The 72,089-nt window shown below is 33.5% G+C and overlaps 1 protein-coding gene across 1 annotated transcript; it reads right to left on the bottom strand.

The window, feature by feature from the left end:
• Nucleotides 1-23,814: 23,814 nt before the first annotated feature.
• Nucleotides 23,815-30,189, bottom strand: LOC149541471 (sulfate transporter 3.1-like). Its single transcript, XM_089796071.1, has 13 exons — nt 29,359-30,189; nt 29,160-29,208; nt 27,516-27,723; nt 27,199-27,370; nt 27,004-27,069; nt 26,769-26,882; nt 26,390-26,506; nt 26,185-26,311; nt 25,771-26,057; nt 25,412-25,602; nt 25,116-25,195; nt 24,643-24,719; nt 23,815-24,450 (listed from the first exon to the last, which is right to left on the bottom strand). The coding sequence occupies exons 1-13, from the start codon at nt 29,686-29,688 to the stop codon at nt 24,307-24,309; spliced, it is 1,962 nt and encodes a 653-aa protein (XP_089652197.1). The 5' UTR covers nt 29,689-30,189; the 3' UTR covers nt 23,815-24,306.
• Nucleotides 30,190-72,089: the final 41,900 nt, after the last annotated feature.

The raw sequence follows: 72,089 nt of genomic DNA on the forward strand, positions 1-72,089 counted from the left end.
TGATTTCATATCCAAATGGCCTTAGCCATCTTACCCTTGGAATTACTACTTGAATGTAAGTAAAATCTATGTCAACTAAGAAACATATGTCATTTGTATGCTTTTCTACTAATGAAGCTGGTATCCTTGACCTTTGCTTCATGGATTTCTTGAAATCCTCAAAATAACCTATCATTTCGGCATAAAAATTTTCACCCATTTGTTCAATGTATCCATTAATTTGTTCAACAATTGTTTTATCTAGATTCCATTTTACTTTCCCTATAGAAGGAAATTCTTTTATCAAATAAAAGAACATACACATCAAAATTGATCCAAATTTGCATTGAGCTCCCTTGCTTTTCCTTATGGCTCCTAGATTTTCATTAATTTGTTGAAACATGAGCTCTGCCAGATCATAAGTGTGATCTCTTTTGATTATCTTGTATGCAACATCAACTATTATACAAGGTACATTGTTTAACCTGCTTGATTGATAGAATTTGTGTGAAATAATTCTCACAGCAAAATCTAGTAGGGTATCTGTGATTGTGTCGATAGTCATTCCTCTATTATTCTATTTGGCACCTGTATTTTTCTCTATTATTTCCCTTTTGTCACTTCACAGGGTCTTTGGCCGATCTAGGGTTGGAATACCAGTAACCCTATAAACAGTTTTCTTGGTAAATTTTACTTGCCCTAACTCTAACCAAAAAACTCTATCATGTATTCGGCTCAAAATTATCCGTACCCATTCTATTTTTAAAAAAGTCAAAAATGCTAGGGTTTTGGTCAATCATTTTCTTTCTACTATTGAAAACTCATTTTTCAGTAATTTTTTTCACACAGTTTATCATATGCATTCTGAATTTCTAAGTCTCCTATGGCACCAATTTTGCAATTATAACATTTCCTCACATCTTGAACCATTACAACTTTTGGGGGAATGTGGGAGAGAGCTCCAGCTAGGTCATTTTTGTAGGCAACTTCAGGAATAGGGTGAAAATCAAGTTGCTTCACTTCATTTGAAAATAAATGGACTTCAAATGACTCTTTTTCTTGGGTTTTCTTTGAACTTGACGCCATTATTGCGAACTAGGGTTTATACAACAAATGGGTATAAAATTGCGTAGCTCGACACAAATGAAAATACCTTTAGATCGATGAAAAATGTGTTGAATGAGTTTGCAATCTTCTTGAAATACTGGATTCTTGCTATGAAGTCGCTCAGCTCTCTTTCTTCTCCTTTGCTTCTTAATCATGATACGAAAAACTAATTGAATTTGCGATAATATACCCTAATTTTATCGCATTGAATGCTCAATTGGAAACTCGGCTTCTAAAGAAATTTTGACCTAACTCGGCTTCCATTATTTCCATTTTACTCAGCTTCTATTGGAGTTATCCAACTCGGTATCAATTTTTAGCTTGGTCGCTGTTGGGAGCTCAGCATCCAAAAGCAGTTCAGCATCAACATTTAGTTTTATCTTAACATCTTGTTTCATGTAGATTTATACTTTGCTTAACTTCCTTTTCTTGGGACTAATGTATGATATAACTTTGTATATCAGTCCTGTGTACTTCTTATGCTTAGTTTGATGAAGTATGATCACTTAACCCATTGGGTAAGGTGATCCCTCCACTTGATGTGTTGCACCCTTCCTTCTTTTTCCAAGTCTTATTCATTTGCCCTCTTATCTTTTCAACATCAATTATTTGTTTCCCTTTGCAATCTTCAGTCTTGGGTGCCTTTGATTTTGTTGGGCAATTCTTGCTGACATGACCAGTTTTTAAGCAACTGAAACATGTGGTTTGATTCAACCATCTTTTGTAGTTTCCTTTGAAATGTGTTCTTATACAGTTTTGTGGTATATGTCCATATTCTTAACAATAGTGACAACTGTACCTAGTGTTGTAATCCCAATGATAATGACTTTCATTTCCTTCTATTTTTGCTGGTTGATTTAATTTCCACATAGGTTTTGATCTGCATTCAAATGCCCTATGTCCATACTTTTTGCAATTATAACAATGTCCATCAAATCTTTGAGTCCTTGTGACATTGGATCTGCAATTTTGTGTCATATGTCCTTGCATGTTGCACTTGTGACAGAAACTTTTGGGTATGTTTGATTGATTAAATCTTCTACTCCTACACACATTAGTTGTATGTCCCTTCTTATTACAGAAATGACAAGTGGGTTTTGAATTCTTACCTTTATGATGATGCTCCAACTTCAGTGCTGTTGTATCCTAGTCCTGATGTATCATGGGCAGATTTTGGTGATTTCAACAACTGTTCAAAATACTTGATTGCTTCACTTGATTTGTTGAGATTCTCAGCTACCTCTTTTTCTCTATTCAATTCATTCTGCATTTTTTCATTTTGCATCTTCAAGGTAGAGATCTCAATATCCTTTACATTGAGTTAATTATGAAGATTCATCATTTGGGCAAGTGTATCCATCTGCATGTTTGAGATCCTTGTCAGTTCAGTACATTTTTCTTCAAGTCTGTTTGCAAGATTCCTTTTGTCATTTTCCATCATGACCTTATCATCAACTGCTCTTTTCTTTTGTTTAGTAATTTCACATATCATTATAGCCTATGATTCATGTTCCATCTTGAAGATCTTATCTCATCTGCTTGGACTTTGTTTTTCTCCATCAGTTCTGCTATTGCTGCATCAAACTCTTTAGTGTCTCCACTGGAAAATATGTTGGTGGTATCAATCTCCTTGTAGTGTATATCATTTTCAGCTATGGCTAGATCCTTCCTTTTTTTTAATGAGTTTCTCAACTTGTTTTTGAATTCCTCCAAGCTATGCAAAGCAAGTTGCACATCTATCACCTGATTTTCAATGATCTTTCCAAGTTTGAAGGCTTCCATCTTTAGATCTTTTCTTCTAAGCTGTTAGGATTTTCCTTAAGAGAACTTGGATTAAGCTCTGATACCAATTTTTGGAATATTCAAATATGGAAAGAGTACTTATGAGAGGGGGGGGTGAATCATAAGTATCATACTTTTGTCAATAAAACTTTTAACTGGAAGTAAATTGCATGCATGTAAGTATATCAAATAATCATGAAACTAGACACATGCATCAATAACACTTAACACTGGAATTTGGTAACCCAGAAACCCTCCAGGAATAAGAAGGAAAAACTGGGGTGGGGATGATACCCACAAAAATTACTGCAGCAATATTGTTCAACCACTTCTGATGGTTTGCCCTGTTAAAGGCTTGCCCTGTTAAAGGCTTTACACTATGTCAATAGTGACCTGGTTAGAGGCTTTTAAACACTTAACATGAAGTGTTACCCTGTTAAAGGATTTTATCACCTAGTTAAAGGATTTATTGAAATAGCTGTTAAGCTAACCTATCATCATAGGATTTTTATTCTAATACAATTGCTAGAAAGTATTAGGTACAATAAACCTGACTGATTACAATCCTTGATTACTGATTGTAGGCACTTGTTTTGCTTTCTTCGATCTAGATCCTTTTGTGATCTGATAATCCTCACTTCTGAAAATAGACTTCCTTGTGAACCCTTGTATATCTTCTCATACCTCTTATCTCTCTTTCATTTTTACAATGAAGTTTTGTCTTCCTATATAGAAGTCTGATTTGCCTTTACCGCTCAATTCTCCCTCTTCAATTTTAGGGTTTCAAAATTGATTAGGTAGGATACAATGTATCTACCCCATATCTTGTTTTTTTCTTGAAACTTTTCCAGTTGTATCTTAAAAATGTTCTACATGGTGTTCTGTGCCACCAACTCATCATTCTTATCTTCCTTTTAATTCACAAATTTCTAGATAACAACCTTGTCGGCTTAGATCTGGCGAATCTTCGATTTCCTAAATAATGCAGCAACTCGGCTTTATTGAGTTACTGGTGCTCGGCCCCTGAACTTACTCGACACTTGAACTTACTTGGCACTTGAACTTACTCGGCATCTGAACTTACTCAGCATATGAACTTACTCGGCACTTGAAGTTACTCGGCATTTGAAGTTACTCGGCATCTGAACTTACTCGGCATCTGAACTTACTCGGCATCTGAACTTCACTCGGCATGCATGATGTACTCGGCATCCAATCTGGAATATGATTAAGTGTGTTGCCACTCAAGTGTCAAAAACATTATGATGTTAACATAATACTTGTATAAAAGGGCTTAGGGTTGGGTATTTTTCATTATGTTGTGATGCGAAATTGGTTCTTGCAGCGATATTGAGTTGTAAGGGATTATGGATTGTAATCAGGTTGTAATCACTGGATTGTAATAAGATCGGACTTGTTTTTTGGTGGACGTAGCCTAGGGATTGGGTGAACCACGTTAAATCTTGGTGCCTTGTGTTCATTTCTATGTGATCTATTATTTTTTGTTATTGGTTATATTTGCATGTAGTTTTTATTTCTGTCTGTGGTTTATCCTAACAAGTGGTATCAGAGCAAGGTTGTCTTTCAGTTATCCTCTACAAGAAAGTCTCACGGTTAAGTGGGAGTCTCACAGTTGAGTGGGAAGGATGGAAGATGAGGGTAAGCTGAGGGTTGATAGGTTTAATGGGCAGAACTTCCAATTATGGAAGATGCAAATGGAAGACTATCTATATCAAAAGGATTTATGGAAGCCATTGGAAGGCAAAGCCAAGAATCAGGGAACTATGTCAGAGGTTGAATGGGATCTTTTGGACAAAAAGGCACTCGGAAGGATTTAGTTATGCTTGGCACCATCGGTGGCATTTAATATTACAAAAGCAAAGACGACAAAAGATTTGATGAAAACCCTATCGACACTGTATGAAAAGCCCTTCACTTCAAACAAGGTATTTCTCATGAAGCGTTTATTTAATATGAAAATGGCAGAAGGTGGATCTATTGCAAATCATTTAAATGAGTTTAATACTATTACTAGTCAATTATCTTCTGTGGGTATCAATTTTGATGAATAAATTAGGGCTCTCTTGATTTTGTGTTCTTTACCTGAAAGTTGGAATGGCTTGGTAATGGCAGTGAGTAATTCTGTTCCTAGATCTAGTACCCTAAAATATGATGATGTGATCGGTGTTATTTTAAGTGAGGAAACTCGTAGAAAATCCTTAGGTGGAACTACATTAGGAAGTGCTTTGAATGCATAAAGCAGGGGCAGAATGACTGAAAGAGGAAGTAACTCTGGAAATCGTGGAAAATCAAGAGGAAAGTCAAAGGGGAGGAGGTTTCAATTGAGAGGACCAAATGATTGCTGGTACTGTGGGAAACTAGGGCACAAAAAGAAAGATTGCTGGAATTGAAAGAAAAATGAAGGAGATAAATTAGATGGAGACAAGGAGGCAAATGTGGTAAGTAACAAATTTGATGAGGATGCTTTGCTTCTGTCTTTAGAAAGTGTTGATGATTCATGGGTTTTAGATTCTAGTGCTTCATTTCATGCTAAACCTCATAGAGGTTATTTCATTGATTATGTCCAAGGGGATTTTGGGCTTGTTTATTTGGGGGATAATGAACCCTGTCAAATTGTTGGAAAGGAAAAAATTAAGATTAAGTTGCAGAATGGGAATCATTGGCTATTACATGAGGTAAGACATGTTCCTAAGGCTGAGTAAGAATTTAATTTCAGTGGGGCAACACGGTGATGAGGGTTGTGTAGTTACTTTTAATGATAAAAATTGGAAGGTTTCAAAGGGTTCCCTTGTAGTAGCAAAAGGTGTGAAAGTAGGCACCTTATATCTTTGTACAGGTCATATTGTTCCTTCTACTTTGATTGTTTAAGAGAAAAATGAATGTTCAGAAACAATTGCTGCAGTTAAGCAGGAAGAACAAATAGTTGTTATAGATTCTGATATAGCGCTATGGCACAACAGACTTGGGCACATGAGTGAGAAAGGTATGAAAGTACTTCATTCAAAGAAATTTTTACCAAGTCTGAAATGTGTTAATATGGATTTCTGTGAAAGTTGTGTGTATGGAAAACAAAAGATAGTGAGTTTTGTAAAGACTGGGAAGGAAAACAAAAAGGAAAAATTAGAGCTTGTGCATACAGATGTATGGGGACCAGCTCAGGTATCTTCCCTTGGTGGCTCTCATTATTATGTTACTTTTATTGATGATGCAACTAGAAAAGTATGGATTTATTTCCTTAGACAGAAATCTAATGTATTTCAAACTTTTAAGAAATGGAAATGCTTGGTTGAAAATGAGACTGGTAAGAAACTAAAATATCTCTGATCTGATAATGGTGGTGAGTATTGCAGTCATGAATTTGAAGATTATTGCTCCACTAATGGTATTCATAGACAAAAAACTGTTCTAAGGACTCCACAAGAAAATGGAGTGGCTGAACGCATCAATAGGACTATAATGGAGCGCGCAAGGAGCATGAGGTTGCATGCTGGGTTGCCCTTACACATGTGGGTAGAGGCTGTTAATACTGCAGTATATTTGATTAATAGAGGTCCCTCTACTCCTTTGGGCTGTGGTATTCCAGAGGAAGCATGGACTGGTAAGAAGGTGAGTTATCCTTTTCTTAAGACCTTCGATTGTGAAGCTTTTGCTCATATAGACTCTGAAAATAGAACCAAGCTAGAAGTTAAATCAAAGAAATGTGTCTTTGTTGGATATGGCATTAATGAATTTGGTTATAGGCTTTGGGATTTTGAAAATCTTAAAATTGTTAGAAGTTAGGATGTCATATTCAATGAGAAAGTGTTGTACAAAGATCTTTTGTAGCAACATGAGAAGAAAGAAGATGATTATGTAGTGCTGGATGATATTCCAAAAGCTGATGTTCCAGCCATTCCTCATGATGTGCAACAACTACAACAAAAAATACCACACATAACAGTGAATGTTAGATGGTCAACAAGGAAAATTAGACCTCCACAAAGGTTTTCTCCCTCTTTGTATTCTATTTTACCTACTAATTCTGGTGAACCTAAAATTTATGATGAAGTTGTGCAAGTGGATACTAAGATTCAGTGGAAGTCTGCAATGAAAGATGGAATGGACTCTTTGCTGAAAAATAAGACATGGGATTTGTGCAAGTTACCTGCAAGTAAAAAGGCTTTACAGAATAAGTGGGTTTATAGGTTGAAAGAAGAGGAAGGAGGTAAGAAAAGATTTAAGGCCAGGTTATTTGTAAAAGGATTTGCATAGAAAAAGGGAATTGATTTTGATGAGATATTTTCTCCTATTGTTAAAATGACTTCTATCCGTACTGTTTTAAGTCTTGTGGCTACTGAAGATTTGCATTTAGAGCAATTGGATGTTAAAATAGCCTTTCTTCATGGTGATTTGGATGAAGAAATATATATGGCCCAGCCATGGGGATTTGAGGTCAAAGGTAAGGAGAACTTAGTGTGCAAATTGAAGAAAAGTTTATATGGCTTGAAGCAAGCACCTCGGCAATGGTATCTAAAATTTGATAGGTTTATGCATGAGCATGGCTATAACATGTGTCATTCAAATTATTGTGTTTATTTTAAGAGGTTGGATGATGATAGCTACATTATTTTATGTCTATATATTGATGATATGCTTGTAGCTGGGTCTAACATGGATCATATTAAGGGGCTGAAATGCCAGTTAGCACATGCATTTGCTATGAAGGATTTGGGGGCAGCAAAACAAATCCTTGGTATGAAGATTTTCAGAGATAGAAAGAACAAAACATTGACGCTATCTCAAGCTGATTATGTTGGAAAGGTGTTGCAATGTTTCTCTATAGAGAATGCTAAAGCTATTAGCACACCTTTACCTAGTCATTTGAAATTGACTAAGGAGATGTGTCCCAAGACATAGGAAGAGGAGGATAAGATGTCCAAGGTACCCTATGCTTCATTTGTAGGAAGCTTGATGTATGCTATGGTATGCACTAGGCCAGATATTGCACATGTTGTGGGAGTCGTTAGCAGGTATATGAGTCATCCAAGATTTGAGCATTGGAATGTTGTCAAGTGGATTCTCAGATATTTGAGAGGAACATCCAATAAGTGTTTACACTTTGGGGGCTCTACTACTGATTTATAGGGCTATGTTGACTCAAATTTGGCTGGAGATATTGATACCAGGTGGAGTACTATAGGTTATCTCTTTACTATTGGTGGGGCAACTGTGAGTTGGGTTTTTAGGTTACAGAAGATTAATGCTCTATCCACTACAGAGGTAGAGTATGTTGCTACTACAGAGGCAGCCAAGGAGATGATATGGCTTCAGTTCTTCTTGGAAGAATTGGGACATCCTCAGAAGGATAATTATTTGTTTACAGATAGTCAGAGTGTCATTCATCTTGCAAAGAATTCAGCTCTACATTCTAAGACCAAACACATACAGTTGCAGTACCATTTCATTCAGTCAGTTTTGGAGGATAGACAGTTAAAGCTGGAGAAGATACATACAAATGATAATCCAGTAGATATATTGACAAAGGTTGTAACAAGGGAGAACCTGAACTCCTCTTCAGCTTTGGTTGGTCTTTTAGACTGAACATGAATAAAAGAACAGTAGAGTCCAGGGTGGTTTGATCCAGTGGGAGCCCCATGAAGTAGTGGTATTGGTATAGGATTAGTCTCCAAGTGGGAGATTGTTGTTTAGTGTGGAGCCTAATCAGTCCCCAAGTGGGAGATTGTTAGATTATGGTGATTGATCAGGAAAGTACTGTACATACTTCATAAATAGTGGAGTTTGGGGCATCGCCTCAAAAAAAAATTTGGGCCATGGCCGACATGGTAGCTGACATATTATGGCCGACATGTTATAACCCTAAAGTGGTTTAATACTTCTATAAAAGGGCTTAGGGTTGGGTATTTTTCATTATGTTGTGATGCAAAATTGGTTCTTGCGGCGGTATTGAGCTGTAAGGGATTACGGATTGTAATCAGGTTGTAATCACTAGATTGTAATAAGATCGGACTTACTATTTGGTGGATGTAGCCCAGGGATTGGGTGAACCATGTTAAATCTTGGTGCCTTGTGTTCATTTCTGTGTGATCTATTATTTTCTGTTATTGGTTATATTTGCATGTAGTTTTTATTTCTGTCCATGGTTTATCCTAACAATATTGTCATCTAAATGGGGAGTAGTAGTTGTCGAAAGGCTAAATGCAAAAGGAAGGTATCAAATGAAGACATTACAACATATAGAGAAAAGGACAAGGTAAATCACCGAAGGAAAAGACAAGGTATGTTAGATGTGAGTCAAGTTGATGATGTATTGGTCGAAGGTGAAATCATAGAGTCAGATAATGAATATGTGCAGTTTGGGAATAAAAATGTACCAATTGAGAACAATAATTTTGGGATTGAAAATTTAGAGAACAAAAATTTGGAGAATGAAATGCTACCAGGTCATCATGTAAATTGCATGATTGACCATGCGGAACATGACAATGCATAGGAACCTTACATATCTCCTAATTATAATTGACATGAAGGTTCTAGAACACCAAAATGGATAATTGAAATTGATGAAATGATTATTGCCAATTTGGAAGGGAAAAAATTAGAAAGAACCATTCGGTTATGGGCTTCAAGACCATATAAGATGTTTTTCAGCAACAAGAAATGGTGGAGCAATGTTAGCTTTTTATGCACTTATTAAAGATGAAAAAGATGAGACCTATGCTTTCCAAATTGAAAATTCGTGTCAATAAAAAATTGGAAAGAAATGCCATTATTGGGAAGAATTTTTCTAGTGCTCTCAATAGCATTGGGAAAAATAGCAGGGAGAAGGATAAGAGAGCTGCTTGAAGGGTTAGTACAACCTCTTTGGCAAATCATCATTTGAGAAAGGGTAGATATATGAGACAAACTTGTATTGACTTGAACCTAAATCTTACTACTTTGAGAAGAGCACTTAGTAGATGAGAGAGAATTAATGATCCTCTTCAAAATGAAACATGGGCTTTTGGTGGGAGACTTCCATGTTTTGATAAGAAGCTATCCGATGATGTGAAGGAAGAAATTACACAACTTTGGCACTCTAGCTCAAGAGTATCACCCAATGCTAAAGACATGTTAAAGTTGAGAATTGGCATTAGAGACCACACACCACATCCTAAACATTATTTGGAGGTAAGTCTAACTATGTTATTCAAAGAATTTAGAGAGAGTCATCCAAGTCTTTCTATATCACAAAGGGCTTTTGAATCTTTGAAGCCATTTTATTGTGTGACACTTAAAATTTGAAATAAATGTTGTTGCAAATATTATGTTGAGTTTTCTATGCACCATGAACTATTACATTCCATCCATTCTACTTTGCATAGTAAAGAAATGTTGGAGAATTGTGGTGCTAGTGATCTTCCAAAATCATCAAGAGACTTGCTAGATCAATTTTTATGTCGTAGAGTTGATGGTTGTTTCTTTTATTGAAATGCTTGCTTAAATAGGAAGTGTTCAGAATGTGGTGGCTTATCCAATTCTGACACATGTTTCCATGAGGGGTGTGAACAAGATTTTTGGAAGACAATAGTACAAAGAAGGTATATGAAATAGTGAAATACACATTGAAGAGTGGGGGTGAGAGCCCTAGATGTGAATTGGTTACAAAAGAAATCATGCGGCTAGTTTTATTTCAGATTTCAAGACAAATCTTTTCTACAAGTATGCAAGACATAGTCACAGGTCTCAATGGTTGGATCAACAATTTAGAATGTGTAAGGAGACTTTTCTCATTGGCACTATTATATCAGTTGTTGACTTTTTTGAGAACTACACATTGCAGCCTCAAAATGAGACACAATCTCAATATTACAACTCCATTCAGATCACTATTTTTGTCCACATAACATATAGACATGCCCTAACAGTACAGAAGATAATTGAAAGAATATTAGAGAGTATCATTTTCATATGAGTGATGATAGATCTCACTCTCACAAATTTGTGCAACATTGTTTCAAGAATTATTTTGATTTCTTATAGAAGCAAGCAATTGTTATGGATAGACATATCATTTGGTTAGATAACTATACAGGTCAATTCAAGAACACTCACATGTTTTATTGGTTGTGTAGGATGCACGTAGAGAGGGGGGTGCCTCATAGTTAGAGTTTGTTTGAGTCCTTCAATGGGAAATGGGAACATGATGGAGCAGGGACATGTGTGAAGAGAGCTCTAGTTAAGGAGCAATTGAAGATTTTAGGAGTAGAGCTTCTTGATACTCATAGCATTGTTGATTGGTGTAGTTTAGCATTATCACAGGGGGGGACTCTTAATTCAGTAGTATGTAGGTTCTTTTGGTTGGTTGAGGAAGGGTCAATAGGTGATAGATCAGATTGTGCTACAATAAGAGACTCATAAAAAATGCATTCATTCTAGAGCTCTAATTCTAGTACATGGACCATTTGGACACGGCAACTAGCTTGCTTTTGTCCTAGTTGTTTTCAGTGTGATTGGTATCACTGTGAGTTGAGTGAGTGGGTGAACACATGGGGTCCACATTATCTTACTCCATTGTCTATCATACCCTCTATCAAAAATGATGACATGGAAAGTTCACTTGAGCATAACAATCTATCAGATCTTCTTCAGCCAAGACATGTCTTTGCATTGGTTGCACCATAGGGGAATGATGAGAAATTAGATTATTGGTTAGCACATTGTGTAAAAGGTAAACAAAAGCTTGCACAACCAATCATAGATGATGATGGATTCACATATCCTACTAGTTCAGTGGTTGTCACTAGAACATGGTTGCAAACATAAATGTTTAGAAGGAATGGAATTCCTACATTCGAAGACTATTAGAAGCACAAAAAAATTCTCATATATTCACATCTTATTATAGTAACAATGTAAAGTTGTTGAAGCATCAAGGAAGATCAAAAGCAAAAGAAATTTTTACTATTACTAATGCTAATCATGAAGCCCTATTGGAGACCCTAAAATAGAGAAAGCGCCCTACTAGAATACTCGACTAGGTATATTTACTTCTTATGTTATTTTGCTCACAATGATTCAGTGAACTGATGATTATCTTGTTTAGTAAAATAAGTTACTAATATTTTTTATGATATTGGAATGTAGGTACATCATGAAGAGTAGCCATGCATGAAGATTAAACCCTAAATAAGGAGCATAATGAAGAAATATTTATTGTATTTTTGACACTATGACTTTTGACGATACTTTTATTGACACTATATTTTTGACACTACAATTTTTGGTAGTTGTGTATTGATGTAATAATGATGAAACACTTGATATATTGTAAATGTAGACTTTTTGATTTAATGTAAGAAACAAAGATGATTTTACTTAATTCAATTTATGCTGAGGGACCTAAAAAATGATGATTTTAATACATACTAACACCAAACTTGCACTATGCCCAATGCCACAAACTTGCACTAGGTAAAAAATAATGTTTTTTCTTTTAATACTAACCCTAATGACACCCTTGTTCCAGCCACAAAGAGTCTCCATCATCTGTGGGCACCCTATACCTAGGAGTCTCCATGGTGCTCTAAGTGTGTGTTGAGGTCGATCTTTTGAGGGTCGTAACTCAAAGCTAATGGGGGCTATCGATGAAACCTTGAATGCTACAGGATAGTCATGTTGAGGCCTAACATAACCTATCTTATTTTTGAGAGATCACGTTCCATTTGGATTTGGCACAACAATCACGTTTGATGCCAAAACATGCAGTGTGCCTCGATTCATAGGTACACCACAACATAACTTTGAAACCACTAATCTTGGCATCAAATTTTTAGTGTCATTAGCTCCAGATGGGCGGGTGAACCCTAGTGACACCCTTGTTCTGACCGTAGAGAGCATCCATTGTCCGCAGCCACCCCATACCGAGGAGTCTCCAAGGTTCTCTAAGTGCGTGTCAAGGTCAATCTTTCGAGGGTCGTAACTCAGAGCTTGTGGGGACTATCAATGAAGCATTGAATGCTACAGGATGATCATACCGAAGCCTAAAATAATTTAACTCATTTTTAAGAGATCACATTCTGTTTGGATTTGGCACAATGATCTCGCTCAATTTCAAAACTTGCAGTATGCCTCAGTTCATAGGTGCACCACAATGTAACTTTGAAACTGCTAATCTTGCCATTGAATCATCAACACCATTAGCTCCAAATGGATAGGTGAACCCTAGTAATGCCCTTGTTCTAGCTACAAAGAGCCTCCATTATCTGTAGCCACCCTATACCAAAGAGTCTCCAAGGTGCTCTAAGTGCGCATCGAGTTAGATCTTCTGAGGGTTGTAACTTGGAGCTTGTGAGGGCTATTGATGAAATGTTGAATGCTACACGATGGCTATGCCAAGGCCTAAAATAACTATCTCATTTTTGACAAATCACATTCTATTTGGATTCGGCACAGTGATCTTGCTCGATGCCAAAACTTGTAATGTGTCTCAGTTCATTGGTGCACCACAGTGTAACTCTGAAACTGCTAATATTTGCATTGAATCATTAGTGCCATTAGCTTTGGATGGGTGGGTGAACACTACTGACACCCTTTTTCTGGCTACAAAGAGCATCCATTGTCTGCGGCCACCCTGTACCGAAGAGTCTCCAAGGTGCTCTAAGTGTGTCTCAAGGTCGATCTTCTGAGGGTTGTAATTCAAAGCTCATGAGGGCTATTGATGAAATGTCAAATGCTACATGAAAATCATGCTGAGGCCTAAAATAATCTATCTCATTTTTAAGAGATCACATTCAGTTTGGGTTTGGCACAACAATCTCACTCGATTCCAAAACTTTGAAACTGCTAATCTTGGCATCAAATTTTCAGTGCCATTAGCTTTGGATGGGCGGGTGAACCCTAGTGAAACCCTTGTTCTAGTCGTGGAGAGCATCCATTATTTGCAACCACCACGTACTGAAGAGTCTCCAAGGTGCTCTAAGTGTGTATCGAGGTTGATCTTTCGAGGCTCGTAACTTAAAGCTCATGAGGGCTATTGATAAAATGTTGAATGCTACAAGACAATCATGTTGAGGCCTAAAATAACCTATCACATTTTTGAGAGATCAAATTTCGTTTGTATTCAACATAGCGATCTCGCTCGATGCCAAAACTTGTAGTGTGTCTTAGTTCATAGGTGCACCACATCATAATAACTTTGAAACCATTGATCTTGGCATCAAATCGTTAGCACCATTAGCTCTAGATGGGCAAGTGAACCCTAGTGACACCCTTTTTTTGGCTGTGGAGAGCCTCCATCGTCCACAACCACCCTGTACCAAAGAGTCTCCAACATGCTCTAAGTGCATATTGAGGTCAATCTTCCAAGGGTCGTAACTCAGAGCTCATGAAGCCTATCAATGAAATGTCAAATGCTATAGGATGGTCATGTCGAGGACTAAAATAATCTATCTCATTTTTGAGAGAACACATTTCATTTGGATTCAGCACAGCAATCTCGCTCAATGCCAAAACTTGTAGTGTGCCTCAGTTCATAGGTGCACCATAATGTAACTTTGAAACCACTGATCTTGGCATCAAATCGTCAGCATCATTAGCTTTGAATGGGTAGGTGAACCCTAGTGACACCTTTGTTTCAGCTACGAAGAGCCTCCATTGTTCATGGCCACCCCATACCAAGGAGTCTCCAAGGTGCTCTAAGTGCATGTCGAGGTCGATCTTCTGAGGGTCATAACTCAAAGTTCGTGAGGGCTATCAATAAAACATCAAATTCTACAAGATGTTCATTTTGAGGCCTAAAATAATCTATCTCATTTTTTAGAGATCACATTCTGTTTGAATTCGGCACTGCGATCTCGCTCAATGCCAAAACTTGCAATGTGCCTCAGTTCATAGGTGCACCATAGCGTAACTTTGAAACTATTGATCTTGGCTTCAAATTTTCAACACCATTAGCTCTAGATGAACATGTAAACCTTAGTGACACCCATTTTTTAGTCATGGAGAGCCTCCATCATCTGTTGCCACCCCATACTAAAGAGTCTCCAAGGTGCTCTAAGAGCGTATCGAGGTCAATCTTTCGAGGGTTGTAATTTGGAGCTCGTGAGGGCTATCGATGAAACATCAAATGTTACAAGATGGTCATTCCAAGCCCTAAAATAGCGTATCTCATTTTTGAGAGAGTACGTTCTATTTGGATTTGGCACATCGATCTCTCTCGATGCCAAAATTTGTAGTGTGCCTCAGTTCATAGGTACACCACAATGTAACTTTGAAACCAACAATCTTGACATCGAATCATCCATGCCATTAGCTCTGAATGGGCGGGTTAACACTAGTGACACCCTTTTTCTAGCTGTAGAGAGCATCCATCATCCACGGCCACCCCGTACTGAAGAGTCTCCAACGTGCTCTAAGTGCTTATTGAGGTAGATCTTTCGAGGGTCGTAACTCGGAGCTCCTAAGGGCTATCGATGAAAATTCAAATGCTACAAGATGGTCATGTTGAGGCCTAAAATAACCTATCTCATTTTTAAGAGATCACATTCCATTTGGATTCAGCACAGCAATCTCGCTTGATGCCAAAACTTGCAGTGAGCTTCAATTCATAGGTGCACCATAGCATAACATTGAAATAGCTGATCTTGACATTGAATAATTAGTGCCACTAGCTCTAGATGGGCAAGTAAACCCTAGTGACACCCTTGTTTTGATCACAGAGAGCATCCATCATCTGCAACCACCCCGAACCATAGAGTATCCATGGTGCTCTAAGTGTGTATCGAGGATGATCTTTCGAGGGTTGTAACTCAGAGCTCATGAGGGTTATCATTGAAATTTCAAATGCTACAAGATGGTCATTCCAAGGCCTAAAAGAATCTATCTCATTTTTGAGAGATCACATTTTGTTTGGATTTGGCACAGCAATCTCACTCGATGCCAAAACGTGCAGTGTGCCTTAGTTCATAGGTGCACCACTACGTAACTTTGAAGTTGTTGATCTTAGCATTGAATTATCAGTGCCATTAGCTCTGAATGGAAAGGTGAACCCTAGTGATACCCTTGTTCTAGATGCGAAGAGCCTCCATTTTTTGTGATGACCCCGTATCGAAGAGTCTCCAAGGTGCTCTAAGTGCATATCAAAGTTGATCTTTCAAGGCTCGTAACTCAAAGCTCATGAGGGCTATTGATGAAATGTCAAATTCTATAGGATGGTCATGTCAAGGCCTAAAATAATCTATCTCATTTTTGAGAGATCACATTCCATTTGGATTCGGCACAATAATCTTGCTCGAAAACTTGTAGTATGCCTTAGTTCATAGGTGCACCATAGCGTAACTTTGATACCGTTGATCTTGGCATTGAATTGTCAACACCATTAGCTCTAGATGGGCAGGTGAACCCTAGTGGAAACCTTGTTCCAATTGCATAGAGCCTCCATCATCCATGGCCATCATACCAAAGAGTCTCGAAGGTGCTCTAAGTACATATCGAGGTCAATCTTTTGAGGGTTGTAACTCGAAACTCGTGAGGGCTATCTATGAAACATTGAATGCTATAGGATGTCTGTGCCTAGGCCTAAAATAACCTATCTCATTTTTGAGAGATCACATTCCATTTGGATTTGGCACAGCTATCTCGCCCAATGCCAAAACTTGCAGTGTGCCTTAGTTCATAGGTGCACCACAGCGTAAACTTTGAAACCGTTGATCTTGGCATCGAATCGTCAATGCCATTAGCTCTAGATGGGTAGGTGAACCCTAGTGACACTCTTTTTCTATCCATGGAGAACATCCATCGTCTATGGCCACCCTGTACTGAAGAGTCTCCAAGGTGCTCTAAGTGCGTATCGAGGTTGATCTTTCAAGGGTTGTAACTTGGAGCTCATGAGAGCTATAGATGAAATGTCAAATTGTACAAAATAGTCATGCCAAGGCCTAAAATAACCTATATCATTTTCAAGAGATCACATTCTGTTTGGATTTGGCACAATGATCTTGCTCGATGCCAAAACTTGCAGTGTGCCTCAGTTCATAGGTGCACCACAATGTAACTTTGAAACCACTGATCTTGGCATCAAATCATCAATGTCATTAGCTCCAGATGGGTGGGTGAACCCTAGTGACACCCTTGTTCTGGCCATAGAGAGCCTCCATCATCTGCGACCACCCCATACCAAGGAGTCTCCAAGGTGCTCTAAGTGCATGTTGATGTTGATCTTTTGAGGGTCGTAACTTGGACCTCGTGAGGGCTATCGATGAAATTTTGAATGTTACAGGATGATCGTGTTGAGGCCTAAAATAACCTATCTCATTTTGAAAGATCACCTTCCATTTGGATTCGGCACAATGATCTTGCTTGATGCCAAAAATCACAGTGTGCCTCAATTCATAAGTGCACCACAATGTAACTTTGAAACCACTGATCTTGGCATCAAATAATTAGCACCATTAGCTCTAGTTGGGTAGGTAAACCCTAGTGACACCCTTGTTCCAGCTACAAAGAGCTTCCATCATGCACAACCACCCTATACCGAAGAGTGTCCAAGGTGCTCTAAGTGCATATCGAGGTCAATCTTCTAAGGGTCTTAACTCAAAGCTCATGAGGGATATCGATAACCCCTTACCAATTTTGGTGAACTCGTCTAATTAAGAATTTAAAGTTATAGCAAAAATTGCTGAAAATTGCAAAAGTTGCAAAATTGCAATTTTGTAACTTTTTCTTGCAAAGTGAAAATGAGTGCAAAGAGTTAGTTAGGGGTTTGAACATGGCCATAGAAGGTTGGAAACACCTATATAAGATGTGAGATGATAGAATGCATTAATGAATCCAATTTAAATAAAAGTTGCATTATATGCTAAATATGGCCCAGAAGGCTAATCATGGGAATGTAAGGGATTATAGGGTTTGTAGTACTATATAGGGTGGAAAATGTCTTATTAGGGCCTTTAGATGTTGATTAGATCAATAATGGGAAAACAATGTAATGACAATTTAAATTACAATTAAAACTTGACAATAAGTTGTCAACAATTGATTCAAAGGGAGTAGAAGTCAGTTAGTGGAAAAAGTTGGTTAGTTTATAAGTCTTAGAGAGTATCTTTAAGGTATATTGTTCAAATAAAAACAAGATAAATGTATGATTAGTAAGAAGTAATAAAACAAAGTTTCTTTCTGCAATTTGTATCATTTTCTATTTTTACACTTTGTTGGTAACATGTTTTTAATGAGATTGTAAAAGGAAGATTGTTTTGTCATAGAATTTTTAGTACTTTTGTGGGGGGCATATCTCAATTTTCCACCATTGGATTGGCCTGATTTTTGGATATGTTATGGAGGGTCAAGTGATCTAATTACTCAATGGTTGGATTGAGGAAATGAAGTATGGTTCAAAATTTATGAATGATTGTGTTTGGGTGTATACAAAGGACAACAAGAAGGTATGTTTTGGATGATTTGGTTCCTAAGTTTTGTTAAGTGTGTTGAGATTAGATTTGAAGCCAAGAGTTAGTTTCAAGATTGAAGGTGGAGTTTAAAATCAGATTTGGGGTTATGTGAACCTTGTGTAGGAGGTTAAAAAGTTTGTTGATGTTATTGTCTAAAATTTCATGGATCTTTGTTGAAGCCTTTGAGTTCATCCCAATTCCTTGATAGATTACCATCCTTTTGTGAATCCCCTTACTTAAATTACTATTTATTAAAGGTGTACCGAAGGGCTCTGTATCATTTGGCCAAGATAAGGAATAGATCCAATTTAAACTAAAACCACAAGGAAAATAATGGTTTTTTGTATGTCACTCGTTTCTATGGCTTCTCTCTATAAATAAGGTTTCCCTATTTTTCTTACTCTGAATCACATGATAGAAAGTGAATTCTCATACATTAACTATAGAATTTTTGATAGAAAAAAGATATAACTCATGATGGAATTTCAAATTAAACATTGCATCCAAATTTGATAATAAAGGTTGTTAAAATGTTATTCATAAATTATTTCATTTGAATCAAATTTAACAAACATGATCAAAATTAATGATATTCCATAAACATGAACAATACACATGATCCATGATAAATTGAACAATACTAGCTACTGAATTAATATGTATATCATTGTGCACATAAATGAAAAAAATATATATCAAAATTCATGTATCCATAGACAAATTACACAAATATATATCAAAATACATAGATCCATATACAAAATGTGGCTGATCATGCCATCAAAATGTGTATAATATCAATGTTTTTATAAATAATTTGGCATATGCCATCTCAAAATGTCTCATGACGCATCCTATGAAAACTATACTATCCTAGGCTAGTGGTGGATGATCAAAATGCAGCCTCTTTGCTGCACTAGGTGGATTGAATGCCTCCTACATAAACAAAAAAGGAAAACCCAAAGTTAGACTACTAAATTTATATGATTCTTTGTATCTAAATTGAATCACTCAAATGCATAATGATCTTTTTTTCAATGAAGATTTATACTATTAAACTTTCATCATAAATACCTCTCTCGTCGACCTCCTACACCGGTCAGGAGTCCTCTTGTATGCCCTCAGTAATGTGTGTACATAGATGGTTGTGGCTTATGTATGTTCAAATATGTTTGTCAGATGAATCTACAACTTAAACTATAACATTATAATTCATAGCATACTAAATTTATAACATATAATCAAGAATTCAAAATACAACTTACTAGTGTAGGCTCCTCCTCATTATATAGTGGCTACATCATCAAAGATACAAGACTCTCTCGTCCAACCTCATGTACACTAGGAGTTTCCTATGAGATACAAAATACTAGTTGTTAATATCACGGAAATCAGTTTTAAATTTATTTATGAAAATAACCTAGAAAATAAAATATTAATGATACTTATACATACAATGGGGCTCTCTCAGTGCGAATGGAAATGCCTAAGCATCTACGATGCAAAATCTGCATGGGCTCATCACTAGTAGCCATGCCCTATACAATAAAGAATGTAATTAAATTTTCTTACCACTAAAATTTTACAAGAATGCATCAATATTTAATCAAATAGAAAGCACCTAATTACCTTTCCTTTGTCAGTGGGTTATGGCTCATCCGTCGCATTTTGTCCCCCAGGGACAGGTGGTACCTACAAGATAAAAGAAAGATTAGAAACCATATATGCTACAATATCAAATAGAAAAATAATGAGAACACAACATAATGTACCCTAGATGTCTCAAGGCCAAATGAAATAGCTGAGAGCATGGCATCATCAACCTGTCTCAGCTCCTCCTCAGTCATCAACTAAACATGAATGAAGATTACATACATGTATAAGTCAGTATGGCTTAAAAATTAAAATTACTCTATTATAAAGATTAACTTTAAATCACATATGTCATAATAAAAAAATGTATACATGTACCAACAAAAAAGGAGTCCATGCCTCTGCATGCCCCTCCTCTCTCGCATTAGGGTCAGTAGCCTCTGCACGTGTGTCTAGTGTATCCTTGTCAAATACAAACTAATACTCTGAATGATCACCTGTGGGACCCAGACAAATATTCTTGCATGTTATGCAAGTATGGGGCACACAAACATGTGATGATCTCATCAATGATGAACTCGCACCAACATCATCAACACGGGGAGGCAGAACTAACCTAGCTGGGATATCAATAGGCTACTCAATCTATGGATGGCTCTAATAGTCTGAGAGCTAGCCTCTGTAATGATATCAAGATGCTACACTCGAGCAAGGGGGGATACATCAATAGGGGGGACAAAAGTGCTAGCTTTCTTTTTCTAGGAAGAGGGTCTATCCTGAGGAGCTCCTCCTCCTACACCCATGTTGGGCTTCATGCTCCAATAGTTCACCTTGAGGCCCAACACAAATTATGCATACAATTTTCTAAGGAAATAAAATGACACCTCTAAATTGCTATGTGGAGGGATGTCAAAAACCTTCCACCAACAATCCCAAAAGTTCGCACGTATGGCATCATTTGTGCACCATTTAATCGATAGTTTGGGCTTTTTGCATTTGACTGGTAAACCTATTTTTGGATTCATAAAAAAGGCAACCAAATCATCTTTACTTATATTGAGGGTTGCAACCTCATCATAGTCCAACCCATCATCAAACATCTCATGCATTTAGTCATGCCAACAAAGAGCGGCATTTTCTTCCTCAGTAAGTGTTTCAATGTTATCCACTATGGTGTTTAACGTGGATAACATAGGAGCCAAAGTGGGTACAATATTATATGTTGTTTGCAAAGCCCTCAATTTGGTGAGATTTTCAAATATCAAATCATCGATTCAAGGAGGGTTTTGAGCGGGTAGGGGATCATTTGGTGGACGATTTTGAGGGAGCACTGGAGTGTTTGGTGGGGGTTATGAGGAACAATATTTCTTGCCTCAGCATCATCATTTTGGTCAGCCATATCTATTAATTTGTAAAACATAATTTCTATTAAAAGAAACCTAAGTTTCAACAATTTCTATCAAAAAAAACCTAAAATTTAACAAATTCAATTAAAACTAACAAATTTATAATAAAGTTTAACAAATTTATAATAAAATTGATTGAAAACATTTTTTAAAAAAAACATAAAATCACCAACCTATATCGTGTATCCGTTCGCAAATTAGATAGTCGAGCTCAAATCCAAAAATGCAATGTGAACAAACAGCCCTTGGGTTTGCTATTTTTTTAAAATCATAGTACAGGTATCAGGTATCCAATTTCATATCGGGTATCTAATAATATATTAGATATCCGATACGAAATTAGATACTCGATAAGGCTTGGGCCTACTTTTTAGCTTTGGTATCAGGATGGGTGGAAAAAAGTCAAAGCAGATTTTGAAATGCTTTTAGACATTTTCAAACTTTATTTTTTTCACATCACCACTTTTTGGCACACCATGGTCCTGTGCTTACCTATTATTCTCTTATTTAAGAAAGAAACTTGACTGCATATATTGTATTAAATGAGGGAAGCCATATAAGTTGAAATAAATAATGGTGAATATAGGGAGGTCAAGTTTGTGTTTATTTTTAAAGCTTTTCCTATTGATATAAGTCCATGTTTAATTTTAAAGCTGGTAGAAGGTGGTTGATGCTTGTTGTAGGACCACACCAAGGACAGATGTATATTGTAGATATCATTGTCTTGGCTCACTTTTCTCGGCATCTTTCCTTACATTAGCAACATGATTAATCAAAACTTGTCAGTGTCTTTTTCTTTGTGGATACTAGACCACATACCTTAGTTTGAGAGTCTTGAATGTCACTATTCACAAGTTTCCATATGTTCATAAAGATTGTTGTCATTGATAACTCCAACTCGATTGTCCAAACAACTTATTTCACTGCCAACTCTCCAATTTGACATAGTTTGAATAAGCATGAATATTTGCATACAATCCATTGTTTTAGAGTCACGTGAACTTAAATCTGCAGAGAGCCCTTGTTAAAAGAAGTTAAATATTCTCCAAAAATTTTAAAATTATCCACTTTTTGGTTTCACCATGCCATAAATTTTTAGCCAATGGGATATTTATGGGAGCTTTTCTCCCAAAATTTTACTTTTTTCTCAAAATTTCTAGAATAATATATTTTATTCTCTACAAATCTAGTCAAGGATGGAACTCCCTTTCTATTCTAAAGAAATATGGAGTAGCTCGCTACCTTATAATAGTAGGGCTATGGGCAATTGGGTCATATGACTAGACAACCTACTGGGGGTGAGAAGGAAGGCCCTATAGGTCCAGGGTGTTCAGTTAAAGTATTTCCATTACTCACTAATGGGTCTGTAATGATGAGTGCCCTACAATTCTATGGGCCCCCTAAATAGATTTTTGCCTAGGATGGCTAGGAGGACTAACTTGCCCTACCCTAGTATGAGAGTTTCATTCTCTATAGTAGATGGTAAGTCATTGAAAGGATGGTCCAGAGGGCAAGGGTTGGCCATCGTCGTATATAAAAAGTAGTGCCTTGAAACTTAACCTTTGTATGCCCACCTTCCCTTGAGTCAGGTAACCTAAGTTTTCTACTACCTTCCAGATAGAGATTTGTTCACTTCTGTATAGCTTCCTCTAGATAGTTTTGTATACCTTCCTGAGTTGGTAGTAGGGTCGCAGAATGAAAACAAATATTGCCCAAAAATGTTCTCTGACTAATGTTTGGTTAGTTTTCTATTCTAAAACTACCCTGATTCATTTCTAATTTGTGGCATTGTGGTCTCAAAAGGGCCTTTAATTTCCTAAATATTTTATTGGTAAATTTCTATCCTTTTTTGATGATGAATTTGGGGATCAAATAGGTAGAATTTTTTTTTGGTAGCCTTTGCATTGCCTAGGGTACATTGCTAATTGATAAGTGATTAGAGATCTATACATTTGATTTCCAAATTACTATCAAAATGCACTCTATTTCTAAAATATATCAGTATATTTTTTAATTAGATGTGGTGATTGTATGGTTTTATTTTTCAAAATAGTCTTAAGTAAATCTTTTTAAAAATAATTATTTTATTCCTATATTTAAGTTGTTTTGACATTGTCAACCTTTGACCCCTTTGTTAATTATTTTCTGTCCTAGATTATTTCAATATTTCTATTTATTTAACTTAATTAACTATTATCTTTACTATTAACTCATATTTTAAAAAAAATATTTTTAAAAAAAAATATCAAATTATATTTTTCTAAATAAAAATTTTTCTAGTATATTAAAAATATTTCTAATTTAATTTATGCACATTACATTATAGTTTAAAAAATAACTCATCATCAAATGCTAGTCATGCATTGATGTCATTCCCCAATTATGTTGATTCTTCTTTCTAATCGTTAGTGGCATGTGGATAAAATTGTATTTATAGTTTTACTAGTCATTTAGTATGAAACGGGTTTATAAAAAAAAGTTCTTCAGAAGTCCAACCGTGTGTTATCAAATTGAAATAATAGTATTTATTACTTATTAATTGCCGAAGATACACAGTCAACCTCTCGAATACACGGGGGCATAAAACAACCAGAATTACGAACTTTCATTGCCTAAACTGGCATCAATTTGGAAGAAATAAGACCCAGTTTGCTGCATGAAGTTAGAAGGAAAATATGAGTCCTTCCATTTGATTCTCAATAGTTTACGTTAGGAAACCAAAGAAGACTTCGCCCTCTTTGAAGTTATGAACATTCCTTCTTTAACACTTAGACCAGTAAGGTAGTTCTATATGACAGTGGCAATACAATTCATCTAATCTTCTGGTAAGGTCCATTCTAGGTCTGAATGTAATGCTTTGGAGTGCCTTGTTATCTCAACTGTTTTCTTTCCTTGTCTCAAAAATTATCTTCCTTTGAGTTTAGATCAAGTTTCACCCCTCAAGCTGCTGCTGCTGTATTAAGAACATTTAGTTCATCTTTGCCACCATGAATTTCTTATTTAGGAGCATTTAGGAGCGAATTGCAGATTGCCACACCATCAGAAACAGTGAGAAACAACCATTTTTGGCCCAGAAACTCTGTAAACTTTGCCTTATTGAATTTTTCCATCAAATTCACACCAGGATTGGCCAATGCTAGCTGAAACCCATATAAGCTCAACTAAGTAGACTATTGTCTTACATAAAGACATACTTCTCCAATGAAAACATTGTATCTTTAAAAAAAGGTTATTTACCAACTTTGAAATCAATTATATGTTTCTTATGTAATTCCATGAACCATGTAACATTGATATATAAATTTAAGTTTAAAATAAACATGATCTGTCACCTGAAGATGCTTATTATCGAGAACCTTCTTAAGCTCTTGCAACATTCTAATTCCACCGGTGTCAATGTTGGCCACAGCTTCATGAATGAAAACAGAGGAGTGCATCATTTAAATGTAGTTTAAACTCAATGTGCCAGAATTCAGAAGTACGTAGGGTTTATTGGATCATCTGAAATCCCCATCAAAAGATAGATCGTACTGAAAAAGTTAACATATTTTCATATGAACTATATTTAAACATGTTTGGATTTGTGCAAGTAGATCATTTAGAATCACATAAAACGGTAAATGAAGCTTAAAAAGTTAATATAATTTCATATGAACTACTTAAACAAGTCAATTAAATCTGACCCACATGACACTAAATATCAAATTGGGTAATTGATTCATCTGAAGGCAGCCTCTTTCATGGGGTTATAACAAATAATGAGATTTATGCAAGTAGAAGAAATAGGTGGCATTTCACAACTTACAGGACATATCCAGAATAACATACTGTAAAATATCTTCTTTAACCCGAAGATCCTTTTCATCCTCTATCCATCTCATCAGCCTGTGTTCAATGGCAGACATGGCATGTAAATGTGTGATATGGCCATTTTTTCTATAAATATACTTTATGAAGATGAAATCTGTAGGATCATGTACCATGTTTTATTGGAAACTTGTGGGTGTAAATCATTACTACGAATGATTCGAAAATGACTTAAAAGGAACAGATTCTTGAAGATGTTATTTACAATGTTTGATTGATAAATAGATAACTAACCTTTCTCTTAAGTAGTTTGAGTTGGCAAAACATATTGGAGAATCTATGCGTAGAATGATAATTCCTGGAACTCTTATGGCATCCATATACTGCTCAGTATCCCTGTATATTGTGGTGTTTGGGATATTTCCAAGAGCTACAGTACGAGGCCTTGAAACGGTCATTATCAATCTCAATATAGAAATGACCACCTGCAATGAAAGGATGTAAACTTTGTTGAGTAAAGCAAGCACTTCATTAATTATTTTACAAGTTTATTTTGACAGGTACTAAATTCAAAACTAATACTGTCAAGACAAATGTAATGTACACTTCTTTTTTCATGGGTGGCTCTGAAATAATAAGAATTATCAACATACCGCTGTGATAAGACCTATCTCAATATCTCCAAAGACCACTCCAAAAAAAGCTCCCATGCAGACTAAGAAATCAATTTTGTCCACCTGCCAGAGATGATAAGCTCCAGGGATATCAATTAAGCCAAGCATGGCTGAAATTACAATGGAAGAGAGGACTACAAGGGGAGTGTAGTGAAAAAGTGGAGTCAAGAAGAGGAGAGTTAACATCACTCCAATGGCCATCACAATGTTTGATACTACTGTCTTGCAGCCAGCATTGAAGTTTACAGCTGACCTTGAAAAGACACCTGAACAAACCAAATGTATGGTAAAGCAAGCCTATTCAGTACTAAAAACACAAAAACTGTAGTGCCATACTAAGTTCAAAACCTAAAGCTTTAGGAATCCAAACAAATAAGAAGCCCAAAGACTTACCCGTTGTGAGGTAGCAAGAGAAACATGGACCTACAATGTTCATCATGCCAATGGCAATCATCTCCTTATTGCCATCAATATGGTAGTTCTTAATGAGCCCAAAACTTCTACCAATTGCTATTCCTTCCTGTTTTTATGTCACCCAGATCAGCCTAAATGAATAATCAATTGTACGTAAATATAATGAGAGAGGAGTAATGGTTACACTGAGTGCGACAAGCCCACTTATCAGTCCTGTTATTACCACAGTCTTTAGATATTTTCCATCAAAGACAAAATCATTGATAGTCACTGGATTTAACCCACTTTTCAAATGACCAACCTGCTCAAGCCAGACAAGAACATTAGATGTGATAGATTTCATGAAGCATCATAATGCAAGATTGGCCCAGCACATCAAAACTATGCTGTCAGTATTTAACTAGAAATGGCATATTAGTAATGTCACAAATTAGGGGGGTTGTTGCATCAAAAGATCAATGCCCGATAATAGATTCCTTAGACATGAGTTGGTCCTTTTAAATAACCTTGAATTTTGTACAATGCGAGGAATACAACAAAAATAATTGACCATCAGCACTTACAATGTCGACACCCCTTTTCTCAGCATGTGTAGAAAATGCCACCAAGGTGCCAACAATCACACATGTTAAAGGAGCAAGTGCTGAAATCCAAAAGAGTTTGTGCCTCTTCTTACTCTGTCCGACCCAAGGTGCAACACCAACACATTAAAATAGAAGAAAACAACTAATAGGCTTCAGTCAATAATGAAGACAGAAAAAGAAAAGGAATCAGGAAAAGCTATATTATGATACTGACAATGTAGCGAGCCACAAGTAGAAAGAAGAGAAATATTATTCCAAGCACTATGGTCTCCCATTGCCACTGCATGTTAATACAACACCACAACAATAAAACAAGTTGGTAACATACTTTGCCTCATAATAATAACTTTACCTTACATGTATTCAATTTCTAAATGTGTTTATCTTGTTCATTGCATAAAAAGCTTGCCTTGTCAGTTTGTCCCCATGCTGAACGCATAACAGAGACAATGTCTGTCTCTTTAGTAAAATGCTTGAGCCCAAGTACACCTTTTAGCTGTTGGAGAGATACAACTGTAGCAGTTCCAGCCATAAATCCTACTATAGTTGGATGTGACAGAAAGTCTATGATGAACCCTAACCTGCAAAACAACCAGCAACCATGTATATCAGTTTAACCCACACCTCAGAGAATAAACCCAGCTAGTGGGTTTGAACCCAACTGCTCAGGGTTTATATATAGCTTGCTTATACAATAAAGAAATAGTGTTTAAGTGAAAAGCCAACCTGAAGGTGCCCATGCTTGCTTCAATGATTCCAGCAAACAAGGTAGTAGTCAAGGCCAAGCGCAAATAAAGCTCTGGGTTTTCTGTTGGGGAGACCACCTTGGAAAGTGATGAGCCTATAATAATGGATGCAACAGCCACTGTTCCTAATGCAATGTCTCTTGAGCTCCCAAGAACAGCATATATGAGGGGTGGAACAAAGCAAGAATCTGCATTAAAATAAGTACACATGATCTGGGCATTACAATTTACAGTCATACATAAAAGAGAATTGAAGCGATAAGATTAAAGGAAAGGGGAGGGAAAAAAAGAGTTGAAAATTAGTTTTTTCTCCTTTTACAATCTGATTTATAATTATTAAATATAAAAGTAAATGAACATTCATTTGGATCTCCTTCTAGGAATTGATTTATAATTATTAGTACAAATATATGAATGTTGATTTGAATTTTTTTGTCATTGATCTTTTCATTATGTCGATCAACTGAAATAGAGTTGTGCTATTCAAATATAAAATCAGCTTTGAAACAAATTGTTTTCAATCACTGTTAAGAACAATTTTTCAGTTATATCCAAATCACTAATTTCCAAAATATTAAAAAATACAATTATTTTTTTCTAATTTTCTTAATTTTTTTAACTAATGTTTCATTTTGTGCATATGCAGAAAGCACCATTAGCATTGAATCCAACTCCTTGGGTTACCCATACATTAAATCTTAAAATGGGAGAGCAAAGAGAAGAAACATTATGTAAAATCAAAAGTCATAAACATAATCTAGGTACTAAAATGTACTGATTCAAAGTGTGAATTTTCATTTTTTACTATTGCATATATCAATTAGATAATATTTTAATAGACTTCAAATTATAAGTGATGATTTTGGATTCAAGTGACTTTTTTTTCATCAATATTTCAGATCACCCCCCATCATCAGAAAAGATGCGTGAAGAAGGTGAAACATATTTCAAAGAAATAAACAAAAAGGACCAAGGAAAATAAAAGTATAAAAATGGAATAAAATTAAGATATATTCTCATGACGCATTTTCTGCTTACTTCCAAGTAATGGGAACGTTCAAGTAGAATAATATTTTTGTGAGAAAAGTATAATTTAGTATTTTATGCTATTGTAATGAAATAACTATTTTAGCTGTTGGAAATAAGTTGTAAAAAAAGTGTATGACAAAACCTAATAATAAGAAGATAATTACACTCTTCTTCTGTCCAAACCATTGATATATGTAAAAGGTGAAACGAAAAGCACCCACAGAAAAGATACATGTAAAAGGTGAAACAAGCAGCACCCACCAAAAAAAAATTAAAAAAAAATTTTAAAAAAAAGAAAAGAGAAAAGTGCACGAGTATTAGGTAAAAATCAAACCTCAAACACCCAAGGCATCCATGCATGTCAAATCAGATAAGAAAAAAGATAACCATAAAGGATAAACCTTTCCTACGACAGAGTCATATAACAAACCAAAATTAACGACAATGGCACATCACAACAAAGTACTTAATCTCCACCAGCCACGTAACAGGCAAAGTAACTAAACTCCACAACAGCATTGATAAACATCTGTAACATAGTACAAACATCTGAGTCTGAACTAAACAAAGTAATGGAAAGATAAAGCCTACTCACAAAGTCCAACAATAGGAGGCAGATTTGCCAGCTTTGCATAACTTATACCCTGTATAGTACCCATCACAAACCATATATCAATTTCAAAACAAAACTTTCATAAGACAACCATAATTGAACCACAAAACTTTCATCAGACAAGCATAATTAAACCACTTCAAATGTGAAATTGGCATCCAGAGTTAGTATCTATCCCAACCTGTGGTATGGCAAGGCTGGCAAGGGTTATACCAGAGATAAGATCAGACCTGAAGAACCTAAGTGAATATCTCGGAGCCCATTCAAAAATTGGAAACATATACTTTACTCCCAGCAAAATCTTCTTCTTCAAGGGCTGATTCTTGAACTGCCTGAATGGATCATCAGGAAACAGGGTCTCTTTTACAGCCCCTTTAACAGATCTAAACATGCTCTCTGGAGGCCTCACACCAACTTTATGTACACAATATGAAGAAGAAGAAGAAGACATTTCTATATCAATTCCACCAATCCCATGAACTCCTTCCTCAGAGCCACTCATTTTTTCCATTGACCTCAATTCAAACCTCTTTTTCCTCAAATTTCTTCAGCCAAAAACTTAATTGATGCAACAATTTGTGGGCTCTTTTTATAGAGATGAACAAATGACAAGTGGTGAGTGAGAAATACAAGAAAACACTTGGCTCTAAGAATTTTGTATGGAGGGATTGATGATAAGATGTTATTTATGGTGGAGAGAGGTCGCCAATGCAGCAGAAGGCCATCTGCCACAGTTCAAATAGGCCTCCTTCTGCACTCAAATTAACTTCTTCTGTTCATTCATCTTCACATCTGGAAGAATTGGACGTGACCATTTCTTTCCTCCACAGTCCGCGGCATAAAAAAGGCTGGTTTTCTGATGGTCTGGTCATTAAAATCAAACTACCTGGATTAAAACTATTATAAGCCGTTGCTTTACTGGCTTCTTTAACCGCTAAGATTTTATGTGGGGATGTTTCTATTCTCGTTCTACCTCATCTCCAGGGCAGTTACTTCAACTGTGTCCACGGTTAGAAATGGTTTTCAGCTAAGTTGCTGCGAAAATAGTGGTAGGATTGTTTAAAATTTGCTTTTCAATAAATCAAATTAATTTTAAAGTTTATATTTACTTTTGTGCATTAAAGTCAATTTAATTTATTTTTTAAATAGAATTATAATATTGAGATAATATTATTTTAATTAATATGAAGAATATTATTTTATTAATAACATATTTATAATGAAATACAAGTCTATTATTTCAAAAAAAAATTAGATTACATTATTTTTTTTTAAGTGAGGTCTTGAGAGAAATAAATTGTGATGTTGAATTTACTGTAGGTTTACATTTTGAAAACTTTAGAATCAAATTAAAAATTAAGATGATAAAGATATTTTCACAAAATTATCAAATTAATTTGATATTAAAAAAGTTCACCATAAACTAAAGATTTGAATTGATCTATTGTGGAAAATAATTATAAAAAATTTAAGCTAACAACTTCTTGAACTCCTATATAGTAGGGAAAAGAAAAATTGCAAGCCCTTGGTCAAGTTAGAAATGTTTTAAGATAGCAATAATACTATACTTGTAAAAATATTTAAATTTATGAAACATTATTAAATTATTATATATATATGAAAATGATTTTAAAAATATAATTGTCTAAAATATTATAAAATAGAAAAATTCAAGTAAAAAATATTATAAAATAGAATAATTCAAATAAAAAATAAAAAATTATAATGATAAAAAATATATAATAATTGAAGTTATTTTTAAAATAGAAATGCATATTCTTAACACATTAATCAAATAATTTTATAACTATACAAACATTAATTTGATTTTATAGTTTAATTGAAAAAATAAAACATTATTAAAACTTATAAAACTATGTGGAAATTTTTTGACATTTATTTGTGAATTTTAAGATATTCTAAATCTTTGGTACTTAAAAAATGTAAGCCTTATATTTATTAAATTTAAGTTTATTTAGAATATTTAAATTATAATCAATTTTCATTGATAGATTAGGCTTTGAATGAATAGAATAGAAACAAGTGCCACTATTTGTCATTATAATTTTTGTAGTAATTTTAATTGAAAATTTAAATAATAAATTTAGAAATTCTATTATAATAGTCTATTTTTAAAACAAAATAGATTAGTTAATGGAAATAAATTTTAAAAAATATTTTAGCATTAGTTACAATTATTATTTTTCATTATCTATATTAATATTATAGAAGTAATAGAATTTAAAGATGGTAAGAGATTAGTTTTAATTAGTTACAATTAGTTTTAATCTTATAGAGAATATATATTTTTGTTTATAATAAGTTATAAGATGAAAAAATTAGTTATTTGTAATTAGTGAAAATTAATTGCTAATAGAAGAAAGTAAGTGAATATTATCTTTGGCCAATACAATAATGTTGGGTGTGATATTGTATTAATAGAATGTAATTTTTAGTTTTGAAAAAATCATTCAGTTTTAAGTATTTAAGTATTTAAAATTATTTTTTTAATATAAAAATATATATAATTAACTTATGTGGATGACAAAATATGTGTAAAGGAAATATTATTTATTTTAATTTATAATTTAGAAAGATCAAGAAATTATCATTCTATTTTAAATATTAAATATTTGAAATTAATATATTTTAATACAAAAATATTTATAATTAATTTGTGTGGAAATAATTTTTTATATAAAATATTACTCTTTTAAAAATATAATCATTTAAGCATACTATAGTAACTTGATAATTTTTAACTAATAACTAATTATTTTTACCTTTTCAATTGTTTATGTCTACAATAGCTATAACATTGATTATTATCAAATTTAAAATGTTGTCGTGATCTTGCTAATATAAAATAGTTGTTACATTTTAAGTATACTATAGTGACTCCTAATTACATTTCTTATTAATAACTATTTTTTTACCTTTTCACTTGTTTGTTTATGTATAAATAGTTTAAATCATTAAGAACTATCAAAGATAATACTATTGTACATGCTAAAATATATACAATTCAAAAAAAAATCATACAATTATTTTTATTTTTTATTTTTATAAATATCGGGTAGTGCTTGCTTAAATCCCTCTACAAGCCAATCAAGTTCAAGTAAATTAATTTAAAAAAATTCACAAATAAACATTACAAAAATCAAAATAAGTGTGAAATTCTAGCATAATAAAAATGTATAGTTTCCTATATAAAATGAAAAAAAGAATGCACTTCATTCTAGGAAAAAAGGCTATTATCCTTAAAATGTTTTAATATTTTTTGAGATAAGTTTTGTTATAAAATGTGCAACTTCATTTATAGTTAAAAAAATTTATTAGAAATATATAAAAAAACATGGGAAGTGATGACATATTAATATAACTAGCAGTCACATGCTTTTGTACATGCAATGAGTGCGCTGATAGGAAATTTAAGAGTAGAATGAACATTGAATAATTTAAATATTAGATTTTTTAAAATGAAAGTACAAAAATTTAAAAAAAGTTAAAGATTAAAACATAGATATAAAATTTACAATATTTAGGAAATTTGAATATTACTTAAGAATAATTTCAATTTTTTACAATTAAATTCAATTTATCAAATATGAAAAAAAAAATCATTTAAAAAAAATCAAAAAATTTATTACAAAAAATTAATAAGAGAAATATTAAAAAATAATATGAAAAATAATGACATCTCTAACAAATATTATATTGACTAAATAAATTATAGAAACTGAAAAACAATATTTAAAAAGAAAACTAAACTAATATAAAAATAATAATTTAAAGTAATTTAACAACTAAAACTTAAATCAATTTAAAAAATTAAAAGTTTAATAAATAGAGATCACAACATAATCTAATAATCTAATGTGGAGATCAAAAGTAATTATTTTTTAAATAAATAAGAAAAGAAAAACAATAATTAAAAGTGAATATTTAAATTACAATCTTATGTGGACAAATTAGATTATTAATAATTTTTAATTTAAATAACATAATATTTACTAAAATCTTTTAAATAGATTAATAAATATTATTTTTTTAAATTAAATTTATCAAATATTTTTTTTTAAAAATCATTTTAAAAAATCCATCAAAAACCTTATTATGAAAAATTAATAAGAGAAATACAAAAAAATAATATGTCTAATAAATATTCTATTGACTAAATAAATTATAGAAACTAAAAAATAATATTTAAAAAAAAAAAAAAAAAAAAACTAATATAAAAAATTAAATTAAAATAATTTAGAAACTAAAATCTAAATCAATTTTAAAAATCAAAAGTTAAATGAATAGATAAAACAATGAGCGGAGATCACAACTAATAAATAGAAAAAGAAAAACAATAGTTAAAAGTGGAGATAACAACTAATAAATATCAAAACAAGAGTTGAAAGTGGAGGGAAATAGAAACTGGCCGGTAAATAATTAACGGGAAGGATTTTCAAATTTTCAATCAAACTCTTGCAAATTTTTCATCAAAAATTTAATTTCCGAGAACAAAGTTCCCACAAATAGCCTATCGGATAAAATATAATTTTTTAGATTAAATTAAAAAAATTGTATATGCCAATAGTGGCATGTTGTGATGGTTAAGTTGTTGTGTTGTTATCCTTGCAATCAAAGTTCAAATCTCATGGGGATGAGGTCCCCCGTTTGTGGCCTCACTGGTTCATAGCTCCAGGTCAAAGCGTTTACCCTTCTTTAAAAAAAAAAAAAAATTTGTATATATTGAAAAATAATCTTAATAATTAATATAATGTTTAAAATCTATTCTTTTTTAAATTGGTATTTTTAAAAAAAATTTATCTATAAATGGCCGAAATTTTTCTAAATTGGTATTAGACATATTAAGATTCATTTATTAACTAAAAGGATTATAAAAAACATATAATTTATAGTGCATGAAGTTTCAATTATAAATATTAAAATTATATAGATTATTAAATTTTATTTACTTTTAAAATTGAAATATAGTCAAATTTAACTATCTTTGCACTCACTACTTAGAATTTAAAACAAAACAAAATAATTTAATTATGATTATTTTTTAATTAGCTTTATGCTCTTAAGATATCTATATTAGTTAATTTTTTTTGAAAAGATTTAAGAATGATAATTAAAATTTATTAATATTATGTGTGGTTATTTTATTATAGTTATTTTTAAAAAAATTAACATTTGAAAGAAAAAATTCTTAAATTATTAATAAATAAATAAAATAACTATGTAAAATAGAAGTTGCATAACAAGTAAAATCAAATTAAATTTCATCTAAACTTATTATTATCATTATATTATACATAATAAAACTATATCCATTTTTAGAAAATCAAATTTAACTCTCACTCCAAAACAATGTTCTATATCATGATAATTCACTTATTTTTAGATAATCAAATTTAACTCTCATTTTAACATAATATTATATACAATAAAATCAAACTTAACTCTCACTCCCACTATCACAATTCCACTTGTTTTGAGCAATATTTTTATTTATCAATTACTTCTTTTTTCAATCAAAAAGAAAACTGGAAATCCTTATGTACATTATATTTATCAATTACTTAATGTAGTTAAAATACAAGTTTATTAAAAAAAGGGAATACACTATTTTAATCATTATTGTTGATAACTCTATTTTTAAGACCAATGCTAATAGAATGACTTATAGCTAAATTTTTTTTATTGAAATCATTGGTTACTATATTTAAATGAGGGACAAATAGAATAGCTTATATATAATGTAGTTGATTATTCTTCTTGAAGCAATTACAATTCTATTGAGTTTTATTGAAAGAATGGTGGATGTGGTCATAATGGATCCAATAAGCCCTTTAGCTAGAGAAGTTTCTTTCAATGAAGACATCCTTCACACATGGACGCATGAACATTTACAACTCTTTGCACTATTTGTAATTGTAATTGTCTTCACCTTTGCAGTAGTCTTCATTTGTTTTGCCATTCGGAGGCTATTAAGACAAGATAGAATTCTAGCATGGTGGTTTACTGCATTCTTAGAGATAGATGAAACAGGCAATGGCTTGGACAAACAAGTCATAGATGCTCTACCTCTCTTTGTATACAAAGAAGAAAATTATAAGAAGGATGATGAGGAGCCCCTCACATGTGTAATTTGCTATTGTAAATTTGAAGAGGATGAGGAAGGGAGGCAGTTGCCCAAGTGTAATCACAAGTTCCATGTGAGTTGTGTTGATACATGGTTTGAGTTGCATTCTACTTGTCCACTTTGTAGAATCAATGTGGAGGCTGCCATGTATGTTGAACAAATAAGGGGGGAAGGAGAAGAAAATGTTTCTATATTTGGAGATGATGTTGTGATTGGTATAACAAGTCTAGAAGAGGGTAATAGTCTTTCAAATGTTGAAGACAATGTTGTGATGGGTATAACAAGTCTAGAAGAGGGTCATGGTCTTGTAAATGTCGAAGATAATGTTATAATTGAAGTCGTTGAGGAAGAAGGTGATCAAAGTAATAAGGAAGAAAATCCAAATGAAAACATTGAGGAGGAAGATGATCAAAATGGTAGGGAATAAAATATGGATGAAAACAAAACCAGTTTTGATGGTTCATAGAATGTTTGTTCTCCACCACCATAATTTTGAACAACTAATTAGATACTAGTTTTTAGTCTCTATAGAGATGCTTTTGTGTAATTGTTACAACTTTGTTGCTGGTTTGTAACTCTCTTTTTAATTAGGAAAATTCATTCATCTTAAGCTAAGTGTATGAAAAAGACCACTTTTATGTTGCGCCTCTTTTTGAAGATCTAATGAGGAAAGTTTGCATATTTAAAAAAAATTTATTTAAACTTTATTTCCATTTATTTATTCTTTAATGTATTAATAAACTTATTTTATTTTATAGAATTTGTTTATCTTAAATGTGTTATGGTATATAATATAATTATTATAATTTATGCATTTGAGTCTATTTGTATTAAAGACTTTAGTTAATAAAAATATGAGATGTAATTTTTGTAAAATATTTTAAACTTAAGAATCTGGTGAATCAACTCAACTTAAAGTTTAAATTTCTAAATTTAAGAAAGTTGAAATACAAATAATTTTCTTCTAATATCTCTAAATAAATTTTATTTCACCAAATTAACTATATCTAATAATATTAATTGAACATATTAAGACGTTTTGGAGAGAATAAGATTTAAAAACAAAGAGCCAAAGACTCTGAATATTCTCGAAGCCCCCGGTCACATGGCGAAGGGAAAGGCATTTCCCGCTAAATACTCTTTAACATTTTAGAGAGCGCCATTACCAGACATTAATGGCAGAAGCTCCTTCCACATCAATTTTACCAATCCCCGGCTCTTCCTCATGTCCCCAAATTTATAGTCATATCGAGCCGACGAATACCGCTTAACATTTCCAGCGATGGAAAACCTTCACTGTCGGGCGCCTCTTTCTCAACCTTAGAAACACGGAGGACATGTTTAGTGATCGTTAATCGAATTAAATTTTTTAATTATTATTAATTATTATAACTTGAGGAAATTTTTTTTTACGAAAATGTTAATTTTAAATAGAAATAGATATTAAATATAACGTATAAATTAAATTTTAATAAGATAAAGACATAGGGGAGAGGACCCAATACTTGAATGGGTTTCAATGGTTGTGATAGAAATTGTTTCCCTTATACTTACATTTACTAACTTAATGTCCAATTTTTTTGACAACATTGCACCAATACTTGTGACTTTAAAGTTGTTAATACAATGATGATTACGGAAAAAATGAATGAAAATGTACCCTTTGATCTAAAAAGTAACCAATGATGTGATGCTACATCGGTTGTGCAAGTATGGGTACCCTTTTTGCACAACCAATGGTTTCACTTTTTATTTGGGTTGTTTTGAACAACTTGGCAAAAAACATGTTGATGTGGCATTATAATTGATGATGTGCATTTGAAAGCTTAGTTATAAGTAGACGACTCGCCAAATAAGCTACTATAGAAAATTGGGAGTGATTTGAAATTTTCACGTAGGATTTTGATAAGCGCAAAATTTCAAGTACTGGGTCCTCTCCCCTATTAAATATAAATTTTAAATTAAATTTTAACAAGTGCCACATAGTAGCATGTATTTGCCTAATTTAGAATAGTGAAATTAAGAATTTGAAAAAAAATAACATAATTTTATTAATATTTAATTAATATTTTAAAAATTATAAATGATACTTTTGCATTAAAATTCTAATTTTTAATTTAAAATATTTAAAAAACAAATTTAATAAAAAATAATTTTTAATTAAATATAAATACCATTGTACTATTATATTATATTAATATTTTATTTAAACTAAAAAAATATTATATAAAATATGATCAAGAAAAATATATTATTAAAATAATTATAAGATATTATTCATTTAATAGTTTTACATAACAAAATATTTTTATAATTTCATCTATTTTTGTATATAGTTAATATCTCTCTTTAATATTATAAAATTTATATGATTTATATTTTCATTCTAAAATATTGGATAGTGCTTCCTCAAAATCTGTTCCTATAAGACCCAAATTTATACGCCAATAAAATTCAAGTAAAATAAAATTTTGAATTTTAAAAATTAAATATCTCACAAATAAACATTACGAAAAGTAAAAGTTAAAATTAAAACAAAAATACTTACATCTAATTAATTGAGACAGAAAATATTAATAACTAGTTAAGTACGATTGTTTGCAATAGCATAGCCTACAGCAAATACAATAAATATACTTCTAATTAAATTAAGATTTCAACTTCAAATTAAAAATTTTAATTAAATTCTATAAGTTTTATGCTTTCATTAATGCTCACTCAACTTATTAATTAGAATTAGGTTTGACTTAGAGTCATTTTCAGATTTAAACAAGTGCTACTTATCTTTAATTGTTATCTATAGTTTGAATTTTATATGTATATTACTTATATAATTTATAATGTCAAAGGGTCGATGTTACCAGAAAGTTTTATACAATACAAAAAGTCATATACATAAGGTGAATAAATATGATAATACCTTTGATAATGTTTAATAAATTTGGAGAGTAGTTGATTTATTAGAAAATGATTAATAAATTTATCAATGTCATATTATATTTTTGATATTTAATGTTAATATAATTTTTTTTTTTATCGGTAAACGACGAAGGCCTTGATGAATTTTATTAATTAAAAGGATAAATTACAATAACTTTTCTCCATTCAAATAGGCACTGGTAAGAAAGAATAGAGAAGAAAACCTCTAATCTTGCCTAGGACAAATGTCCTATATTATTACATTTTTAAAAGGGGCATACCCTCATGAACTCATTAACATGATTTTATTACAAACAATAAAAGGGGCATACCCCTGATTATTACATCGTCTCAATATAATGTTAATATAAAATTTCAATTAATTAATTTAATTTTAATATATTTTCAATATATTTATAAAATATTGAATTATTGATTATAGTATAATAATGTGTAGTTTTAATATTATCTCAATGAATTTTCAAAACTATTGTAAAAATCTATGTGCAAAACAACAAAAGTGTTAAAATAGAAATTTAAATTAGTTTTGAATAAATAGATAATAGAGAGACAATATGGCCCTACAATATAGACACATGTGGTGAAATTAGGGATAAGAGAAAATAATTCAAATATTTTGTAAAAAACCATATCTTACACATTCACAACTCTCCATATAAGACTCCAAATCATTCATCCAATCAAAATCTAGAAAATTAATATATATAGAAATGAAATAGTTAAAAATTTGGCGTTTACTTAAAAGAAATGTAATATTTATTAAAAAACATTAAGTAGAATGAATTCTAATTGGTAGAGAAGAGATCATTTAATAAATAGTTAATAGGAGTAATGCAAAACATGTCTTAACCACTAATACTTAGCCTATTGGCAAGTACTAATTAGAGTTCTTTTAAAGTAAAGATAGAATTAGACTAAAATATAAATAAACTAACAGTTGCACACTTTTGTGCTTGCAATGATAAGTCAATAATAACATAATATTTGCTAATTTTTTTAAAATAAATTAATAAATATTATTTATTTAAATTCAATTTATTAAATATGAAAAACTAAGCATTAAAAAAACTACATTAAGAAAAATTAATAAAAGAAATACAAAAAATTAATATGAAAAAATAACATCTAACAAATATTTTATGGACTAAATAAATTATAGAAACTAAAATATATATTTAAACAAAAAATTAAACTAATATAAAAAATAAATTATAATAATTTAGAAAATAAAATCTAAATCAATTTTAAAAATCAAAAGTTAACTAAATAGAGATCAGAATGTGGAATAATTAATTTTTAAATAAATAGGAAAAGAAAAACAATTAAAAGCAGAGATTTAAAATATAATCTTATGTGAACACATTAGATTATTAATAATTTTTCAATTTAAATATCATAATATTTACTAAAATCTTTTAAATAGATTACTAAATATTATTTATTTAAATTCAATTTATCAAATATGAAAAAAAATCATTACAAAAACTATCAAAAATTTGATCTGATAACTTTATCTTAACCTTGCATTTTTTGTTAGATCTTAATTGTGTGGATGATATGTTCGATTCTTTAAGATTGCTAAAATTATAAATTGAAAATCTGTACTTGGACTTATTCAACCTCTACCTATACATGTATGTATAATCAGAAAAATGTTAGACAACTATTTGTAGACTAAACCATATTTTGTTCAAATGTTAATGTGATATCACATGATTTAGTACTTTTTATATTTGTAATTAAACTTTTATTTAATTTTGAATACTCATCATCAACATTAACAAGCTTAAAATTTAAAAATATTAAGATATACTTTACTTCTAAATCCTTTCTTCTAACCTTCCATATAAATAAAATAAAAATCCTTGCAAGGACAACCAAAAGAGTAGATATTCCAAACACAATATTATTTTAAACATATTTGTACTTAGATTTGGTGGTGGTGCTCCCCTGTGCCTCCTTTGAGACTAACGATATTTGGGATTCCAGAAGGGAGAGTGCTTTTCATCGTCTAATCTTTCCATATTCTTGTCACTTTTGTCTATCTGCTTTTCTTTTAATAGATTTTTTTTCTAGCACAGTTCATAATAAATTAATAAATAGTGTATTATATTTCTAAATTTTATTGTATAAAATTTCTCTCTCAACATTCTAGATCATTTTTTAACAATTTATCATAAAATAGGAATTGATTATAGAAGTTTATGAGGATTTTTTTATATTCAAATGTGTGATTTTTTAAATTATCATTAATCCATATTTCTCATAAAAATGAATCCAATGAAATATTTTGAAAAGGATTCCTCTATTTTACGCTACAGCTGTCAATATTTTTAATTTGACATGGAGGATGAAAAGTAAAAACACGTTTAATATTTTATTGATGGATTAGTCTATAATGATTAATGAATTATGAAGAATGCATGAGAAGCCAATCTATTGTGTCTTCTAGATTCTATAGTTGAAATGGATTCTATAAGACACAATAGATTGGTTTCTCTTATATAGTTGACTATTTATAAAATCTGCTGCCCATAAAGTACTAATTTAATTCATCTACTTTTGAAACAAACATTTGCAGACATTAATAGCAGAAAAGATAACGCTGGGATGCTCTTTAAAAACAAAATCCCTAGAAAATCACAAAGACAAAGCAATGGATAAAAGGAATTAATATATTGCAGCCGTTCCCTTCATATGATATTCGCTCCTTAATAATTTACTTCTGACGATTTTTGGGGAAAAAAAAGATTCATATTGCATAAAAGTAAGGCTACCTGAACACTTTGTAGCAAATATGCGTTGAACTTTATCTTCAATTAAAAGATTGAAAAAGTTTGTCATAGAATTAACATCATTGCTGCTATTGCTGCTAAAGTTTATGGAAGGTGGAATATTAGAAAGGCAGTCTCGCGTGCAAGCGTGCGGTGGACAACGTACCTTTTGATGTTTACTCTTTTATCTTTGGAACATCTTTTACTCTTGCCTTTTCACTTATGTTTGATACTAATGGGTTTTCTTGATTTGAAACAAAACAAAACTATATATATAAAAGTTCAAATGTGGCAAATTTAAAAACCTTTTAGCTCTCTAAGATCTTTATTTTTCAAAAAAACAAATTGTCAAAAATCTAATTTAGAAATCTAAGTTATGATAGTAGAAATCTGATATCATTAATACAATCTGTATTGTCACTATTTGCAAATGCTATCAATTTTGGATAGTTAATCATAAGTTTTTAATGTGCTCAAGTTCTCCTCTATAGACTTGAAGTTGAAGTTGAGGCTAGCTTTTAAATTATAACTAATGGGGATTTTGATGTTTAAATCTATTTAGTGGTTCTATAGACAACCAAAATCACAAGTTGAAGTTCAAATCTTGCTTCAGCAGTTAAGAATCAAACATGGAAACTATTTATGAATTACTAGGTATTTTTCCATGCCATATTTTAGACATTAGCAACAAAATCCAAGAAATTTAGGAACTAATTCTACGGTCAATCTATCATTTTATAGCCAAAAATAGGACCACCAACTCAAACCAAGCCAAACATCTAAAATATGATAGTATGGCAAAAACTCAATGTTTTCATATGACTAACTAATTCAACCTAGAATATGAAATATAACTCTTATACAATTTTAACCAATGTGAAGGTGAGCGCAAATCCCCTAAGTAAAACCCCACTATATAGCCCAAGCAACATGCAAAGATTTTCTTGTGCATCCTCCTATAACCTAGAATTTGGAAAATGGTATAAGTGAAGTCAAATCATAACCACTATGATCATGCTTCATCTTGCTCCTTAATGCCACTACAATTGATACTTGGCGAGTTATAAATATGAAATAAGAATAATCCAAAACTATTAGATAAGGATTTTAGCTTGAAATGGTTGCATAGAGATATATGGCATAAAAAATGGTTGCAAAAGGGTGCTTCTATAATGTCTGGTAACTCAAATGACTAATTACAATCTTTAAATAAGTCATCCTTCTCTACAAGTAGTAGAAATTAACAACTTTACAACTATCAAAATGAATTGGGTTGTTCCATTATGAAATTTATGGTACTTAAAATTAAGAGAGTAGGACAATAAATATGGAAGAGGTCATGGAGATTGATAATCTTACAAAATTTGGTTATGACTTTTCTCTCAAGGCTATGAACTACTCCAAGGTCTTCCATGACTCTATGTTCACATATAGTTAAATCAATAATATATTAGCTTTGTTGATCACTAATAATAGAAGTGAGAATAATTTAGTCTTTGAAAGGTTGTCTACACTCTCCTCTTATAATTAAACAACATTAACCTTGAAATATTAAGTGGTTTTTTCTCCTTCCATCTTAATTGGAATGGGTTGGATGGTTAGTAGACATAAGAGGTTAAACTAGTTAATGTTTATTATCTCATAAAAAGATCGATTGCATTCATAAAGGTGGACTTACAATTCATGAAGCATATTGGAAGAATACTTTATTATGGTATGCACTTTCTAGGTAGAGACTAACCAAAAATTTACTATATGCATGTTGGCATATGGCATAATTTACATGCTACCTGAGTCAACCTCCCATAATTGTATGTTTTTGGTTTGAGACATTAGGGTCATTAACGAGTATTAACGAGTAATTGAGCACAAGTGTTATTAACCAATTTTTATGGTTTATAGGTTAGATACTCATATGAAGGCCATGTGATATTTAATTATCACTTACCATGCTTTTGGATTTTTCACTAAAAGAGGTTTGTGATGTAGTACAAGGGTGGTGTATCCCCAAAGGAGATGACCAAACCCCCCAAAAAATAAAAAATATCAAAAGTATAATAAGATGTAATTGAAAACAAGCTCTTTTATTAAAAATAGATACTTGAATAACATCAATTGAACCACATACATGATGGGTTGTAAGGCCTTCCCGATTATGACCAATTCATTCCATATTACAGATCAAACTTTTATCTCTCAAGATATCCTTTTTATCTATTGACCATGATCTCTCTATGATCACCACGATAATCTAAAAGACATAATTGCATTACACATATAGCCATCTAGACGCATAGGTCAGCTTTGAATTCACAATGTCCAACAATAATAAACATGTTATACAATATAGGATTGACTCAATGAATTAAAAACCAAATATATAATTCATTTTAATAACTTTGGCAACCTTGGATATAGGTACATACATCATCCAACTATGTAGATCTAAGAGTGCATAAGGTAACCCCCAAATATAGAACCTTGTCAAAACAAATGTCATGCATCATATGAGGAATAACATAGGAAATCAACACCCAAGAAGATGAAGCATAACTCCCACTAGTTGTAACATTAAATTTTGTGAACATGGGATATTGATCCAAAATAGGTCCACAATAAGAAGATAAGTTTGTAGAATCTAGAAGAGAAATCAAGTGATTTCTAAATCAACTTGTGAAAGTAATAACCGAAAAATAAAAAAAGTAAGAAAATATCTTTTTGGAGATGCAAGATTGACAACAACCCAAGGATTCTCCTACATCAGACACCCTAGGTGAAAGATATGATCCACAAGGACTTATGAACATCTGAAAGGATTCAAAACATAAATTTCATGCTCATTCTTAACCCATAAATCCTCTTCATTAATCAATTTAGGAGTCTACCAAAACTTTCTATTGCAACCAACTTTTTGATCAAATATCTCAAATCTTTTACAACTATTACTTATAGGATTAAATGAATCACATATGTTGCATGCCTTCATCTGATTAGAAATCTTCTATCCTTTACCTCTTTTCTTAATCACGAGATCAGATAAATTTATCAAGTCAGATTGTCTTTCATTAGTAATAATCTTAACCACAAGTTTTGTTGTTCTCTAACTGAAAGTCTTGAAAACACTTAGGTTGTTTTCTCTTCCTCCTTCCTCATCCTTTGAAAGGGAGTATATAAAAACCTTTTGTTTTCCTTCACAATGATAACAATATTCTTTCTACAATCATGTATAGCTCTTTTGTCAAATTGCCAAGGTCTTTTATGTAAAACATGACAAGCACTCATGTTAATCACATCACATAACACTTCATCCTTAAAAGGTCTAATACTGAAATTAACCAAATATTATTCTCAAACCTACACCCAATGATCACCTTGAAACCAACTGATAGTATAAGGAGTAGGATGTTTCAATCTTTGCAATCCAAGCTTCCCAACCATTTCCTTAGATACAAGATTATCAGTACTACCTCCATCCATAATAACCTTTCAACATTTATGTCTAGATTTACAAATAGTTCTGAATAAGTTCCTTCTTTGCACTAGTTCCTCATCATGCTTAGCCAACATGATCATTCTCATCAAAAGAGATTCCCCAACTTCATGTGAAACCAAATCAACATCATATTTTTCCTCTTTCTAATCTTCCTGTACTACCAAGTTGTTATTGTTAATATTTATACTAGGACATTCAAAAGATCAGTTTCCTTTACCACATTTAAAACAAGTACCTTCAAACATAAGTTTCTTATCAAAAACTACATGCTTTCCCTTATCCCCTTTTGTCAAATGTTTACCCTTCTTTCTTCCTAACTTATCTTCTGTCTTTTATTCATATTGATAATAATTTTCAACTAAACTAATTTTCAACATACTTATTTCATCCTGAATTTTGAATTTCAAACAACTAACATACCTTGCAACCTTGTCCTTATAAGATTCATGATGTCTAGATATGATATGTACCTTGCAAAATTCTTCAGTATATTCCTTCACAAACATATACTTTTGTCCCAAGTTTTGGAACTTCTTTAAAAAATTCAAGTTCATAATCTTTAGGAATGAATTTAGCCTTCAATTTATAAAAAATAGGTTTCCATCTAGTTTAATCTTAGGTTCATCATTATCTTCTCTTTCTTTCTACAATTGTTTCCACAGGGAAGCATGCCCTTTCAACTTAATTTGTGCTAAACTAACCCTTTGTGGATCTACAATATTCTCAAGCTCAAAATAATCCTCAACTTCATTAATCAAATCTATTAATTCCTTATGATCTAAGGAACTAGAATAATTAGATACCTTCATTCTATGACTCTTACCAACTTGTGACATAGCTCTCAACAATCTTTCTTCTTGTTCAGGGACTTCTACTTCAGGTACTTCAAGATCTTCATAAGCCTCCACATGTTCATCTTCTATTTGAGGATTTATTCTCAAATCATTCAAGACATTACATATCTCATTCATCATCTCCTTCTTAATCTTCAAACACATATTCCAACCTCCTAAACTTCATCCTTCTAGGAAACATACTGAATCAAAACAAGGTGCAATTGCCTCAATGTTTGGTGGTCTATCCACCAACAAGAAGTCAACAAGTATGTAATAGATTACCAACATAACTTGTGCAAGTAATCTACAAATGTGAGCCAAAACCACAATCTACCATCTCACAACCAAGAAGTCTAGGTCTTGAAAAGTCCACTAAGATCAACCACATTCAGATAAATCATAATCAGATCAAACCCTCACTCTAATATCATTTAATGCATCAGAAGGCTAATGTATCCCCAAAAGAGATGACTAAACCCCAAAAAATAAAAATAAAATAGAAGTATAACAAGATACGTAATTTTAAAAAAAAAACTATTTTATTAACAACAGATCTTGAATTAAATCAATTGAACCATAGACATGTTGAGTTGTAAGGCATTCCTAATTACAACAATTCATTTCATATTATAGACAAAACTCTTATCTATCAAGCTATCATCTTTCTTTACTGACCATGATCTCTATATGACCACCATGATGATCAACAAGGCATAACTACATTACATATATAGCCATCTAGACACATATGTTGGCTATGAGTTCACAATCTCCAGCAATAGGAAACATGTTATACAATATAGGACTGGCTCTCAATGGATTAATGACCAAATAAATAATAGATTATAATAACTTTGGGGACCTTAGATATAATTCCACACATCCAATTATCTAGATTGAAAAGTGCATAAGCTAACTCCCAAATATGGAACCTTGCTAAAACAAATACCACACTTCATATGAAGAACAACATAGAAAATCAACACCTAAGAAAATGAAGCATAACCCCAATCAATTGTAACAATAAATTTTATGAACATGGGATAATGATCCATAATAGGTCCACAATATGAAGACAAGCCCACAAAATTTGAAAAGGAAAATCAAGTGATTGCCAAATCAAACTGTCAGTTAAACAATTGGAATATAGAAAATAAAGCAAATATGTTTTTAGAGATTCAAGATTGCCAACAACCCATGGATGCTCCTACCTCAATTTGGGTTTTCCTAAGGTGCCTTTTCTTGTTGTTTTGAGATACTACAATAGTTTTCAATCTCAAAAATCTCTACTAATTGGGTCCTTGAGATAGAGATCTCATTTTTTAGTTGCATGTAACCAAAGTTGTCCAGTTTCTTAGAGAATTTAATTGAAGAGTATTATTTTATGTGTCTATTTTTCTCTTGCACTTAAAGTTTTTTACTTGAAAAGACTTCTTCATTCTTACTTTACATTCTTTGGTATTCTTGATGTTATCTTTAGTGTTGAATTTGTAATCACGTGTTATAATATTGGATAGTCTTTATTTTAGTTTCACAAACATGTTTCAAAGTTAATATTATAGTTTAGTCACCTTGTTTCTTATATTTGATATCAAAAACACGACTTTTATTGAGAGAGGAATGTCTTTCTTACAAGTGGGTATGTGCAGGATTATGATGTGCCAAAAAGTGGTGATGTGAAAAAATAGAGTTTGAAAACATCTAAAAGCATTTCAAAATCTGCTCTAACCTTTTTCCACCCATCCTGATACCAAAGCTAAAAAGTTAGGACCAAACCATATTGGATATTCAATTTCATATCAGATACCTAATACTTGTATTGTGATTTTTAAAAAAAACCCAAGCATTGTTTGTTTCAAATTATGTTTTTTGGGTTAAGCTCTGGTATCCAAATAGCGAATGGATACACAATATAGGTTAGTGTTTTTTTAATGTTTTCAATGAATTTTATTATAAATTTGTTAAATTTTATTATAAATTTAATAGTTTTAATTGAATTTTTTTAAAATTAGACTTTTTAAATAAAAAAATATTGAAATTTAGATTGCTTTTAACAGAAATTATGTTTTGCGAATTAATAGGTATGGCTAACTGAAATGATGATAATGAGGCAAGAAACACTATTCCTTGTAACCCCCACCAAATGATCTAGTGCCCCCTCAAAATCATCCACCAAATGATCCCCTACCCCCTCAAAACCATCCTCAAATCGAAGATTTGATATTTGAAAATCTTGCCAAATTGAGGGCTTTGCGAACCACATATAATATTGTACCCACATAGGCTCCTATGTTATCCACACTAAACACCATAGTGGATAATATTGAAACACTTACCAATGAACAAAATGCTTCTTTTCATTGGTGTGATGAAATGCATGCCATGTTTGATGATGGGTTGGACTATGATAAGGTTGCGACCCTCAATATAAGCAAAGATGATTTGGTTGCTTTTTTTGTGAACCCAAAAACTAGTTTACAAGTCGATCACAAAAAGCCTAAACTATCAATTAAATGGTGCACAAATGACGCTATACATGCGAACTTTTGGGATCGTTGGTGGATGGTTTTTAACATCCCTCCATATAGAAATTTAGAGGTGCCATTTTATTTCCTTAGAAAATTGTATGCAAAATTTGTGTTGGGCCTCAAGGTGAACTATTAGAGCATAAAGCCTAGCATGGGTGTAGGAGGAGGAGCTCCTCAGGATAGACACTCTTCCCAATGGAAGAAATCTAACACTTTTGTCCCACTACTAATGTCTCCCCCCCTCCTTGAGTGCAACATCCTAATATCATTGCAAAGGCTAGCTCTCAAACTATTAGAGCCATCCATAGATTGAGTAGCCTATTAATATCCTAGGCTAGGTTAGTACTATCTCCTCGTGTTGATGATGCTGGCATGAGTTCATCATTGGTGAGCTCATCACATGTTTGTGTGCCCCATACTTGCATAACATGCAAGAATATTTGTTTAGGTCCCATAGATGATCTTTCTAAGTATCAATTTATATTTGATGAGGATACACTAGACGCGTATACAGAGGCTACAAACCCTAATGTGAGAGAGAAGGGGCATGTAGAGGCATGGACTCCTTCTGTGTTAGTACATGAATACATTTTTTTTTATGACATATGCGATTTAAAGTTAATCTTTATAATAAAGTAATTTTAATTGTTAAGCCATACTGACTTATACATGTATGCGATCTTCATTCATGTTTAGTTGATGATTGAGGAGGAGCTCAAATAGGTTGATAATGCCATGCTTTTGGCTATTTCATTTGGCCTTGAGACATCTACGGTACATTATGTTGTGTTCTCATTGTTTTTTCTATTTGATATTGTAGCATATATGGTTTCTAATCTTTCTTTTTTCTTGCAGGTATCACCTGTCCCTAGGGGAAAAAGTGTGGGGGATGAGGTAGGGCCCATTGAGAAGGGAAAGGTAATTAGGTGATTTCTATTTGATTAAATATCAATGCAATCTTGTAAAATGTTTATGCTTAAAAAACATTTTAACTGAAATCAATCACATGCATGTAACACATCTAATTTACATGAAAGAAAAGACATACATGAAAATAGATAACACAAGATTTGATCACCCAGAAACCCTCCAAAATGAGAAGGTAAAACTGGGGTGGGGATGACACCCACAACTTATCACTACAACAATATGTAACTTTTCAAGGTTACAAAGTTTGACTATCAACAATGGTATTCCTTGTGAGAGGCCTGCCCTATTAAAGGCTCTAATGACTAGTTAAAGTGGGAAGATTTACTTTTGGGAGGGGGGGTGAATCAAAAGTAATAGACTTTATGCTTAAAAAACATTTTAATTGAAATCAATCACATGCATGTAACACATCTAATTTACATGAAGGAAAAGACATACATGAAAATAGATAACACAAGATTTGATCACCTAGAAACCCTCCAAAATGAGAAGGTAAAACTGGGGTTGAGATGACACCCACAACTTATCACTACAACAATATGTAACTTTTCAAGGTTACAAAATTTGACTATCAAAAATGGTATTCCTTGTGAGAGGCCTGCCCTATTAAAGGCTCTAATGACTAATTAAAGTGGGAAGATTTACGTTTGGGGGGGGGTGGGCGGGGGGCGGTGGGGGGGGGGGGGGGGGGGGGGTGGGGGGTGGGGTGTTGAATCAAAAGTAATAGACTTTATGCTTAAAAAACATTTTAACTGAAATCAATCACATGCATGTAACACATCTAATTTACATGAAAGAAAAGACATACATGAAAATAGATAACACAAGATTTGATCGCCCAGAAACCCTCCAAAATGAGAAGGTAAAACTGGGGTGGGGATGACACCCACAACTTATCACTGCAACAATATGTAACTTTTCAAGGTTACAAAGTTTAACCATCAACAATGGTATTTCTTGTGAGAGGCCTACCCTATTAAAATCTCTAATGACTAGTTAAAAGTGGCCTATCTAAAGGATTTACAAACACTCACTTGGAATGTCACCCTATTAAAGGATTTACAATATGGTTGTTAAACCAATCTATCTTCATAGGATTTTCATTCTCCTAATACAATGGCTAGAAAGTATTGTAGAATATGTTGACCTAATGAATTACAATCCTCAATTGCTAACTTTAGATCTTTGTTCTGTCCAATCTGATCCGATCTTTCTTGATCTAATATAACTCTATTTGCAATGTTGATACTTTGTTCTGATAACTGATTCTGCAATGTTGTTCTTCCTCTAAGTCTTCACCCCTTTCACTTCCCTTCAAACTTCAGTATCATTCTCTCATGCATTCCCTTCACGCATACTCTCTCTCATAGTCTATTGAACTATGGGGTTTTGACCTGCTTAAAAAAGTTTCATGACTTAGGGTTAGGTATGAATCTATGATTGAGATTCATCCATCTTTCCCACTCAATTATTTCCATTTTTTTGATTGTTTGCATGATGATTTAATAGGGAATTAAAAAGATTCGATCTTATCTTTTAGATCCTTCAAGATTCATCTTGAGTTAGCTCAAAAATGGTTTACATCTAAGTTTGTGAGGGCACAAACTCTTATGTTGATTTTGTGTTGCATGACACTTACTGATTGCTGATGCTCAGCACATGTAGGAATTATGTCTTGCTTAGCTCCTATAGTAATTCAATTTTGCTCAGCACCTATACTTTACTTAGCACATATGTTGGCTCGGCATCCATTGTCACTCAGCACTTGAAACTCACTCAGCACTATCTATCTGCTTGGCATATGAATAACTCGACACCTGGTGAATTTCTAGCTCAACACATACTGTAGCTCAACATCTATATTATACTCAACATTAACTTAGAAATTTTCTGTGTGTGTTGGCACTCAATTGTCAAAACCAATCTGAGACCAGCAATCTCCCCCTTTGACATGAGTGTCAAAAACACTTAACTAAACATTATGAATCTGATCTCTATGACTATAATATACATCTTGTTTGACATATGTACAAAACTTCAAAATTATTCAAAATTTTGTGAAGATACCTCAAAATTTGCATCTCCCCTTGAGTTGATGTGCCTTTTTTGTATCCACAACTTCTCATGCTAGATTTGTCTCATGTTAATTATGCTTTATCTTATCATTCTGCCTTATCTATCCTGTTCTATCTGCTCTATTTTTGCTCCCCTTTCACACATCTTTCCTTGGAGTTATTTTATCCTTTTGGCTTTATTATTTCTCAAAATTTATCTCCTTATCTCCCCCAAAATGCTATCTCCCTCTTTTTTTTATAGTCTCCCCCTTTTTTGATACTTATGTCAAAGGGTGCTAAACATTAACTAAATACTCTACCAAAAAGGATTTATTTACCTCCATAAAAATCTTTAGAGAAACATTCCAATTGTCTAGTGCAATTTCCAATGCTTTAAGCTAGATGGTTGTCTTAGCTACAAGGTGAACTAGGCCTTCTAGTGTAGAAAGATTGGGGTCTTTCTTTAAAACATTCTCAGCATAGGCCAATTCCTTCTACAAAACTTCCATGTGAGGGGTGATAGCAAATTGTATTTGTAACAATTTGGCCTTTATGTTTGCCTCATCTGCTATTAACATAGCTAATTCCTTTTGTGTGTGAAGTGTAGTAGCAAAATGTTTCTCACCCTAAGTTAGATCCTTGGGTAGCTACATGCTTGATATTTCTAGGTTCCTCTCCAAGCTCATTATCCTTTGGCTAGTCTCTTGTGTGAAAATTGATGGTTCACATAGCTTTGAGTACAATGAGAATATGTTCTCAAGTATTCTTTTTACCTTTTCTATCTTTTTGGCTAACTCCACCTGAGATAGTTCTATTTCACTTGATATTCGTTCATTCACCTTCATTTGGAACTTCCTTTCAGAACATTCTAATAATTTTGCATTAGTGTCTAGGTCTTCATTCAGTACTTGGTCCACTATATTGGATAATTGTTCGATGCTTGGCTTGGTTTCATTAGGTACTTGCAAGCTGAATGCATCTAAAAAGATGTCGTTGATTTCAATTAAAGCTTGCCTTTGTTTATACTCATTTCTAAGTATCTCATGTTTCTTCTTCTTCTCTAGTGCCTCTTGCATTTCATTTATCCGATCTATATTCATGGTTTTATAGTCATACCTGGGAATGGCTATCTCTTCATCAAGAGTAGGGTCTCCATAGTGAAGTACCCTCGCAACCCTTATAGAGCTCAAGCCTAGTGCTAAAATTTGAAGTGTTATTGCTTCAATGATCAGCTGTTGTGTTGTTCTTATGGGGGTCCCTGTTGTAGGCAAGTTTATAAGTGTTTGTATTTCCTCTTATTATTTCTCCTTAGGTGTCTCCTCCTCTTCTATTCTGCCTTGATAAATTATTTTGATCTGAGCTGGTGCACCTTGTCCTTGTGCAGTAGGAATAGAGGTATCCTTCTATTATGTTTGATCTTTTACTTACTCCTATGCAGTTGTTGTGACTGTGACTGTGGAGTCAACCCTAGCCGGTGTGTCTTGTGCAACTTGATCTTGGGGTTGTCCAGTTGTAGCTATTTGAATATGTGAAGGTGGTTCTTATGGATTCACCTTCTCCTTTGTGATATCAGCCACAACTTTCTGTAGTTCTTCCACACTCACCAAGACTATGTTAGTACATAACTATGATTGTAGAGTACTCTGGTGAAGGATCTTTTTAAGGTCCTCTACAATCAATGGGTTTATGTTCTAGCTAGAAGTGTTAGGAACATCATTTATAATTACTATATATGCAGGTGTGGGAGTTACATGTGGAGGACTTGGCGGTCACAATTGTGTGTCTTGCACACTTTGTTCCTATTGCTGCTCCTCAGTAGTTGCCATTTGATCTTATTGTGTCTCCCTCTCCACTGTAACATCTTCCTTTTCTTTTTCTCCATCTTCCTCCTTATCATTGTCTTCTTCCTCTTCATTGTTTCTACCCTCAAAGGGGTCTGCTTCTCCTTCTTTCACTATTGTTAGCCCATAAATCAATTTCCACATTTATGTGGACTTTTTCACAACATCTTCAATTTTATTCTATAGTATACTAAAGGCTCTATACTCGGGTGCAAATTTTCTCCCATGCTTCTTATTTTCCTTACTTATTTTCCCTTTAGTAAGTTTTGGCATAACATGAGCCAATGTTGACTCTGCTATTTCATTTTCCATATTTAAGCAATAATGCCATTTATTCTCTATAATTGCATATAACTCCTTAGGCATTGTACTGTCTAGTTCAAGTGGAGTATTCTTGAACTTTGCTATCATGGTGTAGACTAACTCTTCCATGATGTTTTGTTCTTCTCTACTTAACTTATTATAATCAATACTTTTCAAGCCTAATAAATCTACATTATCTCTAATGTTATCACAAATATTTTCTAGATCAGATTTAGTGGTGTGACTTACCACTCTGAATTGTCCATTGTCATCAGACTCTGTTCTTTCTTCATCTGATTCAAGAGGTGTCACATATTTTCTTCTCTACTTCTTCTAAGCTAGTCCTTCCTATTCAGTGGCCTTCTTCTTTTCCTATTCCTTAGCCACCTTTGTTGTAACTCTTGTGTCTACCCTTATTGTGGGTTTTGTTGGGCTAGGTTTAGCTGTTTTCTTTCCTCTAGGCTAAGTTACAAGTTGTTTTTGTGCCTTTCTCTTCTTTGCATCTGCCTTAGGTTCTTTCTTGGTTTGCTCCTCCTTGGCACCTTCTGCTTCTTCAACATCTTCACTTATTCCTTGGGTCAATGCAAGTGGCTCCTGGCCTTGTTCCTCTTCTTCATCTTCACCTTCCTCTTCATCATCCTCCTCACCTTTTACAGTGCCTTCACCAAATCTTGCCTTTAGCTTCTTTACCAATTTGTCCTTTTTCTTCAAGGTTGAAGCAGTTTTCAATTGCATGTCCACCTTGGATCTTACAACATCATAAGTGCCAAAGGGTTGGGCACTTTAACTACTTCTTCTGCAAGAAAAGCAGTGATTGCTACAAATGCCTCATCAATGTTGATTTCATATCCAAGTGGCCTCAGCCATCTTACCCTTGGTACTGTTGCTTGGATGTATGTGAAATCAATGTTTATTAGAAAACATATGTCATTAATGTGTTGATCAACTAATGAAATAGGTATCCTAAGTCTCTGTTTCATAGATGTCTTGAAGTCTTCAAAGTAGCTGGTCATTATGGCTTCAAAACTCTCAAAACCCTTCAAAACTCCATCCTTCTTCCTTCAAAACTCCATCCTCAGACAATTTTTCATATGCGTCCTTGATTTCCATATCACCTATTGCACAAATCTTGCAATTATAAAATCTTCGCACATCTTGCACCATCACCACTTTAGATGGAATTACAGATAAAGATCCAACAGGGTCATTTTTTTATGCAACTTCAGGGATTGGTCTAAATTTGGACTGCTTGACTTCATTACTCACTAACTGAACTTCAAATGACTCTTTTTCTTGAGGCTTCCTAGAGCTAGAGTCCATTTCTACAATCTAGGGTTTCAAAACTTAGAAATATAAAAATTGTGTAGCTCAGCACAAGTGTAAATACCTTAATATTGATGAAATGGTGTTGAATCTATGTTAGAATCTACTCAAATGCTTGAATCTTTGCTTGGAAATCCTTTCTTCTCTCTTCTTTCTTTTTCTTTGTGATCATTATAATGAAAAATAATCAAGAATGTGACCATATACCCTTCATTTCAGAGCATTTAATGCTTAGTGCTTGTACAACTGTCCACTCGGCTCCTTAAGCAATTATATTTCACTTGGCTTCCAATCACTTGGCATACACTGGAGTTTTCCTTACTTGGCTTCAATAACAATTTCCCTTCACTCGACATCCACTACTAACTTAGCTTCTACTAGCTTTGGCAAACAACCTGGCATATACTAGGATTTTACTCAGCATCTGAAGGCAACTTTTCTTACTTGGCAATGCTTGTGAAAACTTGAAGTTTTAACTTTGCATCTCTATTCATGTTGATCTATCCTTTTCAGTACTAACTTAGTTTTGGAATTGATGTATGATAATGTGTTTAAATATTAGTCCCACACACCTTCTTCTGCTTGGTTGGATGATGTTTGACCACTTGACCTTTTAGGTGAAGTGATCCCTCCATTGGATGTGTTGCTTCCATCTTTCTTCTTCCATGTTTTATTTATTTCTCCTTTGATGTGCTCAACATTAACTTTCTCTTTTCCTTTGTTGAACTCTAAGTTGGGTGCCTTTGACCTTGTTGGGTAGTTTTCACTGATGTGTCCAATCTTCAAACAAATGAAGCATATAGTTTGGCTCAACCACCTGCTATAGCTTCCACTAAAATATGTTCTTATGCAATTTTTAGTGATGTGTCCATACTCTTAATAGTAGTGATAACTTTGCCTAGTGTTGTAGTCCCAATTGTAGTGATGTCCATGACTATTTAACTTTGTTGGTTGGTTTGGTGTTCACATAGGCCTAGATCTGCATTCAAAGGCTCTATGTCCATATTTCTTGCAATTGTAGCGGTGACCTTCAAATCTTGGTGTTCTGATGGTTCTAGTCTTATAGTCATGTGCTTGATGTCCTTTCTTGTTGCACTTGTGACAATGACCCATATTTTTAGGTCTTTCATGTTGATTGGCATTCTTGCTCCTGCATACATTAGAGGTATGTCCCTTTTTACCACAAAAGTGACAAGTGGATTTAGTGTTCTTACCTTTGTTATTTCTTTCTTCTACAGTTGTAGATGACTCTCATTTTCCAGTGCTAGTGTATCCTAGTCCTGAAGTGTCATTGATGGATCTTGGTGATTTTAGAAGTTGTTCAAAGTACTTGATAGCTTCATTAGTTTTTTGAAGCTTTCTGCAATCTCCTTCTCTCTTCTCAAGTCATTTTGTAGTTTTTCATTTTGCATCTTCAGCATGGAGATCTCAATGTCCTTGACATTTAGCTCATGATGGGCATTCATCATCTAGCTTAGGGTGTCTAGCTGCATGTTAGAAATTCTTGCAAGCTTAATTGACTTTTCCTCCAATGTGTTGGCAAGGTTTCTCTTGTCATCTTCTATCATAGCTTTTTCTTCAATAGCTCTCTTCTTCTATTCAATTACTTTACAAAGCATCATGGCTTGAGATTTTTGTTCAATCTTGAGAGTTCTAATCTCTTCTGCTTGAGCTCTATTCTTCTCCATTAGGTCTACAATTGTTTCATCAAACTCTTTAGAATCTCCATTTGCAAACACTTTTGAGGTGTCAATCTCCTTGTATTGTGGATCATTCTTAGCTATGGACATTTCTTTTCTTCTCTTTAAGGATTTCTTTAATTCTTCCCTAGCTTCTTCTAGAGAATGTAGAATGAGATGTATCTCAATCTCCTAGTTTTCTATGATCTTCCCAAGTTTGTAGACTTCCATTTCTAGATCTTTTTCTCCTTGTGAGAACTTAGCTCTAACACCAATTGTTGGAATTCACAAGTGGGAAGATTTACTTCTAAGAGAGGGCATGAATCAAAAGTAATAAACTTTATCCTTGAAAAAAATTAATTGAAATCAATCACATGCATGTAACACATCTAATTTACATGAAAAAAAATACATGCATGAAAATAGATAACACAAGATTTGATCACCAAGAAACCCTCCAAAATGAGAAGGTAAAACTGGGATGGGGATGACACCCACAACTTATCACTATAGCAATATGTAACTTGTCAAGGTTACAAAGTTTGACCATTAGCAATGGTCTGCCCTATGATAGGTATGCCTTGTTAAAGGCTCTAACACCCTATTAAAAGTGACCTATCTAAAAGATTTACAAACACTCACTTGGAATGTCACCCTATTAAAGGATTTATAATATGGTTGTTAAACCAACCTATCTTCATAGGATTTTCATTCTCCTAATACAATGGCTAGAAAGTATTGTAGAATGTGTTGACCTGATGACTTAGAATCCTTAATTGTTGATTTCATATCCTTGTTCTATCCAATCTAATATGATCCTTCTTGATCTAATATAACTCCGTCCGTAGTCCTGATACTCTGTTTTGATAATTGATTCTATAATGTTGTTCTTCCTCTAAGTATGCACCCCTTTCACTTCCCTTCAAACTTCGTTATCATTCTCTCATGCATTTCCTTCACACATACTATCTCTCACACTCTACTAAATTATGGGGTTTCAACCTCCTTAAAAAAATTTCATGACTTAGGGTTAGGTATGAATCTACAATTGAGATTCATCCATCTTTCCCACTCAATTCTTTCCATTTATCTAATTGGTTGCATGATTATTTCATAGGGAATTAAAAATATTTAATCTTATCTTTTAGATCCTTTGAGATTCATCTTATGTTAGCTCAAAAATGGTTTACATATGATTTTGTGAGGCCATAAACTCTTATGTTGATTCTGTGTTACTTGGCACTTACTGATTGCTAATGCTTGGCACATATAAGAATTCTGTCTTGCTCAACTCCTATAGTAATTCAATCTTGCTCATCACCTATACTTTACTTGGCGCATATGCTGGCTCGGCATCAATTGTCACTTGGCACTAAAACTTGCTTAGCACTATCTATTCGTTCAACATCTAAATAATTTGGCACCTATTGAATTTATGGCTTGGCACATACTATAGCTTGGCATCTATATTATACTCGGCATCAACTTAGAAAATTCTTAAGTGTGTTAACACTCAATTGTCAAAACCAATCTGAGACTAATAGTTTGTTATATTTAATTCAAATTCAATAATTTGTGAATAACATTTTAACAACCTTTATTATCAAATTTTGATGCAATGTTTAATTTGAAATAATCTCTACAATCCACCTCCTTCACCTTGGTACATCAACTTTACAAAGAAAAATGAGAACAAGTACTATTATGCGACTTTACTACACATTTGGCTTACCAAGACCACATGACATTTTGGCAATGCAAGAAAGATTTAAGGCTTCCATCAATATCATGTCATTGATATGTATGAGATTGGATCAAGCAACGGCTCTAAAATAACTAAAAATCAATATCTCAAACAAATTTCAACTAGATGTTGTTGTTAGTAGATTAAAATCATAGTCATAGAAGGGTCATTTAACACCTTATATAGGTGTTTCCAACCTTGTATGGTCGTGCTGAAACCCCTAACTAACTATTTGCACTCATTTTTACTTTGTAAGAAAAAGTTGCAAAAGTTGCAAAATTGCAATTTTGAACAATTTTTGCTATAACTTGAAATTATTAATTAGAAAAGTTCACCAAACTTAGAGCACCTTGGAGACTCTTCAGTACAGGGTGGCCATAGACGATGGAGGCTCTTCATGGCTAGAACAAGGGTGTCACTAGGGTTCACCTACTCATCTGAAGCTAATGGAAATAATGATTCAATGCCAAGATCAGTGGTTCCAAAGTCACATTTTGATGCACCTATGAACTAAGGCACATTGCGAGTTTTGGCATCAAGCGAGACCATTGTGCTGAATCTCAAAAGAATGTGATCTCTCAAAAATGAGATAGGTTATTTTATGTCTCAACATGAACGTCGTGTAGCATTTAACATTTCATCAATAGCCCTCATGAGCTTCAAGTTACAACCCTCAAAAGATTGACCTCAATATGTATTTAGAGCACCTTGGAGACTCTTCGGTATGGGGTGGTTGCGGAAAATGGAGGATCTCCATGGCTAGAACAAGGGTGTCACTAGATTCACCTGTCCATTTAGAGAGATTGGGACTGACAATTTGATGCCATGATCAGTGGTTTCAAAGTTACGCTATGGTGCACCTATGAACTGAGGCACACTGTGAGTTTTTGCATCGAGTGAGATTATTGTGCCAAAATCAAACAAAATGTGATCTCTCAAAAATGAGATAGGTTATTTTATGCCTTGGCATGACTATCCTATAGCATTCAACATTTCATTAATAGCCCTCACGAGCTCCTAGTTACGACCCTTAGAAGATCGACCTTGATACGCACTTAGAGCACCTTGGAGACTCTTTAGTATGGGGTGGCCATGGAAAATGGAGGCTCTCCGTGGCCAAAACAAGGGTGTCACTATGGTTCACCCGCATCTCTAGAGCTAATGGCACTGACAATTCAATGCCAAGTTCAGTGGTTTCAAAGTTATGTTATGGTGCACTTATGAACTAAGGCACACTACAAGTTTTGGCATCGAGTGAGATCCCTATGTCGAATCCAAACAGAATGTGATCTCTCAAAAATGAGATAGGTTATTTTAGGCCTTAGTATGACTATCATATAGCATTCCACATTTCATTGATAGCCCCCACGAGCTCTGAGTTACGACCCTCAAAATATTGACCTCAATAAGAAATTAGAGCACCTAGGAGACTCTTCAGTATGGGGTGGCCATGGACAATGGAGGCTCTCCTTGGCCAAAAAAAGGGTGTCACTAAGGTTCACCTGTGTCTCTAGAGCTAATGGCACTGATGATTCAATGCCAAGTTTAGTGGTTTCAAAGTTACGTTGTGGTGCACCTATGAACTAAGGCACATTGCAAGTTTTGGCATCGAGTGAGATCCCTATGTTGAATCCAAACAGAATGTGATCTCTCAAAAATGAGATAGGTTATTTTAGGCCTCAATATGACTATCCTATAGCATTCCACATTTCATTGATAGCCTCCATGAGCTTTGAGTTACGACCCTCAAAATATTGACCTCGATAAGCAATTAGAGCACCTAGGAGACTCTTCAGTATGGGGTGGCCGTGGATGATGGAGGCTCTCCACAACTAGAACAAGGGTGTCACTAGGGTTCACCCACCCATCTAGAGCTAATGACACTAACGATTTGATGTCAAGATTAGTGGTTTAAAGGTTATGTTGTGGTGCACCTATGAACTAAGGCATACTGCGAGTTTTGGCGTCGAGCAAGATCATTGTACCGAATCTAAATGGAATGTAATCTCTTGAAAATGAGATAGGTTATTTTAGGCCTTGGCATGACCATCTTGTATCATATGAAATTTCATCAAAAGCCCCCACTAGCTCCAAGTTATGACCCTTGGAAGATCGACCTCGACACACACTTAGAGCACCTTGGAGACTCCTTGATATAGGGTAGTCGTGGATGATGGAGGCTCTTTGCAATTGGAACTTTGGTGCCACTAGGGTTAGTATTAAGCAAAAGCATTATTTTTTACCTCTCTTAAGTTTTTGGCATTGGGCACAGTGCAAGTTTGGTGTTAGTATGTATTAAAATCATCATTTTTTAGGTCCCTCTGCATAAATTACATTAAGTAAAATCATTTTTATTTTTTACATTAAATCAATAAGTTTAAATTTACAATATCTCAAGTGTTTCATCATTATTACATCAATACAAAAATACCAAAAATTGTAGTGTCAAAAATCATAGTGTCAATAAAAGTATTGTAAAAAATTGTAGTGTCAAAAATAGAATAGATTTTTCTTCATTCTGCTCCTTATTTAGTTTTTATCTTTATGCATGGCTACTCTTCATGATGTACCTACATTCCAATATCATAAAAAATATTAGTAACTTATTGCATTAAACAAGATAATCATCAGTTCATTGAATCATTATGAACAAATTAACATAAGAAGTAAATATACCTAGTTGAGTGTTCTAGTAGGGTCCTCTCTCTGTTTTAGGGTCTCTAACATGGCTTCATGATCAGCATTAGTAATAGTAAAAAGTTCTTTTACTTTTGGTCTTCCTTGATGCTTCAACAACTTTAAATTTGTTACTATAATAAGATGTGAATATATGAGAATTATTTTGTGCTTTTGAGAGTCTTCAAATTCAAGAATTCCATTCCTTCTAAGCATGTATGTCTGCAACCATGTTCCAGTGACAACCACTAAACTAGTAGGATATGTGAATCCATCATCATCTGTGATCAGTTGTACAAGCTTTTGTTTACCTCTTACACAATGTGCTAATCAATAATCTAATTTCTCATCATTCCTCTGTGGTGAAACCAATGCAAAGACATGTCCTGGCTGAAGACGATCTAATAGATGGTTATGCTCAAGTGAACTTTCGATGTCATCATTTCTAATAGAGGGTATGATAGAAAATGGAGTAAGATATTGTGGAGCCCATGTGTCCACCCACTCACTCAACTCACAGTGATCCCAATCACACCGAAAACAACTAGGACAAAAGCAAGCTAGTTGTTGTGTCCAAATGGTCCATGTACTAGAATTAGAGCTCCAAAATGAATGCATTTTTGATGAGTCTCTTGCTATAGCACAATCTGATCTATCACCTATGGGCCCTTCCTCAACCAACCAAAAGAACTTGTGTACTATTGAATCAAGAGTCCCCCCCGCGATAATATTGAACTACACCAATCAATAATGCTGAGCATCAAGAAGCTCTACTCCTAAAATCTTTGATTTCTCCTTAACTAGAGCTCTCTTCACACATGCCCCTACTCCATCATGTTCCCCTTTCCCATGGCCAAACTCAAAAAAACACCAAATATGAGGCACCCTCCTCTCTACATGCATCCTATACAACCAATAGAACATGTGAGCATTCTTGAATTGACCTATACAATTATCTGACCAAATGATATATCTATCCATAGCAATTGCATGCTCATGTAAGAAATCAAAATAATTCTTGAAATAATGTTGCACAATCTGGTGAGAGTGAGATCTATAATCACTCATATAAAAATGATACTCTCTAATAATCTTTCGATTATCTTCCGCACTATCAGGGGTATGTCTATATGTTATGTGGATGAAAATAGCAATCTGAATGAACTTGTAATACTGAGATTGTGTCTTATTTTGAGGCTGCAATGTGTAGTTCTCAACAAAGTCAACAATTAATATCATAGTGTCAATGGAAAAAGTCTCCTTGCACATTCTAAATTGTTGATCCAACGACTGAGACCTATGACTATGTCTTGCATACTTGTAGAAAAGATTTGTCTTGAATTTTGAAATAAAACTAGCAACACTAATTTCTTTTGCAACCAATTCACATCTAGAGCTCTCACCCCCACTCTTCAATGTGTATTTCACCATTTCATATACCATTTTTTTACTATTGTCTTCCAAGATCTTGTTTGCACCCCTCATGGAAACATGTGTCAAACTTGGATAAGCCACCACATTTTGAACACTTCTCATTTAAGAAAACATTTCTATAAAGAAAACAACCATCAACTCTATGACATAAAAATTGATCTAGCAAGTCTCTTGATGATTTTGGAAAACCACTAATACCACAATTCTCCAACATTTCTTTACTATGCAAAGTAAAACGAATGGAGCCTAATAGTTCATGGTGTATAGAAAACTCGACATGATATTTGCAACAACATGTATTTCAAATTTTGAGTGGCACAAAATAAAATGGCTTCATAGATTCAAAAGCCCTTTGTGATATATGAAGACTTGGATGACTCTCTCTAAATTTTTTGAACAACATAGTTTGACTTACCTCCAAATAATGTTTAAGATGTGGTGTGTAGTCTCTGATACCAATTCTCAACTTTAGCATATCTTTAGCATTGGGTGATACTCTTGAGCTAGAGTGCCAAAATTGTGTGATTTCTTCCTTCACATCATCGGATAGCTTCTTATCAAAACATGGAAGTCTCCCACCAAAGCTCGTGTTTTATTTTTAAGAGGATCATCAATTCTCTCTCATCTACTAAGTGATCTTGTCAAAGTAGTATGATTTAGGTTCAAGTCAATACAATTTTGTCTCATATATCTACCCTTTCTCAAATGATGGCTTACTAAAGAGGTTGTAATAACCCTTCATGTAGCTCTCTTATCCTTCTCCCTGCTATTTTTCCCAATGCTATTGAGAGCACTGAAAATATTCTTTACAATAATGACATTTATTTCCATTTTTTTATTGGCAGAAATATTCAATTTTGAAAGCATAGGTCTCATCTTTTGTATCTTTAATAAGTGCATAAAAAGTTGACATGCTCCACCAATGTCTTGTTGTCGAAAAACATCTTATATAGTCTTGAAGCCAATAACCGAATGGTTCTTTCTAGTTTTTTTTCCCTTCCAAATTGGTAATAATCATTTCATCAATTCCAATTATCCATTTTGGTGTTCTAGAACCTTCATGTTGATTATAATTGGGAGATATGTAAGGTTCTTGTGCATTTTCATGTTCGACATGGTCAATCATGCATTTACATTATGACCTGGTAGCATTTCATTATCCAAATTTTCATTCTCTAAGTTTTAAATCCTGAAATTATCGTTATCAATTAGTAAATTTTCATTCCCCAACTACACATATTCATTATCTGACTTTATGATTTCACCTTCAACTAATACATCGTCAACTTGACTCACATTTAACATACCTTGACTCATCCTTCGGTGATTTAGCTTGTCCCTTTCCCTATATGCTATAATATCTTCATTCGATACTTTCCTTTTGCATTTAGCCTTTCGATGACTACTGCTACCCATTTAGATGACAATATCAGACACCTAATGATATATTATCGAACCTTTCTCGATTGTATGGGCACCAAAAAGTTAGTTTTCCCAAAACCCATGAAAATGGCCCACGAAAAGTGATATTATCGAGTCTACAGTGATAGGGAATATGTTGGGAAAATCATGCCAATATTATCGAGTATCTGATCTCATATTGGATACCTAATTTTAAATTGGATATCTAATATCAAATCAGGTACCTGATATTGACTTCAAATTTTGGAGGGAATTATGGGCAATGTAAAAAAAAATTATTACTATATATGATTAATATATGTATGATTATTATTATATATGATTTTACTATGTATGATTTATATATATATATGATTATTATATTATATTATTATGACAACGAATGTCTTTAGGGGCCCTAGCACCCCTAGGAATGCATTTGGTTGGTTCTAATGCATCAAGAGGGGTAATAGGTTAACTTATGACCCTCTTGATGCATTTCATGACAACGTATGTCCCTAGGGGCCTTAAGATTCCTAGGGATGCATTTGGTTGGTTTGAATGTATCAAGAAGGGTCATAGGTTAACCTATGACCCCTTTTGATGCATTTTATGGCAATGAATGTCCCTAGGGGCCCTAGGGCCATTAGGGATCAATTTGGTTGGTTTGAATGTGTCAAGAGGGTTCATAGGTTAACCTATGACCCTTCTTGATGCATTTCATGACAACGAATGTCCCTAGAGCCCCTAGGGACCAATTTGGTTGGTTTGAATCGATGCATTTCATGACAACATATGTCCCTATAGGCCCTAGGGCCCCTAGGGATGCATTTGGTTGGTTTGAATGCGTTGAGAGGGGTCATAGGTTCTCTTGACACATTTCATGACAACATATGTCCCTAGGGGCCCTATGACCCTTAGGGATGCATTTGGACATATGTCCTTAGGGGCCCTAGGACACCTAGGGACACATTTGGATGGTTCTAATGCATTGAGAGGGATCATAGGTTAACTTCTGATCCCTCTCAATGCATTTCATGACAACATATGTTTCTAGGAATGCATTTGGTTGGTTCAAATGCATTGAGAGGGGTCATAGGTTGACTTCTGACCCCTCTCAACTCATTTCATAACAATGAATGCCCCTAGGGGCCCTAGGGCCCCTAAGGACCAATTTGGTTGGTTTGAATGTGTTGTCAATAGGGGTCATAGGTTAACCTATGACCCTTCTCGATGTATTTCATGACAACCAATGTCCCTAGGGGCCCTAGGGCCCTTAGGGACTAATTTGGTTGGTTCGAATTGACGCATTTCATGAAAACATATGTCCCAGTTCATTTGAATGTGTTGAGAGGGGTCATAGGTTCTCTCGACAGATTTCATGAAAACATATGTCCCTAGGAGCCCTAGGACCCCTAGGGATGCATTTGGTTGGTTTAAATGCATCAAGAGGGGTCATAGGTTAACCTATGACTCCTCTTAATGCATTTCATGACAAGCTATGTCCCTAGGGGCCCTAGGATCCCTAGGGATGCATTTGGTTGGTTCTAATGCATCGAGAGGGGTAATAGGTTAACCTATGACCCCTTCTGATGTATTTGAACCAACCAAATGGGTCCCTAGGGGCAACACATTCCATTTGGTTGGTTTGAATGTGTCGGGAGGAGTCATAGGTTAAGCTATGACCCCTCTTGACACATTTCATGACAACGTATGTCCCTAGGGGCCTTAGGATCCCTACAGACCAATTTGGTTGGTTCAGATGCATCGAGAGGGGTCATAGGTTAACCTGTGACCCCCTCTCAACACATTTCATGACAACATAGGACCCCTAGGGACTCATTTGGTTGGTTCCAATGTGTTGAGAGGGGTCATAGGTTAATCTATGACCCCTCTCAACACATTTCATGATAACATATGTCCTTAGGTGCATTAGGACCCCTAGGGACACATTTGGTTGTTTCTAATGCATCAAGAGGGTTTCATGACAACGTATGTCCCTAGGGGCCCAATGACCCCTAGGAACCAATTTGGTTGGTTCGAATGCATCAAGAGGGGTCATAGGTTAACCTATGACCCCTCTCGATGCATTTCATGACAATGTAAGGATGCATTTGGTTGGTTTGAATGTGTCAAGAAGGGTCATAGGTTAACCTATGACCCCTCTCGATGCATTTCATGACAATGAATGTCCCTATGGGCCCTAGGGACCCATTTGGTTGGTTCAAATGCGTCAGCCTCTCGACACATTTCATGACAACATATGTCCCTAGGGACCTTAGGACCCTTAGGGATTAATTTGGTTGGTTTGAATGCATCGAGAGGGGTCATAGGTTAACCTATGAGACCTCTCGACACATTTCAGGACAACATATGTCCCTAGGGACCCTTGGAGCCCTAAGGACACATTTGGTTGGTTCCAAAGTGTCGGGAGGGGTTATAGGTTAACCTATGACTCCCTCTTGATGCATTTCATGATAACATATGTCTCTAGGGGCCCTAGGACTCCTAGGGACACATTGGTTGTTTCTAATGCGTCAAGAGAGGTCATAGGTTAATCTATGACCCTTCTTGACACATTTCATGACAATGTATGTCCCTAGGGGCCCTAGGACTCCTAAGGACCAATTTGGTGGTTCGAATGAATCGAGAGGGATCATAGGTTAACCTATGACCCCTCTTGATGCATTTCATAACAACATATGTCCCTAGGGGCCCTAGGACCCCAAGAGACACATTTGATTGGTTATAATGCATTAAGAGGGGTCATAGGTTAAGCTATGACCCCTCTTAATGCATTTTATGATAATGTATGTCCCTAGGGGCCCTAGGATCCCTAGGGACACATTTGGTTGGTTTGATTACATCGAGAGGGGTCATAGGTTAATCTATGACCCCTTTGGACACATTTCATGACAACGAATGTCCCTAGGGCCCCTAGGGACCCATTTGGTTGGTTTGAATTCATTGAGAAGGGTCATAGGTTAACCTATGGCCCCTCTCAATGCATTTCATAACAACTAGGGCCCCTAGGGACCCATTTGGTTGGTTTGAACTGACGCATTTCATGAAAACATATTTCCCTAGGGTCCCTGGGGACACATTTGGTTGGTTCGAATGCGTCGAGAGGGTCATAGGTTAACCTAGGAGCCCTTTGATGCATTTTATGACAATATTATATTTAATAATAATAACCATATATTATTATATATAATAATAATCATATAATATATATATATATATATATATATATATATATATATATATATATATATATATATATATATATATATATATATATATATATATATATATATATATATATATATTAAAGAAAAAGTGGAAAGCCACTATAATATTTATTAATCTAATTCAACAAGGTCAACTGGGAAAGAATCAGTGAAGAAAACCCAGCATCGTCCCTAAAGTTTACATGTATGTATATATTAATAGCAAAAAATTACAAAGGGTTATCACCCATTTGAAGATAACGCACTCTAAACATCTACATAATATAGATACAATAAGTTTGGTAGCAAATAGATTTAGAGCAGCAACATAAGAGATACCCCCAATTGAAAGAAGGGTAATTTTTGAGATGAACCCTTAAAAAAATGCTTTGCAATTCTGCCCAATCTGTAATAACACGAATAGAGGTGCTAGAGACCAACAGAGGGAATTTCATAGCCAAATCATGAAACTAAACTATGAACTAGCCAATCTAAATCAAAATTTGGCACACCGATAGAATCCCAAAGATTTTGTTCCAGTGGTTGTGGAGTTACTGCCAATGCATTTAGCTGAGTGGGGGATGAAGCATTATGATCCGATAGCAAGTAAATCATGGCCATTCCAACTGACAGGATTCTTTCCACCACCCGCTCACCCAATAACCGTGGATCAGAAGGCAAAGATTGTTTCAAATAATTGATATTACCATTATCAATGGTTTTCTTCATTGCCTCAAAAACAATATAAAATTCATACTTTTGCAGAATTTGAAAATGTGAAAACAGACCACCAACCAAATCCATACCATTCCATAAATCATATTTCTGCATGGCCATCTCCAACTTATAATCCAGTAAGAAATGTGGCAGAATTACCTTACGAGCCAATCCTTGAAGTAACTCTAGAGATTGTAGAAGGTCCATGGCATTGGAAAGTAAAATAGATATGACCTGGGAGGGATATAAAAACACAAGTGCCGAGGGACAGAGAAGCTCCTCACCAATGATGCACCGAATGGTTGAACTGACCAAGTATGAGCTCAAAGTGAACATTTGACACAACACCTCATCCGTCATATGCCTAGGAAGCACAACTTCATCTAATGCCAGCTGTAGCCAAATCCAAATTTTTTTGGCATAACTAAGCGATGTTGCATATGACATGTTGCGCAAACCAAATCAGTATCCCACCCAGAATTCATTTTTCAACACAATCTCAGCTTACAAATTGTATTTGCCTAATTAAGCCTTTGCAAATATTTTTGAAGATGATGCGAAAAGTCTTACTAAATAATCAAATTGCAACTTGTCATTTATCATATATATTACTATATTATATTTAGTTATAATAATAATTATATTTATAACTAATTATATTTAATAATTATAATCATATATAATAATAATAGTTAATAATAATAATCATAATCATATGTAATAATAATAATGCCCACACTTCCCAAATTTTCATTTCCATTTAAAATTTCCCTCCAAAATTTCCAATGTGGGTGGTTTCCCTCTCAATTGGAAAATCTAGAATTTTCGAATACCCAATTTTATATCAAGTATCTGATCTATAATCTGATACCTGATTTGAAATCGGGTATCTGATTAGGCTTGGTATTTCCCAAACCTATTTGTTCAACCCAAAAAATGTGTTTGAGAAGGGGTTCAATAACACTTAGACTTTGAGTAGCCATTTGGCAATATTATTTTCATCAAAATTGAATGAAACAAAAAGGGTTTTTTATAACACTCTCAAGATTCCATCCATATAATTGCTATCAAATTTTGAGTTCAATAAGTATTTATTAGTTAATTTTCAATGAAGATGATTGTAAAGTGTTGATTGACATATTGATTTAAAAATAGCTATAACTTTCAAACAATATAATATTTTTGAAATCCAAAAATTGTGTCACATTTTATGTTTCGCCTAGTATAAGGAAATAATAATAATTTGGTAAAGTTTTCAATTAGTTAAGGTGGTCAAAAACATGAGTTTTTTATTATGAAAAAGTTTTAGTAGAAAATTCATATTTAATTATTTATTTGGACTAAAAATACCTTAAAAAATGTGTCACATCTTGGCATTGTCTACTTTTTATATCTATAGTTATATTTAAAAATATTATCATTTGATTTTGATTATGGTGGTCAGACATACACCTACTTTTTATTTTCGCCCTAAAATTTTTCTTAGTACTGCATTAAAATCCAAACTTGACCAACCAAATTTTTTTTTCTCCAGATAAGGCCTAGTAGTTTAGAAACTACATTCAATTTCCTACAGATTATTTTCTTACAAATTTTTGATATAAAGTCCAGAACCACTTTAAAATTATATGTCAAATTGGCATAACCCTGATTTGCTGGTTTTACACTGCCACTTAAGGCTATAGTTGTATTAGGATTTTTGGCATTGTATTTTTGTAAAAAAAATTAAATAAAATTGTATATCATGATAGCTACCTATTGTCAATATATTGAAAAACTAAATGACACTAGTTATAAGAAGTGGGAGTTAAAGATGGAGGATATCCTTGAAGAGAGAAATCATTGGTTGGAATCTCCACAAATATGATTTTGTAGCAAAAAAAGTTGTACATCTTGGCTAAGGCGTCCAATTCAACCTTTACTTAAAACTCATTTTAGTGTGTGCTTCATTTTAACATACATTTTGAGGACAATAATATACTTTTAATTAATAATTTATTATTAAATATGAGTCCTCTCTCAATTGAAATATTTATATGGAACCTTAATTATAGGTGTGCACTTATTTTATCCATTTAATTGCCACTTGTATACATTCCCTATTTTAGCATGTGTAACCTTTTATATATTATTTCAATATCACACATTGGGTTTGCAAATATTTTGGGCATCCCCATAGAAAAATAGACCCCCAACCAAAATGGGAACTCATTATTGGTTGGTATGGGTTGAGTTAGGTTGCCCCTGACCTAAGAGTTATCCTTAACCCCAATAATTGGCCACAAATTTGAATCGTGTAATGATCAAGTTTCCTTTTAGTGAGATCCCTAAATCCTTGTTGGTCTCCTTTGATTTTTGTACCTAAAATTAGATAGGTGAGGTATATGAACAAGGCTAGCTCCCTCATTTTTGGTAAGAAAGTAAGGAGAAAGAATAAGGTGATCAAACCTTCAAGAATTCTACCGATTCTAAAATTTCATTTATGTGATTTTCATGCCTTCAGGATGGGTTTCAATCCTAGTGTTTTCAAATTTTAAATATTTTTTAGTTTTTTTGTCATATTCTCATGTTGCATTTTAAAAATTATCCTAATTCATAATAGTTTCTTTGTCTATCATGTGGTTATGATCTTCTATTTGTTTCTCTTTTAATTTCTCGTATGTTCTAGTCATATTGGTTATGTCATTTTAACTCCAGGGGTAATCTTTCTTTCTATTCCTTTAATGTGCACATATTTTTTATTTAACACAAATAATCACAATCTCCAAAAAAGAAATCCTTCTTTACAAGTTGAATAAATAATTTTTTTGCAACTATCAGAAGTAATGGATTTGTTCCATTGTGAAACATAGGGTACTTTAAGCAAGAGTAAGACAACAAACATAGAGGTGGAGATTGATTATCTTACAAAGTCTAACTCTACCTATGTTCTCATGATTGTAAACTACTATATGGCCTCCTCCCATGAGTCTATCTTCACATATAGCTATCAAATTAATAATATCATTTCTCTTCTAATCATTAATATTATGTTGGTTAATCAAGTAACTCAAGTGACTAATCATGCTCTTCAAATAAGTCATTCTTCTCTGCTAGTATAAATAAACTTGTTTGTGGCTATAAAAAGTAATGAAATTGTTCTATTATGAAATGTAGGGTACTTTAATGTAAGGGAGTAGAAAAATGAATATGGAAGATGTGGGGGTTCATAATCTTACAAAGTCTAACACTACTCTTGTCTTATGACTATGAAGTATTTTAAGGCCTCTTGTAAGTCTATGTTCACATATAGTTGTCAAATCAATGATATTATGACACTTTTGATTATTAATAATATATGTGAGAAGAATGTTGTCTGCAAAAGTTTAGCACTTCTCTTCTCTTAGGATTAGGCAATAGTAACCTTAAAGTCTTAAGATTTTTTCCCCTTCCATATTCATTGGAGTGGGTTAATGGATTCTTAAGGGACATAAGAGGCTAAACTGATTGATATTTATTATCTTATAAAAAATTAAATTGCATCCATAAAGGTAGAGACCACCCAAAATTATATGCCTATGCATATTGACATATTTCATTTTCAAGCTAGTAGAGTTGGCCTCCCATCACTACATGTTTGTTTGATAGATGAGGGTCATGTTAATGGAGCACATGCAATTGACCAATTTTTATGGGTTGTGGATGAGGATAGCATATAAAGGCCATTTGATGTTTAATTATTATTTTCCATGCTCATGGATTGTTCACTATGGAAAGTTTAGACTTTCCAAAGGGGCTTTTTTTTTTGGGATACCACAATGATTTTTGATTTATATAAATTGGATCCTTGAGATAGAGGTATCATTTAGAGTTGCATGTAACCAAATGTTATCAAATTACTTAGAGGATTGAATTGAGTGTTTTATACATATCTATTTTCTCTTGCACTTATGGATTTTTCTTGAAAGAGTTTCTCCATGTAATTTTGATGTTATATTTGGTATTTCTAATTTTATGCTTTTGTGTTAAATGTGTAATCACATTATAATATTGGGTGGTCTTTATTTTATATTTCAATCATGTTTCAAAGTTAATATTGTAGTTTAGTCCACCTTGTTTCTCATATTAGATATCAAAGCTAGCAGTTTTGTTGGGAGAGGAATGTTTTTCGTATAAGTGTTGAAAGTTTCTTAGCTACAGTAAGAGTTTTTGGTATATGATTGGCATAACCTATTGTCAAGATATTGAGAAATTGAATGACATTATCTATAAGAAGATGTCGAGATATTATAAAGATGGATGATATCCTTGAAGAGAAAGATGAATGGTTGTAATTCCTGTGTTGGTGTAAATCGGTATATACTATTTACACTTTACTTAAGTTTACTTAGGTTAATGCATTATTTTCTTAGGTTGGCACTTAGGAGTTGTGTACCTTTATGAGTTGTCATGTTGACAACACAGAAGTGCACAACTCTAATTCAACACATGGTGTCTACAACACTAGAGTTTGCATAATTACTTGAGTTGTCATGTAGACAACACAATTATTTGCACTCCTAATTAAGCACATGGTGTCTACAACATTATTTTTTGTGCTACACCTTTGTAGGCTTATCCTCTCATCATCACACTTACTCCTTTGCTAAATGGAGGATAACCCACACTTGGTGGACATGTGCCTAGTTGTAAGACTTATCATGTTGCTAACTCCTAAGCATTCTAGATGCATCTTAGAGGCCTTTATATACTGGCACTCCTAGTGTACTTATACATTGAATTGAATATTATACAGTTATTCTGATCATACTCCGATTTATTTGTTGCTTGTGTTTGAGTTCCTTGGTCTTGGGTGAACTTTCCTTAAGGAAAATTCTTACATAGT

Source organism: Cupressus sempervirens, chromosome 8 (assembly GCF_028749045.1).
Source record: "Cupressus sempervirens isolate cs-2001-9-10 chromosome 8, ASM2874904v1, whole genome shotgun sequence".
NCBI lineage: Eukaryota > Viridiplantae > Streptophyta > Pinopsida > Cupressales > Cupressaceae > Cupressus > Cupressus sempervirens.

Coding starts and splice junctions, on each gene's coding strand:
- LOC149541471 (XM_089796071.1), bottom strand. CDS start 29,688: ATGGAAAAAATGAGTGGCTCTGAGGAAGGAGTTCATGGGATTGGTGGA. Junction 27,724..29,159: donor GCCTCCTATTGTTGGACTTT/GTGAGTAGGCTT, acceptor ATTTTAATGCAG/ATTCTTGCTTTGTTCCACCC. Junction 27,371..27,515: donor GCAAGCATGGGCACCTTCAG/GTTGGCTTTTCA, acceptor GTTGTTTTGCAG/GTTAGGGTTCATCATAGACT.